Here is a 68882-nt window from a genome sequence, read left to right as displayed (position 1 = left end):
CTTTCACTCAAAGAGTTTCCACTGCTGCCAAGTCAATTATTATTTTTTGTCTACGAGTTAGCGGGACAGCCCGCTCCGCCCCGCTGGTGTCCCGCGCGAGTTGCGGGTTATGTGGGGCGGGCTAATGTGGGTTAGCGGGTTGAAAAGGTGAGCCCACCTTGCATTTTTTACCAACGGGCCGCTGGCCAGCCTGCACGGTCCGCCCTATTTTGCCATCCCTACTTTGGATAGTCACCTTCATCCAAATCCAACAAAAGCTTTAATAAGTCATGAAAACATACCAAATATGCATAATAGTGTTTACTACTAATGTTTCTATGAGCATTATATTATATGATCACATCAAGTAAAATCTTCTAAAATACATATAAAAAACAAGAATACCATGATATAAATGAATACATTCTAAAATGGGCAATTTGATTGACTCTACTTTTTTTAAGGACAAGAAATAAATAAAATAATATGGAATACTTGAGAAGTGTCTAACCCTATTACAAAGAGAAGATCTAACAAAGAGGGCCTCCAAGTTGAATGCAAGAGATGATGAAAGTGAGCTTCGAACAAGGAAGGGAGGAGAAGAGGATTTTGTTAGCAGAACAAAGTCGACTTTTCTTTAAGTAAGAAACCATTTTGAACAGAAAGCCCGTTAACTGTGGTTGGACACAGGGAGATCTTAGTACAAGTTTTTTCCATTCAGTCGTTAAGTGTAGGAGGGCGAGGAACGGTTTAAACGGTGTTTTTGTGGACGGTCTTTGATGTGATGATAAGGAGGTGGTAAAAGATAAGGTTAGGAATTTTTTTAATTCTCGGTTTGATGGGGTCGACGGGGTTCATGACAGATTGGATAATTCTAATTTTAGCTCTGTTTCTGGGGAAGATAAAAAAATGTTGGTAGAAGATATATCTGAAGAAGAAGTAAAGTTTGCAGTGTGAAGTTGCGATAGTTCGAAGAGTCCTGGACCTGGAGACTTTAATTTTTGCTTTTTAAAATTCTGTTGGGAGATTTTAAAAGAGGATATTTTGAAGGTTGTGAGCGAGTTTGCAGTTAGAGGTAGTTGACGTAAAGGGTTCCTTGGATAGTGTTCTCGTGGCCAATGAGGTTTTAGAGGATGTGAAGAGGAAGAAGAAAGTTGTGTTTACTTTAAAGTTGATTACGAGAAGGCCTATGATTCTGTTAGTTGGGAGTTTTTATACTCTATGCTAAGAAGGTTAGGTTTTTGTGAAAAGTGGATCAGATGGATAAAATCCTGTTTAGAGTCCTCCTCAGTGTCCATGCTAGTAAATAGGAGTCCCACTATGGAGTTTTACCCGTAGAGGGGTCTGCGTCAAGGCAATTCTCTAATGCCTTTTCTGTTTCTTATAGTGGTAGAAAGTTTTTCAGGTGTTGTAAGGAAATCATTTAAGAAGAACCTGGTTAAGAGTTTGGAGTTTGGGGTCAAAAAGGGAGGAAGATTGCGTGGGTTTCTTGGAAAAAGGCTTGGGAGCCACGACAAGCTGGTGGTCTTGGTATTTTGAACTTAAGACTTTTCAATGTGGCTTTGCTAGGAAAATGGATTTGGCGTCTAGGTTCTGATAAGGGTGATTTGTGGAAGGAGATTCTCGAGTATATATACAGAGGTTGGAGAAGCTTGCAAAAGCAAAAGATCAATTATAAGAATTGCATCTGGTGGAGAGATTAGAAGGGGGTTAGGGGATGGAGGAATGGGGTAGGAACTTTGAGGACTGTTTCGAGTAGGGAGTGGGAAATGGGAAGGAAGTATTGTTTTGGAAAGAAGTATGGGTGGGTAATGAAGATTTGAAGAGTAAATTTTCAAGACTATTTTTCTTGTGTTGTAATAAAGAAGGTAATTTATAGTCTTGTGGGGAGTGGTTTAATGGTAGTTGGGTGTGGAAGTTTGTTTGGAGAAGATGTCTGTTTGATTGGGAGAAAAATCAGGAAGTTCAGCTGTTACAAGAGGTGCATGGAAATGTCTTAGTCTTGGATTATGAAGATAGTTGGGTTTGGAAGGTTGATAAGGATAGTGGGTTTAAGGTAAAGTCTGCCTATGATATTTTTGTTAGAATTATAAGTCTTAAACAAGAAGGGGGGAATGGGTGAATTGTTTTTGAAATATTTTCGCAAGTATTGAAGGTAGAGTGAAAGACAATGAAGAATCCATCAATTATAAATCTGTTCAGCCAATTATAAAATTGTTTTTAGTTTGATTCTAGAAAATCAACCAGTTGCTTTTACGAAACAACCGGTTGTTTATACCAACAGTTTATAAAATTAAAGCTAAAGCAGTTTAAAGAATGTAAGGATAGAGAGATTCACATAGGATGCTTATACTGGTTCACTCTTATCCAAGAGCTACATCCAGCCCTCAGCTAATCACTGAGAATTCACTAAGTAATCAAACCTTGATTACAAACAATACACCAAGAGTGATGATCTTGAACTCCTCAAGAACACACACCATTCTTTGGCAAAACATAGTTTCTAGCACAACCTCTGAAACTGCACAACACCAAATCACATAGAAATACAGTGATTAAGGAAGAAGGGAATAAAATACACCTCAGTAAAATCAAAGATTACAATCCAGAAATACAAGACAATCTTATTCCACACTTTGATATGATCCAAAAGCTCTTTTCAATCTTGAAAACTTTTTTTATTGATCTCTCTTTCTTAGTTAATGACCAGGAGCGTAAAACAACCTTTTTATACTCCAATCAGGTGGTCAAAGCATTTAATTCAAGAACCAAAAGCAATTTGAATCACTTAAAATAGATTGGTATAGCTTAACAAAATTTAGTTAAGGTTTTCAGAAAAACAACCAGTTGAATTTTCGAAACAACCGATTGAATTGGCTTGACAACAAAGTCAAACAAAGTCAAGCTTTTCAAATCCTTTTCAAAATCCACTAAGTGTAAAACAACCGGTTGAATCGACATTTCAATAGGTTGAATTTTCACACTCTTTAGAAAACACATCTTTATCAAAAGGATTAAGATTCAATTAACCTTGGATCATCATAAAGAGTGGATTAACAAATTCAAATACTTCTAGACACATAAACACAACCTACAACAAAGTCTTCAAGCATTCCTTTTGGATTTGGAGACATCAAAGCACCTTGTTCAACAATCTCCCCCTATTTGATGAAGACAAATCCCTGGTTTTCTTGTTTTGTAGTGTTTGAATTTAATAGATTCTGCAAAACAAAATTTGTGCATATACCAAGCATAGATAGCAACAAGATAACCCAGGTTTAAAAAGGCACACAAGAACCAGTTTTCTGCATAAACCTTTAAGTAAAAAAACCAGTTAAATAGTGTGTAAACTAGTGCAGATCAATGTGTATATCAAAGTTATATCAGCAGTTATAGCAGCATAATAAAACAGAATAAAGCACCAATAGAGTGTAACAACAGAATACAACACAGAAAACACCAATTCTCCCCCTATTTGTCTCCACAAATAGAATAGGGGAAGGGGTAAGAACAAAATTCAGAAAGAAATTAAGAATCAAGAATAACCAACTCATTTCTTAAGAAGAAAAACCTTTCCTTAGGCAGTGGCTTAGTGAAGATATCTGCAAGTTGCATTTCAGTTTCAATAAACTACATTTCACAATCCCAATTGCTCTCATGATCCCTTATAAAGTGGTAGCAAATCTCAATGTGCTTTGTCCTTGAATGCTGAATCTGATTTTTAGTGAGGTTGATAGCACTTGTGTTATCACAAAGCAAAGGCACCTTGTTGACCTTCAAGCCAAATTCTTCAAACTACTGTTTGATCCAAAGGATTTGAGCACAACAACTACCAACAACTATATACGCAACTTCTGCAGTTGAGAAGGCCACACAAGCTTGCTTCTTACTATGCCAAGATATGAGGCTTGAACCAAGAAGATTACAAGTGCGACTTGTGATTTTTTTGTTCAGCTTGCACCCTGCAAAATTAGAATTAGAATAACCAACGAAATGTATAAGAGAGTGAGAGGGTTACCATAAACCAACACTGGTTGTGGTCTTAAGATATTTCAGAATTCGTTTGACAGCCTTGAAGAGAGATTCTTTTAGATTTGATTGAAATCTAGCACATAAGCAGTTGTTAGCAACCTTTGTTGCTTTTGCATGGTGGAACTGGAGTCAACAAGACATTTGTTTTTTAATGCAGGATTGCTTGGATAGTTTGGAATCAATGTTATGCTTGGCTGGGGTTAACTTCGGTAAATCACCATGATCCTGTTTCACACTTCTTGCATTTTAATTTGTTAAATGTTCCTGTTCAAGTAAATATAGTTTGGGGAAGTGTTTGGATTGCATTTTTTGGTGAAATCTGGAAGCACAAGAAGAAGCATATTTTCAAAGGTGGAGTGATTGATCATTCAGAAATGTTCACCTTGGCCAACTAAAGGTTTGGTCTTGGGTAACATCTAAATTTGTTCTTGCTCGTTTTTCTTATTCTAAATGGTGCATTGATCCTCTGACATGTATGTTTTTTATTAAGTGACTTAGATCCTCATGGCCTTTCATTCTTGTAGGAAGGGTTTGACGTGTTTGACTATTTTTGTAAGGTTTCTCCTTATGGTTGGGTTGTTTGCTTTTTCGTAGTATAATAGGGTTTTGGTAAACTGGAAGAGTATTGTGGGTCTTGTTGTAGTATGTCCTGTATAAAGGTTAGACCACCCCTAAAGTGGTTCATATTTATTATTTTTTACTTGCTGATAAAAAACACTCTTATGTCCCAAAATCGACATCATGAAACAAGTTCCTCTAAAACCCTGCTCCACTAATAACTTCTTGAAGAACTAGCTGCTAAGAAGTCTTATTCAAATATACTTAGTTGTTCCACAACATTATACAAAATTTCACTTAGCCCATCCCTAAGAACAATTTTCAAGTCCAATTCTGTGTACGAGATTGAATTGCACAATTTTGCAAAGATGACAACAACACCAACATCTTGCACTCCAGTCTGAACCACCAAATCACGCCTTTCTAGCCATGTACTGTACCTGCATTACTAACAAAAAATCTTTCTCGACTAGCTAAAATGATTGCCTAATTTTAGTAATATTTTATATTAAAATATAGGCACTTATGAGGATTTATTGCTAATATACATATAAAATAATCCATAATTTATGAATGTATGCATTTTTACATTTTTTATGATCTTTATTTGAATAAGAGTATTTTATTCCCAAATTTGGTGTTGATTGCAGGTTTCTAGGAAAAAATGGAGATTTGGATTAAAGATGAATGATTTGAGCTAAAAGGAGAAAGCATGAAGGTCCCATAATAGAGAAAGAGCCTAAAAAGCCAATTTTGCAATAGGAGATTCTTGCTCAAGCGAGAATGCTCCATAATAGTTTTCGAAAATCGATGTCTTTCTCGCTCAAGCGAGAATTCCTTGCTTGAGCGAGAATGCATCAGATAGATGATCATTTTTTTTTTATGTTTTATCTCTTAATTCATCAACGCGACATAAGAAACGACCTAACCCTAAAAAATTAGGTTAAATAGGGGGTTAAACGACCTAACTCTAGTGTGCAACATTGAGAGAAATAATTTTATTTAATGATTTTCTTGTATTACAGTTATAATATCAAAGATAAGTTTCTATAAAGTTTTCTTATAATGATAAAAAAAACTATTTTAAAGGATTAAATTATATATTTATTAATTTAAATATGAATTATATATCATATCTATTATAATAAAATTATTAAATAGAAATTATATTTAGATATCAAAATAATTAACTATTATTTGACTAAATTTAAAACTATTTTATAATTAAAAAAATTATTGATATTTAAATTAGTTTCTATTATTAATAAAAATTTATAAAATAATTTTTAAATTGATATATATAAATTAACTACCAAATTTTTTTTAAAAAAATTATTTTATATTTTAAATTAATTTCTATTATTTATTTTTAAATTAATTTAAAAATATAAAGCATTAGTAATTAAATAATATTTAAATTTAAATCTCACTAAATATACTGCGTTCAAGATAAACAAGAGAATTAGGTGGCAGCAGCTTGACTAGGTGTTGGGTTCCTGGAAAAGAAATACATTGAATGTTACTTCATTGAACATTTTGTGAGTTATATAAAACTTTTTAGATTTCACATCAAATATTAAATCATTAATTTTTAATTGGCTGTTACATATATTTAACTTATTTAAGCATATTTTTAAAATTTATAGAAACTAATCACATATTTATTTTATAATCCTAAACATTCTTAATTATTTTAGTTTGATTGAAATTTGAAATTGGATTTAATAAGGAGATACTTCTAGTTTTAGATTTAAGTAACTTTTTAAAAAAAATTGATAATATATGAAATGTTAATATTTTAAAATATATTAAACAAAAATTATAATTAAGTTGTTTGGAATATTTTGTTTTACTACTCTCCCACTTTCTCTTTCTGTTTGATTTGATGGTTTTCTTTTGGGATTTATTTTTTTGAGTTTCTCTTTCTTTTCATAATGGAGATAATCATGTAGGGTAATATGGAAAAATCAAAATATGTATATCTTTTGGACAAAAATATTTTTTTGACCGAAAGTTATTAAATAAAATTAATTTTAGAGATAAAAAATTAATTACTATATTAATTAAGTTTTATATTATTTTAAAATTAAAAAATTATTAATATTTAAACCAATATTATTATTAATAAAATTTAGAAATTAAAAATTTTAAAATTAGTAGTTAAAATATTGTAGTTAATTAAAACCTAGTAAGAAATTAATTAAATTTTTATTATAATAAAAATTATTTTAAATATTAATAATTATTTATTAATAAAATAATATTTAATTTAGTTAATATAATAATTAGTTATTTTTATTTTTAAAATTAATTTCTATTTAATAATTTTCATATATAATAATATAATGATGAGTAATATTATGAAAAAAGAAAATAAAAATATTACAATTAAAATGAGATGAAAGAAAAAGCAAATATAATTTTAACTGTAAGTTTTATTCTTCTTTGTACCGACAGAATGAATATGTAAGTCTATTATTGTTTTTGTGGACCACCATGCATCTTCTATAAAAGGTATGAATCATATTCACATTATTGCTCTTTTTTCTTACTATAAACATATTCATTGTTAAGTTTATTTATTTCAAAACTACCTTTGTTTTATTTTATTTTTTTCCATACAAACACTGTCATATTTATTACTTAGTGTTTATTTATTTATTTTAAAGCTAACTTAGTTTATAGACTTTTAGGATTTATGAACTATATTATTGTTTTTTTTATTATTATTAAATTAAATTTTAACTAGAAGCTTTATAACCCTTATACTCGTCACGTTGAATTTATGTTGATACACTACCAATATAAGCGTGTTCATGTAATATTTAAAATATTAAATTTCTTTTTACTATTAAAAATATTATAGGCAAAGCTTTAGTTAATTTTTAATTAAAATCCATTTGTTAGTCTTTTTGCCTCTGGAAGACAACAACATTGTGGCTCTTCAGTTCTATGCTTCATCTTTATGACATTATTAAAAGCAAAAGATGTTCTAGTGTCTGGTTGAATCTCTTTTTCAAGTGCTTTCCCCCATTCCATTGCGTAGTTTTCTATCAATATCTTATCTTTTCAACATTATATTGGAAAGGCTCTATTTTGCTTTTCACTATGAGTGTAGTGGGAAAAACGCACGCGGAAGCAACACACAATCACGAATCAACTGCAGAAAAATAAACGACACAAGATTTAACGTGGTTTGGTCGCCAATTGCAACCTACATCCACACAGACAACTATTAGGTTTTCATTCTATTATGTTGCGCACTAATTACAAGTACAATGATCTCTTTAAATAGAGATAAATAAAGATAATAAAGGGACATAATGATTAAGTCCACTCACTAAAACATGGTGTCTACTCAGCCCAACCCAATTGGTCATGGCTTCATACCCAATAATCTCCCACTTGAAGTCACGAAACAATGTTCACCTGCGCTTCAACTGTGTACATGGTGTCTTGTCAGCCCAACCCAATTAGTCTTGACTTCATACCCAACAATCTCCCACTTGAAGTCACGAAACAATGTTCATCTGCGCTTCAACTGTGTACATGTACTTCTGTAATCTGTCGACTATAGTTGCCACCAGTCTTCTTAATCATTTTGAAGACTTCGTTAAAACTCCCCTAAGTTTCAACACGTCAGTCACTGACCCGTTCTCAGTTCCTACCGAATCCCACTTACAGGAACTGTCGGATTCTGGAACAACCTGAGAACAAACACTCTCCATATTCAACAAGAAATTTTCTGGAGAAGTTTCAACCGCTGGAATACTGGTTCTCCAAACCCACTGTCGTCTAGGAACCTCAGCTGAAGCACAACCCGTGCTCCCACTGCCATAAGTACCTCTGAATGGTCTACCTGAACCTTTCCATGCTCGTTCATCTTGAATCTGACCTGTGACTCTGGGTTTCTCTCTTATAAAGACAACCCTCTTTTGCTCACGAGATTCTGTGAACCGGACTTTGTTTATCTTCTGAACTGGGATGGTCACTCCCTCAGACGGTAATCCAACCATATACAACGAACCTCTCTTTCTTCCGCGGGCGATGACAAGATTTCCCTTGACGACCTTCCACTGCTAATTTCCGAACTTCACTCCATGTCCCCTGTCCATCCAACTGCCTAACAAAAATCAAATTGTTCCTCAAGCTTGGAACAACTCTGACATCCTTCAAAGTCTAGAAACCAACTAGTGTCTTCAACACTATGTCACCCATGCCCGTAACATCAAGAGTTTTGTTGTTCGCTAGTCTTACCTTTCTAAAGTCTCCAGTAACTAGATTCTACAATGCTTCAGAATCCATGACACAGGAATCTACACTGCTATCCACGCAACAGACTAAAAAATCCTCGTACGCGAAGTCTTCTGCAATGTTGACTTATTTATCATTTGGGCATTGATTCCTGAAATGCCTCACCTCCTTCCAGTTCCAACATGTTACACTTTAGCAATCCCTATTCTTTGACTGACTCCTTCTTTTGTTCTTGCTCCCACTATCTCTGATATTTTTCTTACCTCTAATGACATATAGCGATTCACTAGATAATTTCCCAGAACTCCTTCTTCGGACATCCTTGCCAAGAATGAGATCACGAATCTTCTCAAAAGTGAATCCATCGGATCTCGCTGAACTAGTAACTGTTGTAACCATTCCGGACCAACTGTCACGCAAAGACAATAGCAGTAGTAAAGCTTGAACTTCATCATCGAACTTAATGCCCACTGACGTAAGTCTGGCTAAGATCATATTGATGTGCTCAGTAACTGAACTCGCAAATCCTCAATTTTCATTTTCCACCAACTGAAATTTGTACCATCGAATTTTTAATTCGTAACTTCCCGTCTTCTGCCATCTCAAACAACTAGTTGAGATACTCGGTACAACTAATTTCAGATCTTGACAATCTTTTTTTTTTAAATCAAGACCACAACAATTGCACCACCCAAAATCACTCACCAACAGACCTGGTCGCACTCCCCACTGCACTGGCGCTCCGCACCACCACCGTCGCTGGTCACCGTTGTTGTGAAGCAAATCTGAGAGCCTCCTCCTTGCACCGCTGTGAAACCCTAAGCCTTGGGACACTGCTGCAGCCCCTGCGAAACCCTAGCTTTGGGATGCTGCTTCCGCCTCTGCGAAACCCTAACTTTGGGACGCTACTGCAGCCACAATTTTCACGTCTCGTCGATTAATTTCTGCTGATCGGATCTCTAGTGTGTAAACGAACCAAAGTTCTTGATACCACTTGATGGGAAAAACGCACACGGAAACAACACACACAATCACGAATCAACTGCAGAAAAATAAACGACACAAGATTTAACGTGGTTCGGTCGCCAACTACAACCTACATCCACACGGACAACTATTAGGTTTTCATTCTATTTTGTTGCGTACCAATTACAAGTACAATGATCTCTTTAAATAGAGATAATAAAAGGACACAATGATTAAGTCCACTCACTAAAACATGGTGTCTACTCAGTCCAACCCAATTGGTCCTGACTTCATACCTAACATGCAGTACATGCATTTTGTGTTAATTTCAAAGTACAACATATGATTATAAAGTGGAGAATATCAAAATTTTGCTTTCGAAATATATAATCATGATACCATGTCATAATTATTAAATTCTACCTTATTTTTCTAATAATTTATACAATACAAAATTCGGTTTTATATTAAAAGAAATAAGAATGTATTATTTTAAAGGTAAATTTTGATAAAGCTCACGATTCAATCGAATGGAACTTCTTATATTATATGTTAGGAAGAAATGTGAATTATACCATATATAGAAAAAAAAACGTGAATTCTATAATAAATGGACGAATTTGATAAGAGATTGTGTAAAGACAACATCAATATATATCAATTTTGATGAACACAAGTTGAACAGAAAAATCTCTAAAAGTTGGTGACTACGTGTACAGATCACGTTTGCATATTAATAATATTATGTGTGCTAAATTATCATCAGTTAATGTCGTTTGCAAAAATTTAATAGAAATGACCAAATTACATATTTTTTTTAAAATCTTGGGACCAAATTAATTTTTTTAAAAACCACGGTAGTAAATTGAATATTGACTTTAAATGTAGGGACGAAAAATGTAATTATACATATTTTAAATTAAGGCCTTTATTTTAAAATGCATCCAATAACTAATTCACTGTGAAAGTGAGAAGTGTACCGCCCAGGTAGTCGGAAGTGATGACGTGGCAGCAAGCTATAATATAGGCGTGTTGAACGGGACACCTGGCTGACAGAAGGGAAGGAAGTCGGGGGGCTCGTGTAGTCGCCGGTCGTTAAGTTGGCGTGCCCCGATCTCTAGCATACCTAAACCGGCGGTCACCAAGTTTGTGTCGTAGTCGCCGGGTGCGAACCCAGGCGACAAGGCGATCGGAGATCGCCGAGAGGAGGACATCGCCGAAAGATCAGGAAAGCTTGTTCAAGGCTTCCAAGGCGAAGGATGAAGTTGTCAGATGGTCATTCCCTAGCTTGCCAGAGGTTGAGGCCAGGGAACAGCTTACCCAAACATGCATGGTGAAGCAAGTGAAGCAGATCATGATGGCGGCCGGCGAGACCACAGGGAAGGTGTGTATGATGACACCCGTACTCGCCACACAGAAGAGATCGCGCTCCAAGGCAGCTATACACCGAGTTACTCCCTGCGTGGGTAACTTAGTCGAACAGCCTGAAGAGTAAGAAGTGACGCTCAAGCAGAGGATGCTTCAGATGGTGACACGTGTACAGCTGGATGCGAGCCACGTGTTCAGATGTGTAACTGTCAGGAGAGAGAAGATGCACAGGTATATAAGGGATTCTAACGAACTTCTGAGGTACGCGCGTTTTAGAATATTTCTTTTACGCTTGCGGGAACTTGAGTACGCTGAGAGAGAATATTGCACGGTCCCTGAAGTTCTTAGTTTTCCTCTTAGTATTTTGGTGGTTCAGTCGCTGACTTGAGCGTCAGAGCGCGATCGGCCGCAGTGGCGCCGTTCTGTCTTTTGCAGGTTCTTAAGGTGAATCAAGGTGAAGGACGGAAGCTAGCACAGTGCAAAGCCAATCCAGAGGAAGATACCTTTGACGAGGCAAAGCTCTCGCGTTCAGGTCAACAGGCAGGATCATGAGGTGCCCACCGTGGGGCCGTGTAAAACCTGTCCCCATCCACAGTGTAAGTTCTTGGGGTTTCTGTAGTTTTCGCGTGGTTGTGTGCTGGTGCAACCGTTTTCCACCGTTCGTTCGAGGTTTTGTTCGGTGAGTTCGAGTTTCCACCGTTCTTCGAAGTTTTGTTCGGTGAGTTCGAGTTTCCACCGTTCGTTCGAGTTTTGTTCGATGAATTCGAGGTTTCAACCGTTCGTTTGGGTTTTAATCGGTAGTGTGAGGTTTTCCGCCGATCGTTCAAGCTTTCAATTGGTTTTCTTGGAGTTTCTTGCTGTTCGCGCGGTTTTCAATCGGTTGATTCGAGGTTTTACCGGTCGTTCGCGTTTTCTGTTTGTCGAATTGGGAGTTTTGCTGGAGAAATGGTAGGTTCGTGGTGCGATTGCGAGTTTCGGTGAAGGTTTCGACGTCCGAATCTATCGGCGTGCTGTTGCAGTCGCGTTTTTGAGGTTCTTGGGAGTTTGAAGGTTTTTGACCGATTGATTGCTGAGTCGATCGTTTGTTGGTGAAGGTTTTGCTCGTTGGAGTGTGATTGGCTGATTTTTCATGAGAAAGATGAGAAGCAACCGTTCAAGTCCCGTTGTGCCAGTCGCTACAGAAGGCGCCATGACCATGGCGCAGATGGTGGAGATCATTCGCGCGCTGCAGGCGAATGTGGAGGCCTCGCGCATAGAGCAAGCAAAGATGCACGAAGACCTGGTCGCCTCTCGGGCCAGGAATGAAGAGCTCAAAAAAGTCGTTGAAGAGGTCGCGCCGTCGTCGCCACCTCGCGTTTTCCCTATGCCGTTTGCTCAGGCGATCACAGACACGCCTATCCCTGCGAGCGCAGTACCTGTGAAGGCTACTTTCACCGGCGTGGAGGACCCTGAAGCACATCTCACCACGTTCCACACGCAGATGATGCTGTCAGGAGGCTCGGATGTTGTATATTGCAAGATGTTTGTGAGCACGCTCCAGGGAACAACGCTGGAATGGTTTGTGAGCTTGCCTACAGGTCACATAACCAACTTTCAGCAGTTTTCGAAGCTTTTCGTCGAGCAGTACATTGTGAACAAGGCGCCACCTAGGGTGTCTTACGACCTGTTCGACATAAGGCAATACCAGGGAGAGTCCCTCAGGGACTATCTGAATCGTTTTGGAGCACAAATGGTCCGCTCGCCTGCGAAAGACGAGGAGATGCTGGTATACGCCTTCAAAAAGGGCGTGCTGCCGGGACCTTTCTGCGAAGCGCTGATTAGGGCTCACCCCGCCACGTTTGCTGAGGTTAGGCGACTTGCGGTGGTCCACATCGCCGACGAAAGTGAAGTCGCCGAGAAGAGAGGGAGCGTAGCCCCTGCTAGGCCACGTGCCCAGACCAGGATCCAGCCACAGAGGGTGCTGGAGACGGCGGCGACCAAGAGGGATCAAAGGACTCGCCATCCTTATGATCCAAGAAAAAACAAGGGAAGGGGCCCAGGGCGCTTAAGGGAGTACAATCGCCCGTCGAAGCATAAGTTTGTCATGGGGTTGGCGGATCTGATCGCCATTCCCAACATAGCAGCCAGGCTTAAGGCGCCAGAGAAAGTGGGCGACAAGGTGTTAGGACCAAAACCAGACGCCTGGTGCGAGTTCCACCAGAGTTTCGGTCACACCGTCGATTCGTGTTTAGCACTGGGGTACCAGCTCGACGACCTGGTCAAGAGCGGTTTCTTGAATGATTACCTGCTGGACAGGAGGACGGGGGGCGCGTCGAGCTCCCAGCCGGCGGGTGGTGAGGCTCAGCAGCATGAGATGCCCACTCATGGAGAGATCCACACCATCGCTGGAGGTTTCTCGGGTGGTGGATGCACCGCATCACAGAGGAAGAAATATGCAAGGTCTGTGATGACGGTGGACATGTTCTAGGACCACTCACCAGATGTGGACATCACGTTCACGAAAGAAGATCTCCGGGACGTTGTGCCTCACGACAATGATCCCATAGTCATCTCGCTTGTCACAGCGGGAAGAAAGGTTCACCGGGTACTGGTGGACCAAGGAAGCTCGGCAGATGTGATGTTCTGGCCGACTTTCACACAGCTGCAATTACCCCTTGACCAGCTGAGGTCTTATGGAGGGTGCTTGTATGGGTTTGCTGGCGATCAGGTGGAGGTCAGGGGGTACATCAAGTTAAGAACTACATTCACGGATGAGGCGGGCTCGAGGACGGAGAAAATCAGGTACCTCGTCGTGAATGCTCCCTCGGCATATAACATTCTGTTGGGAAGACCAACACTCAAGAGAATAGGAGCTGTGCCCTCGACCAGGCACATGAAGGTGAAGTTGCCGTCTATGGAGGGGGTGGTGATCACCATCAAATCTAACCAGAAGGAAGCAAGGAAGTGCTATGAGAATAGCCTGAAGAATAAGAGGTCAGTAAGTTACATCACGACCACCCCGGCTCCCAGTGTGAAGCCCAGGTCGACGGCGATGGAGGCGACCGCCGGCAGCGATGTCGTCATGATAGACGCTGAAGCAAGGGGAGAGAACGCCGATCGGGAAGAAGAGGCGAGGAACCGCCCAAAGGAAGCGAGGGAACTAGGAATCGCCAGGGCGGTAATCGCCAGGGAAACCAGACCCAAACCCGTCGAGGAGTGGCTCGAAAGGGAGATCGGGGGAAAGGTCTTCAAGTTGGGAAGATCTCTGGAGACTGAGCTCCAGGACCAGATCGCCAAGGTGATAGAGCGGCATCTGGATGCTTTTGCATGGTCTGCTTCGGACATGCCGGGAATCGACCCCGACTTCTTGTGCCATCATCTAGCAATGGACAACCAGGTCAAGCCAGTGCGGCAGAGAAGAAGGAAGTTTAACGAGGAGAGGAGGCAGGCGATCAGGGATGAAACACAGAAGCTCCTCGCCGCAGGCCATATCAGGGAAGTCCAGTACCCTGAGTAGTTGGCCAATGTCGTGTTGGTGAAGAAAAGCAATGGGAAGTGGCGCATGTGCGTCGACTTCACTGACCTGAACAAGGCTTGCCCAAAGGACTCGTATCCTTTGCCAAGCATAGACGCCCTGGTCGACAGTGCTGCAGGGTGTAAGTTGTTGAGTTTCCTGGACGCCTTCTCGGGGTACAACCAGATAAAGATGCATCCCATGGATGAAGAGAAAACCGCCTTCATGACCGAGAGATCGTGCTATTGCTACAAGGTGATGCCCTTTGGGCTGAAGAACGCGGGCGCCATGTACCAAAGATTGATGGATAGGGTACTTGCACCAATGCTGGGAAGAAATGTGCAAGCGTACGTGGATGATATGGTCGTGACCTCGCCGGAAAAGAGCAAGCACGTTGCGGACCTGGAGGAGTTGTTCACCACAATCGCCAAGTTCAGGTTAAAGCTGAACCCCGAGAAGTGCATTTTTGGCGTGGAGGCAGGGAAGTTCTTGGGATTCCTCTTAACTGAAAGAGGAATAGAGGCAAATCCTGATAAGTGTGCTGCCATTTTGGCAATAAGGAGTCCGGCTACTGTGAAGGAGGTGCAGCAACTTACTGGTCGGATGGCCGCCCTATCTCGTTTCGTATCAGCTAGCGGGGAGAAAGGTCATCCGTACTTCCAGTGTTTAAGACGAAACAATAAGTTTGCTTGGACGAAGGAGTGCGAAGAGGCCTTCGTCAGGCTTAAAGAGTACCTGGCGAGCCCGCCGGTTTCGTGCAAACCCCTGGTAGGGACCCCTCTCAGGTTGTATTTTGCTGTGACTGAGAGGGCGGTGAGTGTGGTGCTCGCCCAAGACCATGATCAGGCTCAGAAGCCTATTTATTTCGTCAGCAAGGTGTTGCAAGGCCCGGAGGTGAGGTATCAGGCCTTGGAGAAAGCTGCACTGGCAGTGGTATTTTCGGCGAGAAGGTTGCGCCACTATTTTCACAGTTTTACAATACTGGTGATGACCGACTTGTCCATCCATAAAGTCCTGAAGAAGCCTGATGTAGCTGGGAGGATGGTGAAGTGGGCGGTGGAGCTGTCGGAGTTCGACATCAAGTATGAGCCCCGAGGTCCGATCAAGGGGCAGATTTTCGCCGATTTTGTGGTCGAACTCTCGTCAGAAGCAGCACGAGTTGAAGGGATGATTTTCGTTGGGTGCTCTCGGTGGACGGATCGTCGAACCAGCAGGGTAGCAGTGCTGGAGTCATTCTAGAAGGGCCCAACAGCGTGCTGATAGAACAGTCCCTGAGGTTTGCCTTCAAAGCCAGCAACAATCAAGCAGAGTATGAGGCGTTGATCGCCGGAATCTTGTTGGCCAAGGAGATGGGAGCTAGGGTGCTGATGGCTAAGAGTGACTCGTTATTAGTCACGGGACAAGTAACAGGCGAGTTCCAGGCTAAGGATCTACAAATGGCGGCTTACTTGGAGTATGTGCAGGAGTTGAAGGGTTCCTTTGTTTCGTTTGAAGTGGCGCATGTGCCCAGAGAGCAGAATGCCCGAGCAGACTTGCTAGCTAAGCTCGCCAGTTCGGGCAAGGGGGTAGGCAGAGGACGGTGATCCAAGAAAGTCTAAAGACGCCTAGGGCATTTGTGGCAGATCACCTGCTTCTCCAAATAAGCAAGTTGACGGAGAAAGCGGCGAGGAGTCATAGGTCTTTGACTCAGGAGACCTTGAGATCGCCGAGAATAAGAGCATGTCGGGGGGAGATGGTGAACATGACGCAGGTCTGCGCTACGCATGAGCCAGACACATGGATAACCCAGTACCAGCGCTGCCTGGCAGATGACCTTCTCCCGCTGGATCCGACGGAGGCTAGGAAGATAAAGAAGAACTCCAACAAGTTCACAATGATTGATGGCGAGTTGTATAGGTTTGGGTTCACACACCCACTCCTGGAATGTGTGCACGAAGAAAAATGTACAAGAATTATGGCCGAGCTCCATGAAGGGGTATGCGGAAGTCACGTCGGGGGTCGAGCTCTGGCTGCAAGAACTCTCCGTGCAGGTTACTACTGGCCAACAATGAGGGAGGACTGCAAGAAGTATGCACAGTGTTGCAAGCATTGTCAGCAGCACGCCGATTGGCACGAAGCGCCCCCAGAGGAGTTAAAGTCGATTTACAGCCCTTGGCCGTTTCATACGTGGGGAATTGACATCCTGAGACCTTTCCCATTGGCGATCAGGCAGATGAAGTACTTGGTGGTGGCGATTGAATATTTCACCAAATGGATCGAAGCAGAACCAGTAGCCCAGATCACCGCACACAAGATCGAGAGCTTTGTATGGAAGAACATCGTGTGCCGGTTTGGTGTGCCTAAGCGCCTGGTGTCAGACAATGGGACTCAGTTTGCAAGTCACCTGCTAAAGAAGCTGTGCGAAGAGGTGGGAATTCAGCAGGTGTTTGCATCTGTCGAGCACCCTCAGACAAACGGCCAAGTAGAGTCCGCCAATCGGGTGTTGCTAAGAGGTTTGAAGAGAAGGCTAGAGAAAGTCAAGGGATCGTGGGCTGAGGAGGTACCCCGCATAGTCTGGGCGTACCACACCACCGAGCAGTCAGGAACCCACGAGACCCCGTTTAGCTTGGTATATGGATGCGACGCAATGATTCCAATGGAAATCCAGGAGAGCTCGTCGAGATTCCAGCACTTTGTAGCGGAACACTCGAATGAAGAAAGAAGGTTGAATCTGGATTTGCTGGATGAGGTCAAGGAAGAGGCGAGATTAAAAGCCGAGGCGGTGAAAAGGAGGATTGAACGAAGATACAACTCGAAGGTGATGCCAAGGCAATTTAAAGAGGGCGACCTGGTAATGAGGAAGGCCCACCAGTACGAGATGGAAAACAAGTTATCGCCTAAGTGGACAAGACCGTTCAGAATAACCGAGGCGCTCGGGAACGGCACCTATCGCCTAGAGACATTGGAAGGAGGGGCGATTCCTCGCACTTGGAATGCCACACACCTCAAGTTATATTACAGTTAAAGCTTTGTAAGTAGAAACGAACATGAAAAGATTTGCAAGTTTTCTGTTAAAACAGTTAAAAGGGGGCACTCTTTTTTCCCTAAGGAGGGTTTTTAATGAGGCCACCCAATAAAAGAAGAGTTTTCAAGCTTAAGTTTTGAGTTTGCATCCATGTTTATGTTGAAAGCTTGTAGAAAAGGTGCATGCTCTCAGTTAAAGTTTTTAAGTCCCCATCGTTTTTCGGTGATAAGCGGCATCAGTTAAAGTTTTTAAGTCCCCATTGTTTTTCGGCGATCGGCAGCATCAGTTAAAGTTTTTAAGTCCCCATCTTTTTTCGACGATCGGCGGCATCAGTTAAAGTTTTTAAGTCCCCATCCTTTTTCGGTGATCGGCGGCATCAGTTAAAGTTTTTAAGTCCCCATCGTTTTTCGGCGATCGGCGGCATCAGTTAAAGTTTTTAAGTCCCCATCGTTTTTCGGCGACTGGCGACACAGTTAAAGTTTTTAAGTCCCCATCGTTTTTCGGCGATTGGCGGCACAGTTAAAGTTTTAAAGTCCTCATCGTCTTTCGGCGATCGGAGGCACCAGCAATGATTAAAGACCTCAACGCCCTCGCGCGTTTGAGGCGAGAAAGAGTTAAAGACCTCAACGCCCTCGCGCGTCTTGAGGCGAGAAAGAGATTAAAAGTCCTCAGTGCATCCACGGAAGAGGAGATGTAAACCATGGGCAAAGTAGAGGCACCAGATAAAGTCCTCCTCGACTTCGTGCGAGCGCAGGCGAGATCAGATCAAAAGACCTCTCTGCACCAGCAGATAGAGGCAAGATTGAAAGTCCTCAGTGCATCCGGGGAAGAGGAGATGTAAACCCTGGGCAAAGTAGAGGCACCAGATAAAGTCCTTCTCGCCGTCGAGCGAGTTCAGGCAAGATAAAGTCCTTCTCGCCGTCGAGCGAGTTCAAGCAAGATAAAATCCTTCTCATCTTGAACGAGTTCATGTATGGTGTGAAGGGTGGAAGAAGTTTAAAGGATGGCTAGGGTAGGTTCAAAGAGAACACCTTGCTATCCGGCTTATTGTTCTGAAACTCAGGGAGGTAGAGAAGGATCCGAAAGGCACCTCTACCCCCAGATGAGGGAACAATAGCCAAGTTATGAAGGCAAAAGAAGCTTACATCGCCAGAACCCTATGGCGATCAGAAGAATTCCAGGCGATGACAGAAGTAAGGGCTAACCTTGCCTGGCAGATCAGGTAAACTGTATTGAAATACCAGTTTGAGTTGAAACCTGCTGCCTAGTAAGTAGCTAATTGCCTTAGGTTTGCAAGTTATATTAAATATCATCGCTTGAAGAATAATAAGTTGCTCGAGTTTTCACTTTGAGTTAACAGTTGATGAGTTGATATAAGATTGATAGTTTGCTCGAGTTTGAAGCAGTGAGTAAACGGTTGAGCCCGAGGAATCGCTAAGTCAATTTGTTTAAAGCAAGTTCTACAGGATGAGTTGATCAACCATACAGCGAGGGAGAAAGCAGATGAAGGTTAAAAAGGAAAGACGAAGTAAACAGAGAAACGAGGTGCAAAAGTGAAGAAGGTATAATAGAAGTTGTACCAGTTCGAATACAAAAGAAGGAAAATTACAAGTAAAGATCGGGCAAACAAAAATAAGCGCTAAATCTCAGGAAATAAGTGATGGAGGGAAGCGATTAATCTTCGGAGGGCACGATCTTCCCATCCACCACTTCGTTGCAGATCGACACCATGGAGAGGTCGAGCTCAGGATACTGGCAAGCGATTTGCTCCAGGGCGGCGTCGAACCCGGCGGCAAGGACTTGGGCGGAGCTTTGCTCGAGCTCTTCGGTTTGTTGCTTGAGCTCCTCGGTTTATTGCTTCAGCTCGTCAGCTCGTTTCTTCAGTTCTTCAGTTTCCCCACGAGCTTGAGCAAGGTCTTCAGCAACCTTTTTGCCTTCGTCCTGCGCCTGGGCCAGCTCTGCAGCAGTTTTTCTGTTTTCCTCTTGAGCCTTGGCGAGCTCAGCCACGGCGTCGTCCCTCTCCTTCTCGACCTTTCCGAGGAGGACCTCCCGATCAGCCGACCTTTTTTCAAGGTTCTCCACCTTGGCTGCATCTGCTTTTATTAATGCCTCCAAGTTGGCCACCTTGAGCCTGTAGGGAACCAGCTTACTCTCCAGCTCGACTTTCCCTTAAGCTAGGAGGTGCAGTTTCTGGCGCAGATCGAAGGCCTCCTTGCGTGCAACCCTCAGCTCAGCACTCATGGCGTCCTCCACCCTTGAGTGATCGATTTCTGCCACCATCAGATTGCAAGACAGTTTTTCTGCCTCAATCCTTATCAGGCGATTCTCCTCCTGGAGCGTTGAGATCTCGTCCTGAAGCTTCTTGTTCGAGCTCTTCACAGCCTTTGTTATGATTGAGGGGAGGTCCTCTGCCATCATTTTTAGTTTAGCTGTGAAGGGCCCCCAGAACTCTTCGATCGAGGGGGGAAGGCTTGCAGCTGTTGTTGGTGGAGGTGCTGAAGGAGCCTGGTGCTGGCTTTCACCACCACCCTCTTGAGTTGGTAGAGCGAGGGGGGCTTCCTGGCGTGGTGTTGAAGTGGGGGACTCGATTATGAGTATCGGCGAGTTGTGGGCACCTTCATCTCCACCTGGTGCGACCCCAGCAATAGAAGTGGTTGAAGGAGGACCCTCTCCAGCGTGTGGAAGCGCTTGGAGGGTTCTCTATAAAGTTAGGCTCGCTGCCTTCAACCACAGGGAGCGCGACCGCCAAGGGTGTTGCTTGGACTGGCGGTGTTGGAGCTGGGGGAGAGGGCGGTGTTGGTGTTGGGAGAGCGGGTGGTGAAGAAGGCGCCACCCTTGTTCTTTTAGTAACAAGGTCGTCCTCAGTTGCCTCGTCATCCTCATCCTCTTGAACCACTTGAGGAGTTTTCCTCTTTGGTTTCCTCAAGACGAGTTTTTCGTTGGGGGGCGGGTAGTGTTTCTGGAGGAGTTGGACCTTGAGGAGGCGATCTGCCCTGGGCAACGACGATCTACACCACCGAGTTAGGCACGGTTTGGGAACCCGTCGCCAACTTATGAGTTCGGGCGAGCGCCCTCAGTTCAGCTAGTTTGCTTTTGCCCAACATGAGGTCTGCACAGGGTAAAAATAGACAAGTAAGCACAAAAGCAAAGGCGAAATATACGAGTATGCGTGCGAATAATGCAAACAAGTGGCACATGAATTAAAAGCCAAGACCAGTACGCAACAAGCAGGACGCCCAATGGCAGATAACAGAGATGCGAAATCAGTCCCAACACAAAACGAAAACCTAAGTGTCGAGGTGAAGGCTAACCTATATGAGCTTCGAGTTGGCCCTCGAGGAACTCGAAGGAGATTATTGAGGAGGTGGGGAAGGTGATGTTGGCGGCTGCTACTTTCTTCCAGAAAAGGCATAGATCTTTGTCTAGCTCACCCATGGTGTCGGGACTTCTGGGCCTCCTAAAGCTTTCTTTGGCGTCTTTGTTCCCCTTGTGTACCCAGTACAAGGGGAAGCCGTCGAGCAGAGAAGGATCTTGGTCGTTGGCGCACACCTTCACGAATTTTCCCTTCCAATCTTTGTAAGATTGCTGGAAGATTGAGAGGATTGACCTCCCAGCAATCCCGTTCAGGCTAATCCAGAGGCGGTCTCCTGGATTCTTAGCTTCGAAGAGGAAGAGGAAAACGTCAACCGAAGCTGGCAGTCCCAGGTGTGCACACATGATCTGGAACGCCCGTACGAAAGCCCAGCTCTTGGGATGAAGCTGGGCGGGGGCGATATCGAGCTCGGTTAACAGCTCCCTCTCAAAGCGAGTAAAGGGAAGTCGGAGCTTCACCTTCTTGAAGAACGTCGCGTAGAGGAAGCATAACAGCTCGCTATTGTTCGCTTTATCGTCGGCACAGATCGGCTCATCCGGGTGGCAAGGCAACACGGCCATTTTGCTGTCATGCTTTTTATGGAATGAGAGCTTGGATTGGTCCCCTTTCCTTAGTCGGTGCACGCCCAACTCTATGTTTATGGAAGAGGTTTCTTTCAACAAAGCTGAGGTGGCCTAAGGGTAGAGTTTCTTGTAGTCCTTTGGGGGTAGGGAGGCACCTCCGGCGACTGGCGGAGTTGCCTGAGCAGGGTTGGCGTGAGAAGTTGCGGGCCTCTCATCCTGAGAAGAAGGAGCGCCAGATGCTCGTGTTGGGTCACGCACTGGTAGAGGATTTTCCCCAACAGCAACCCTGCGCGCTTGGGGTGGAGGGTTTCGCGACGAAGAAGGGGGGTTCGCGGTGGACTTTGTATGAGCCATCGCAGGAACTGCAAAGGAAAAGGGAAAAGGATGAACAAAGGTTACAGAGAACGACTCGATTGAGGACGAAGAAAGGAAAACGAACGAACGGGAGTTCGTTGGGATGAACGCAATGGAAGATGAAGCCCTAAGTTACGAGAGGGAAGAAAATGAGAAAACAACCCACAACGTATGCACCAGGCAGATAATGGATGATGCTAATCGGCTAAAATGCAGCAAATATCAACAGAAGAAGTAAAAGAGGTACCTTTTGATGATCAGATGAGCGTTGAAGGGAGTTGGAGATTGAGAGAGTTGAGGAGCGTCGTGGGTTCGCAGAGAAAACTCAGAACGTTTGAGAATGCAGAGAGATGATGAAACAGTAGAAATGAAAGGGTTTAAGGGTTTTTCAAACGTTTTTGGAAGCGCAAACGACAGTTGAAGATAATCGTTGATGAAGCCACGTGTCGAGCGATTGGAAAAAGGGGTTTGGTGGAGCGTCAGAAAAGCAGAGGGTACGAACGTTTGGAATTCCGTGCCAGTGCCACGTAGATCGGCAGTGATGTGACCTCTTAGTCTTTTCGCTGGACAAGTCTTCGCTTAAGACTGGGGGGCTTGTGTACCGCCCAGGTAGTCGGAAGTGATGACGTGGCAGCAAGCTATAATATAGGCGTGTTGAACGGGATTCCTGGCTGACAGAAGGGAAGGAAGTCGGGGGGCTCGTGTAGTCGCCGGTCGTTAAGTTGGCGTGCCCCGATCTCTAGCATACCTAAACCGGCGGTCACCAAGTTTGTGTCGTAGTCGCCGGGTGCGAACCCAGGCGACAAGGCGATCGGAGATCGCCGAGAGGAGGACATCGCCGAAAGATCAAGAAAGCTTGTTCAAGGCTTCCGAGGCGAAGGATGAAGTTGTCAGATGGTCATTCCCTAGCTTGCCAGAGGTTGAGGCCAGGGAACAGCTTACCCAAACATGCATGGTGAAGCAAGTGAAGCAGATCATGATGGCGGTCGGCGAGACCACAGGGAAGGTGTGTATGATGACACCCGTACTCGCCACACATAAGAGATCGCGCTCCAAGGCAGTTATACACCGAGTTACTCCCTGCGTGGGTAACTTAGTCGAACAGCCTAAAGAGTAAGAAGTGACGCTCAAGCAGAGGATGCTCCAGATGGTGACACGTGTACAGCTGGATGCGAGCCACGTGTTCAGATGTGTAACTGTCAGGAGAGAGAAGATGCATAGGTATATAAGGGATTCTAACGAACTTCTGAGGTACGCGCGTTTTAGAATACTTCTTTTACGCTTGCGAGAACTTGAGTACGCTGAGAGAGAATATTGCACGGTCCCTGAAGTTCTTAGTTTTCCTCTTAGTATTTTGGTGGTTCAGTCGCTGACTTGAGCGTCGGAGCGCGATCGGCCGCAGCAGCGTCGTTCTGTCTTTTGCAGGTTCTTAAGGTGAATCAAGGTGAAGGACGGAAGCTAGCACAGTGCAAAGCCAATCCAGAGGAAGATACCTTTGACGAGGCAAGGCTCTCGCGTTCTGGTCAACAGGCAGGATCAAGAAGTGATAAAATAATTTCTCTTCGCAATATATTTTTGCAATCTTTGAAGCCTTTGAAGCCAAGAACACACATGACTTTGAAGCACACATCTGATAGATAATGCAATTATTTAGGATATATAAAACAATGATAAACATCAGTTGTTGTCGAACTAGGTAACAGTGGCTTGTGACTTGAGTTGGGGCAGTAAGGGGATGGAAGAAGCAATGATAGTGCCTTATTTAGTGTTTCTTCTCCTTAGATATAATAGACATAAGTGGTGCTAAATTGTGATTCCTTGCTAGGACTGCCATCGGCGTCCATTGAGCGTGTGTCGTAGAGCAGTGTGTCTATGGTGGAGGAGAGAAGTCAGGAAGATTGTTAGAAATTGTGGAAAATGGAGTTGAAGGTTATTTCAGATGGCAAGTCATTTTACAAAAGTTTTGAAATCCATAACATTTTATAGAGGTTCTTAAACCCATGGTATTTAATGAAGGTTTTTAAATCAATGGTATTTTACAGAGATTTTTAAACATATGGTTACGGATATTTTTAAACCCATGGTATTTAACAAGGATTTTGAAAGAATTTTCCTGCGGTTTTAAAAAACCACAGGGAACACCTTCCCCAGGGATGGTTTAGCGAGGGAAATTGCAACCCTGGATAAATGACTTAACAGAGATTTTAACCCTGAATAATGTAAAAACAAACTCCTGTTAAAACCATTTTTTCTTGTGGTGAATGTATTAGATTAATAAAGTAAGAAGGAGAGAAAACAACTCTTTCCTAAGCTTGAAAACATAAGCTTTGGGCAAGAATATTTAGACATAAAAAAATCTAGTGCATAATGGATAATATTATAACACTATAACTAAGGGAGAATTAAAAATAGGATTAAAGGTGCAAACGTACGCGGTGTGAGAACTAAAAAATAGTAAAGGAGGAGGTCAAAACATTCTATAAAGACATGTTAAATGAGAAAATAAGCCTTAACCTTAAGTTGGGAATATAATTTCCTCCAAACATGAAGTTAATAGGAAAGTTCACAGTAATAGAGATCAAGGAATCACTATGAAATTGAGAATAGTAAAAGTTATGGCCTAAATGGATTTAATTTTAGGTTTATAAATCTCTTTTAGAAACTTTTAAAGTGGAAATGTTACAGGTTGCCAATGAATTTCAAAGTAATAGAAACGGGTTAAAGAAAAATGATGATTCCTTTATAACATTAATACCTAAGGGAACTAACCTTAAGGATTGGATGAATATAAACATACACCTCTGGTTGGCAGTATGTACAAGACATTATCAAAAGTGTAATCAAATATATTGAAAAATTTTATACCTAAGCTAAAAGAGAAACATGGTCAACTTTCTTCATTGGAATAGGATAACTTGATGGTGTGTTGGTAGCCAACAGCGTTGTAGAAAGGATGAGATCTAAAATGAAAAGTATGTTCTCATCAGCAAACCTAGGTTGAATCTTGCTAGGTGGATTCCGAGTCAATCTTCAAGATTTCTGCTTTGAGGAGCTCGGAGATCACAAGGAGAGGAGTTCCACCGGTTGATAAGATTCCAACGATCAAGTTAGTGAGGGCATAAAAAATATGAGTGTAACGTGTATTTCCTGAAAGAATACTTGTTAGAGTTAAACAGTGTCTAAGTTCAAGAGGGGAGGGGTGAATTGAGCTTATCAAATTTTCGCAGAAGAGGCTAGTTTACAATGTAACAGAGGTAAAAAGAACAGATTGATTTTATTTGAAACAGATTGATTCTTCATAACAGTCTAACACAATTTTGAACTTGTTCAGATTAAAATTGCAATCAACAGAGAGGTATAACAGAGTCAGATTGGTTAAATTTTACCAGTTTGAAGAATACAGATTATGCCAAGAAAACAGTCAAGTTCATTCAACACAAGGTTACAAAGGAAATGAATCTTTGTCAGGATTTAATGAATAAGACTATTTTTCCTTAAATCAATGAAAACCTCATATACAAATACTGTGTTAGTGATTAGAGAACTTTAAAAAATCAGGAAGAACAGTTTTTATTAAACCCAGAATTAACAGATTTGGTTTCAAATGAACAGATTTCGTTCTTGACAGAATTAAGCAAAAACCATAAACGAGTGGAGGGATGAGAAGAAAAGTACAGGAAAGCTTTTATACTGGTTCACTCATAAAGAGCTACATCCAGTTTCACCTTACTCCAAGGTGGAATCCACTAAAAACAGTATCAATCACTTACAAACACAACAGTTCTTGAACACTACAAGAACAATACAACCAATGCTGAAAAACCCTATTTCAGCACACCTTGCACTCCAAGAAACCCTATCAAGGAGTGACTAACACTTACACCTTTACAAACCAGAATAAAGGAAAGGTAACACCTGAAAAGAAGATGCAAGAACTCGAAACCAGTAGTTCAATTTGCTGCAGAACTGCACCAGCACCTTCACCAAGATCAAAGTTTTCCTAGAACAAGCACACTTGAAAATCCCTTTGGAAAACCTTTTAAAAACTCTTTTCAATCCTTCTTCTCACATAGAAAATGTTTAATCTCTGTCAAAAACGTGATTGCTCAGCATCCTTTCATGTGAGAGAAGCTTTTCTTTATATAGAAAACAGTTTCTAACTTCTTTTCAAAAAACAGTTGAAAAGTTGTTATGAAAACAACAGATTCAGTTTTAAACTAAACAGATTTATTTTAGGAAAACTGTCAACTCAGCTAACTCAAATAACTGACTGAGTTGTACCTTTGGTGCCCTAACCAACTTTCGAAAATCCTTTCAGCACACCAAAAATAAACCTATTCTTTTACAGAGAAACAGATTTATTTTTGTGCAGTATCCTGATTTTTGGAGAGAACTCTAAAAAGCTTTTGGAAAAACTTTTAACCACTTCAAGTGCTTGATCTATGCTTGGTTAGGCATCTAGGATAGGTCATGTAGCAAAAGGCAACCTTGAATACACACAACCCTAAAGTACAAGATCATTTAAGACAGATTGCAACCTACAAAGCAAACTAGCTAACATCTACATCAAACACACTAAGGTTAGGTAGAGATGAGCTTCATCCATCTTCAACAATACTTACCTTTTGATACAATCCAATTAGACAAGAAGATAACCAAGATACAATAGACACTTCACAATTAAGCCAGTCATCTCAGCATCCAAGACAAGACCCCACCAAACTTTAGAAGGACCTCAGTAGAAGAAGAACTGGACATAGGCCAGAGCATCAAATGTTCTTTCTTCTGGTCTTTTTAAAAGACAAGTTTATGTAAATAAATTGAGCTCACTTTGGGGGTCCAAATGGATGAATTAGCTAGAGTAGGGTTCACTTAACATAAATTGGGGTGTACTTAGCTTAAATTGGATTGTATCACCTTTGTTCGGGGTTTAAAGGTCCTTTTATAACACTTGTCGATCCTCCCTTAGGAGTAGCTAAAAACTTTAATATATTTTTCCTTATTTCAGGGGTGTAGATCACAAAGTATCGTCTCTGTCTATTTTTATTTGATGAAACTTATGATAAATTTAAATATCTTATCCAGTTTGTTAGACATTCCATTTTTTTTTTGTTTCTTGTTGTTTTTAAAGCGCTTAATGTATTTTAATATTTATTTAAGTCGACCTCATTTCGGGCTATTGGGCTTATTTTCATTTAGGTGGAGCTCTGCCTGTTGGGCATGAGTTTAGTGGGCCGAAGCAGTATGTTTTAAGTGGTCGGGTCACCCGACCATGATCGAATAGTACAGTTACATTGTAATGAAATCCTATTATTCAGTTTGGTGAGATTTCATTGATAGCATGATGGAAAAGATTAAAATTTTGTACAAATTGGATTAGCTAGAAGAAGGTGATATGATTCCAATAGCAAGATATAGATGATTCTTTGACATTTTATGGAATCAACTTGAGTTGGAGATTGAATAGGCACTTTTATAGAAATGGATCAATGTTCTATGTTTCAAGAACTCACCAAAACTTGCACCAAACACCAAAACTCATATGGAAGTTCCATTTCTTGCCAATTGAACCGATTAAAAGATGTAAAAGTTCAAATGAACCGATTAAAAAGCCTTAAAAGTGAAATGAACCGAACAAAAATATAGAAAAGGAAGATGAACTGATTATATTCTGCAAAGGAGAAGATGAACCGAACAAAATAGCAAAAGAAACTAAAGCACCGAATAGAAATGCAAGAAAAGGCCTAAGACATGTTTTATGAATTCAAATGGACATGGAAATGGAAGAAATAGATGGAAAAGAAGGAAGACTTATGTGGTTGTAGTTCTTGGTTGATGAACACGCCACTTGAAGTGTGAAAGCTCCAAGATAAGTGTGAATTGTCGCCACTTGAGGGAACCAAGGCTCTCAAGATGAGACTAGGAAGAGGAGAAGGCAAGTTCTCACTACACTCAATCACCAATTTGGGACAGTTTTGTTACTTCAAATATCAATTCTGAATTTAGAAGGACCCAAGCCCTCCTTATATAGGAGAAGGACCGGTCAAAGAGTACACAAAGCTTACACAAGAAGCTAACCAAAGGTCTCTTCCCTATTACCTACTATAGCGCCTATAGTGAAGACATGAAGAGTCAACTTTTAGAAAATTCTAAACTAATGCCTAAAGATGCTTTACAAAAGAGGTATCTTAAGGTTTCCCTCTAAGCACCTTCCTAAACACTATTCTATATTATTTACAATTTAATACAAAAGAAACTATAAAGAGAGATATTTAATTGAAGCGCATTCTTGAAAGCTTGTAGACTTCTTTGGCTTTAGGCTTGATCCTCTCTTTATTTTATGTCTTCTTTTAATTTTGAGAAGACTAGAAGGAAGAACTTCAAATGTGTGGGTGAATAACCTCTTCCTTCATTAATAAAAGCCTCCCCTATTTGATCTCCATCAGAAGGGATGTCTAAAGACGTCAACAATTTATATTTTTGTCAATAGTAGACCCAGAGAGAAGTTCAAACTATTGAAAGGCCTAAAACATGAGAAACCATTGTGTTGTCAAATGACTAGAAGAAATAGTTAGACAAGATACTAAAAAACAAATGTTATGAAGTAAAAGTGGGGGTAACAATACATTGGTTGTTATTTTTTTTTTCTAAAACTATTGTATGTTGTTGAAACATTCCAAATATCCTATATACGTATACATATACAATATATTTAACATTCCAAGTATCCTATCACTAGTACATAAACCCTAAATAACGACTAAGAATAATGACATTTAACAGAAAAACATTGTAGCAAAAAGCGTGATGGCAATTTTGTAATATTTTTGAATTTCCAATGAGATTGAATCGTCGTTACAAATGAATTTGTAGAAAAAATAACGATGGTTACTCTATTGGCCATCTTTATAAAACTAAATATAAAAAAAAAAAACCACAGCATGCGCTCATACTCATTGTTTTTCTCCCTCGCGCTCACTCTCTTCAGCATTGCTATAGTCTTCTTCTTCTCCCTTTAGCACCTCTTGCAACTTTGTAGCCGTCACCACTGAGCTTTCCATTGCCGCCGACACCGTTCCTCAAGCTCTCCTCTCTCCGCACAAAGCCTCTGAGCATCCACCCCACACCCTCGCGTTGCCAAGCATCTTCTTTTCTATTCTGCCGCACAAGCTGCCTTTGCCTCCACGGGCCAACAATTCACCTTCGCACGTCGGAAAAACCTTCTGCGCACCGCTAGCACCTCCACCACACGCTGCCACCACGGACTTGGTTGCATCTGCAAATCCACTATAGAAAGTTAGTATTTTTAAGGTTTAGGGTTTTAAATTTTTAATAAATATTTGAATGTATATGTTGATTAGTTAATAGTTTAGGGTTTGTGGAAACTTCATTTAGTGGATATTTGATGGAGGAGTCCTTATATTGAGGAGAAGAGTGATAGATTTGGAGTTGGCAAAAATTAGCATTAAAAAACTGTTGAAGATAAGTGAAGATTCTACTCTACTTTCATGAAGATGTGTTTGATGAAGAAAACGTGTTTGAAGGTGTTTGAAGAATGTATTTCATGGTCTTAGTTATGTTAGAATTGTTTAATTAGCCTTTTGCACTCAACCTCATGTCTTATACCCACGATGATGAACTTAAGCACTAGGGTTTCTTAAAAAGAACTTTATCTACTCCAAGTTTTTCAAAAATTGTTTTACTGCACAAAAATTTAATATGTTGTTTGACAAAACAATTGATTCATTGACACTACATCAAAACTGTTTTGCTTTTTCAAAATTTTATTTTGACTCCAAATTATGTTTTGTTCACACTTTTAGTTTTTAACTAATCACAAAGTGGTTATGTTACCACCAAGAGTATTTTCAAAAAACAATTTGTTCTTTTGTACTTTAATCTATTGTTTTATAACAGTTTTTAAGTAGTTTTGGAAAAACTGTTTTCATCTTAAACCTATAAATAGGGAGCTTAATCTCAGGTCAAACCATCCCTTTCAATTACAATTTGCATACAATTTTCAAGTGCTTTCATTGTGTTTTATGAAGTGAGCTTAGTTTTTGAAATTTTTTCTTAAAAACTTTTAAGTGTTCTTGTGTTGGTTCTCTTGGCTTGGGATTCAAGGTTCTTCCAAGTACTGCAACTGTGAGGGTCCTTCTTCGAACTCCTTAGTTTGCAAATAAGGTGTTTTCTTTCCTAATTATTTTCTCTTGTAAAAGTGTGTATGTACTTCTTGATAGAGTTTCTAGAAGTAAGTGTGTTACTGAAATAGTGTGTTTCATCCTGTGATCTTGGTTCTTGGAGGGTTCAAGAACTATGTGGTTTGTAAAGATTGTTTTGTTTTAGTGGAATCCATTTTGGTATAAGGTGAGACTAGATGTTGCTCTTGTTGAGTGAACCAGTATATGTGTGTCATTCTCCCTTCTTGATCACTACTTTAAAACTGAAATCTAGAAACCTGTGATAAAATAAATATATTGTTTTGAAATTTAATCAATTGTTTTAACTGCTACAGGGTTAATTCATATCGTGTCTTTCAAGATTCTAATTAGAAATTTATCCTTCTTAAGATTCAAGGTATCCTTAATCCTTAACTGAGGTTTATATGATTTAAAATTTGGTTAAGCAATCTTGTTCAATATTTTAAAATATTAAAACTGATTTGAAAAAGGACTTGTAAAGAGTGTTTGCTAGATTTAATTTGTGTTCCCTAAAATCTTCTTAACATAATTGTTTCAAGTGAAAACTGAGTGGATTAAAGGTATTGTTTTGGAAATTAAAATATAAATCATGTATCTTTTTATTTTAATCTTCAAAGTGTTACTTTATTAAATCATAGTGCTTAAAGTCTAACATTGTCTTCAATAATTTCTTTGGATAAAAGACTTTGAATTGATTAGTCGGAAATAAAATTTGTTGATTTTAAAACGAATTTGTTATATTTTTTAAATTGCTTCCTAAAACAAGAAAATCAATTTGTTTTTCTTTAAATCAATCTATTATTTTTCTGTCAGGATTTCTTAAATAACATTTTTGCGAAAAAACTTTCCTAAGTACAATTCACCCCGCTCTTGTACTTACACTCTCATAATCTCAACAAAAACTTCAAACGACCATAACTTTTGACAGGGAAGTCGGATGGAGACGCGTAAAAAATGAAAGTTGTTCGAAACGAGGCAACGAACACGGTAGCTAATACCCAAAGGGAATTGGAATGGACCAAAAGTCCAAAAATCCACCGTTTACTATTATTTTTTTATTTTTAAGTATTATTTATGTATTTTTAAGGTATTTTATGGTTTTAGTTCCCATACTTTCACTTAATTCTGAAATTTTACACGATGTTTCCTAGTATAAATTAGAGGTTTATCAAAGCATTATTTGACGGAATAACGACAGTTTTTTATACATGTTGTTAATGTGGTTTTATAACGATGGTTATAAAACCACCGTTATGAACATATGATTTATAATGACACCCGCAATAACAACAGTTTGAGAACCATCTTTATATGACTTTTTTAACTGTGTTAATGAGTTGTTATGTACTAGTGTATATACATATACAATATAATTATTGTTGATAAAAAAAATACTTACTTTTTATAAAAAATAACAATACCTATAATATTTATTACAACTTTATTGTTGATTAAAAAATGATGTTTTTTAATTGGTGAAATATTTTGAATTGATAAATATTATTGTATTTTTATGACTATTACGTGTAAAGATTAGTTAATAACTAGATATATTGATGTAAATGCACAAGCTACTCTTCAATTCTAAAAGGCTTGTAAAATTTACATTAATATATTCAAATAAAGTAATAAATTTTATATTTATAATACCAAAGTAATCTAAATTTTGATAGAAGTTTGGTATAATTAATTATAAATAATTTCATGAAATATTGATTGTGTCCTTTCAATTAGGTGGGGAGAGGTGACAACAGCAAATATAATCTGCTAGGTCCTCTTAAAATCAATAAAGAATGAATAAAGGGTTATTTGATTTTATTTGTCAGATAACCAGACAATGGGTACCAGAGAAATCACTTTCTCTGTCAGCTCCTAAACCTTGCATAATTGTTTGTCTCCTTTGGTTTTTGCATAGCCACGCGTAATTTATAATTGTTTTACCGAGTTATGTATTCATTTATTTGACTTATTATAACCCTGGGTTTGGATTAAAGGGGACAAAAATACAAGAAAACAATTTAAAATCTATTATTTGGATATTTAAATAATAATCGGAAAGTGGTAAGTGATAGAACTCACTTTATCAAGTTCCATATTTTTACTATCTTATGTAATGTAACACTATATAAGCTAATATTTATACTGTAACTTATTTTAAATTTTCTTAAATAAAATCATTGCTGCCTAATTCTGATGTGCACTTTGGTCGGGTCTTTTTTCTTTCAATTGGATTAACCAGTTTTAGAACTTATAATAATTTATAAATATTTTTAACATGACAATTTACTAAATATATTTTCTCTGAGTATTAACAAAAATATGGATACAAGAATTTTACAAGAAAATTAATATTAATTTTGTTTTTTTAATTTTTAATTGTTTTTTTTTAGGGTAGTTACGTAAACACGTTGTATTAATATTCTTTGTTAGATATTCTGATACATTCTCTGTATTATTAATTCAAACAAGACTTTTAAGTTCAATTTTGTTATGGTTCTTGTAAAATATATACACATGCAGAAAAAAACTATCGTCAATTATGTGGTTCTGTTTTATTGGAGCTAAATATGACGTGGATTTAATTTATTTTTACTGATACATAAAATATTATGTTATTTTATAAAACTTGTTGACAGTGAAAAACAATTTCTTTTTTTTTATTTAAAGGCTAACCTGAATTCCAATCATGTGCATGTAATTCATTAAGTAGTCATTTGAGTCTTAACTTCGGAAAAGACTGAGGTAAAAAAAAGTATAGTACTTAACATAATTTAAATAGAGAATTATAAATTTGGATAATTGAATTGTTAGAATAAAAAAAAGTATGTATTCTAAACAGCAAAAAGAATGAACATATGAAAGTTATAAAGCAAAAGCAAAAGTGATAAACTGCATGGGTAGATTAGAATGCAAAATAATTAAGAAACTTAAAAGAATAGAAATGAGAGTGACAGCATATTACATAGACTATAGGTACGAATAAGATTAATAATTTGAAAAGCGAGATCGATAAATAAATAAAATATTGAAAACGAAAAAGAAACTTTATTATAGGTAAGGGATTATACAAAAGTGCTACACCATCCAACCAAGTCTAAAATGATTGTCTAAAATTAGTAATTGTTTGTTCTAATTACTTTTTCCTTTTTTGTAATGATATATTCAGAACTTTAATTTTTATATAATTATATTATTATTTTAATATTTTTTCATATTATTTAATTCTAAACTATTTTTTATTTTGTATATTTATTTATAAACTCATCACATCAAAGATTTTATATAATTCCAAAACTCCAAAAATTGTCAGACCATTTTTCTTCCTTCCTCCATAATTAGAAATCTATGGTGAGTTGACCATATTCAACCGTTATTTATATTTTAGTAAAATATTATTTTCTTTTATATTTTTAATAATTATAATATAAAACAATTATTATTGTTATTCAAATTCAGTAAAATATTATTTTCTTTTGTATTTTTAGCAATTATAATATAAAAAAATTGTTGTTGAATTATGAAAATATCAAAACTCATTATTATTTGAATCATGTCAACCCGCTATAAGCTCCTTCTAAGCTCTAATAATGTCTTTAATCCAGGAATTTCCCACATCCTCATCCTCACCCCATAATTTGGTATAAATAATCCTTTTTTACTTAATAAACATACCAAAAATATGTTGTAGTATCCAAAACTGGATAAACAAGAGTATTGTATCCTCTAGGAATTATTAGTAATTAAATAGTATGTATGATTTGAAATTGTGTACAAATAATCATGTAATAACTAAAACTAATTAAATAATATACATTTTTAGAATTGAAAATAAATTAATTTGAACAATTTATTAGCAAAATTAAGGTATCTTCTATCAAATATTTATGCAACATTGATTCTAATAATACTTTATAGCAATTTGTTCTTAATAAAGTCTAAAAATATTTATTAAATATTCATTTCTCATATACATAACAAATATTTCAACATTAAGAGTCATGTATAGGTATTCAATATGCTAACATCTATATAAAAAATAAAATATTTTTTTCAAAAAAATGGATGTTTTTATTAATCCTTATCGAGTAACACCATTAAAAAAAAATGTTTTTAACATAGATTTATTTTTACATTATTCAGGATTAAAATCTCTATTAAGTCATTTATCCAGGATTGTAGTTTCCTCCGCTAAATCATCCTTGGAGAACGTGTTTCTCGAGTTTTTTTAAATCTCAGGAAAAGCTTGGGGTGGCAATGCAGGCTAGTTCTCGTAGAGGCCCGCCTCGCGCTTTGCCCGTAAAATGAGGGCTGGGTTGGCCCACCCCACATTAGGAGTGCGGGTCGGGTTTGCTCGCCTTGCATAAGAAGTAACCTGCGGACTTGCGGACCAGCCTGCATAAGAATTTTTTTTTAATTAAAATTTCATTCTTTATAAAATAAAATATTCCTACTACTGAAAAATTAAAATTTTATCCATGTTTCAATTTATTTAATTAAGATAAAAATATATATTCAAGTATGAGGGTTGTTAGAAGGCTTTATTAAAAATAATTAAAGTTTTGCTTTGCATCTATTTTTTCCTATATATGTATGTAAAAGTATGAGAGTATCTTATCAAAGTTTTGCTACAAAACATTTTAATGAAGATGACTAATTTTTTAACTATCCTATTGAAATCTCTTCTTTATATTATTTTTTTATTAACAAATTTTAAATATAAAATTTTACTTAAAACTAAATTCATTGTCACTCTTAACACTTGGAGTATGATTTTTTTTTACAAAAAAAAATAATTTTTTAATTTATGCGGGCCAGCGAGCCAACCCGCCTCGCCCCATCGTTGGCTTGCGCGGGCTGCAGGTTATGCGAGGCGAGCCAAAGCGGATCAGCGGGCTAAAATAGTGAACCCGCCCCACACTTTTTGGTAGCAGGTCGCAGGCCAGCTTGCATGGCCCACCCCGCATTGCCACCTCTAGGAAAAGCCTTTCAGAACCCCTGTTAAATACCATGAGTTTAAGAACCTCCGTAAAATACCATGGGTTTCAAAATCTTCGTAAAATACCATGGGTTTAAGAACCTCCGTAAAATATCATAGGTTTAAGTAAAATGATTTGCCGTTTAAGATAACCTTCAACCTCATTTTCCACAATCTCTAACGATCCTCCTGACTTCTCTCTTCCACCATAGACATACTACTCTCCGACACAGGCACAATAGCCGCCAACGGCAGTCCTAACAAGGAATCACAATTCAGCCACACTTTTTTTTATCAACAGAAAATAATAAATAAATAGGGATCACTTCAGGAGTGATCCAACCTTATACAGACCACAAGAAACAGATGTCACATCCTGTACCGTCCTGGTAGTCGGAAGAGATGACGTGGCGGCGAGCTATTATGCAGGCGTGTTGAGTAGGGCCCGTGGCTGGCAGAAGGGGAGGAAGTCGGGGGGCTCGTGTAGTCGTCAGTTATTAAGTTGGCGTGCTCCGATCTCTAGCATACCTAAACCGGCGGTCACCGGGTTTGAGATGAAGTAGCCAGATGTGAGCCCAGGCGACCAAGTGATTAGAGATCGCCGAAACAAGGACATCGCCGAAGATGAAGTCAGATAGTTATTTCCTAGCTGGCCAGAGGATGAGCTCGGGAGACAGCTTACCTGAACATACACGGTGAAGCAGGTAGAGTAGATCATGAAGGCGGCCGGCGAGACCACAGGGAAGGTGTGTGTGAAGGCACCCGAACTCGCCACGCAGAAAGGATCCCGCTCCAAGGCAGCTATGCACTGAGTTGTGTCACGCATAAGTAACTTAGCCAAAAAACCTGAAGAGTAAGAAGAGGCGCCCAAGTCAAGGATACTCCAGATGGTGACACGTGTACAGCTAGATGCGAGCCACGTGCCCAGATGCGTAACTGTCTGGAGAGAGAAAGTGCCCAGGTATATAAGAGATTCTAACGAACTTCTGAGGTACGCACGTTCAGATTACTTCTTTACGCTTGCGAGTTTTGAGTACGCTGAGAGAGAACTTTTGCGCGGTAGTCCCAAATGTGCGCATATATAGAGTTGAGAACTACTTTCACGGATGAGGCGGGCTCGAGAACGGAGAAAATCAAGTACCTCGTCGTGAACGCTCCCTCAGCATATAACATTCTGTTGGGAAGACCAACGCTCAACAGGATAGGAGCTGTGCCTTCAACCAGGCACATGAAGGTGAAGTTGCCATCAATGGAAGGGGTGGTGATCACCATCAAATCTGACCAGAAAGAAGCAAAGAAGTGCTATGAGAATAGCCTGAAAAACAAGAGGTCAGTAAGTTACATCACGACGACGCCGCCTCCCGGTGTGAGGCCCAAGCCAACAGAGTGGCGGGTTGTCGGTGCGGCGATGGAGGTGGCCACCGGCGGAGACGTCGCCATGATGGATGTTGAGGCTGAGGGAGAGAACGCCGAGCGGGAAGAAGAGGCGAGGAATCGCCCTGAGGAAGCGAGGGAGCTGGGAATCGCCAGGGCGGTGATCGTCAGGGAAGCTAGACCAAAACCCGTCGAGGAGTGGCTCGAAAGGGAGATCGGGGGAAAGGTCTTCAAGTTGGGAAGATCCTTGGAGGCTGAGATCCAAGACCAGATCGCCAAGGTGATAGAACGGCATCTGGATGCTGTTGCATGGTCTGCTTCAGACATGCCGGGGATTGACCCCGACTTCTTGTGCCATCATCTCGCAATGGACAACCAGGTCAGACCAGTGCGACAGAGAAGAAGGAAATTCAACGAGGAGAGAAGGCAGGCGATCAGGGATGAAACCCAGAAGCTCCTCGCTGCAGGCCATATCAGGGAGGTCCAGTACCCCGAGTGGCTAGCAAATGTCGTGCTGGTGAATAAGAGCAATGGCAAATGGCGCATGTGCGTCGATTTCACTGATCTGAACAAGGCTTGCCCAAAGGATTCGTATCCTTTGCCAAGCATAGACGCCCTGGTTGACAGTGCTACAGGGTGTAAGTTGCTGAGTTTCCTGGATGTCTTCTCGGGGTACAACCAGATAAAGATGCATCCCATGGATGAAGAGAAGACCGCCTTCATGACCGAGAGATCGTGCTACTGCTACAAGGTGATGCCATTTGGGCTGAAGAACGCGGGGGCCACGTACCAGAGGTTGATGGATCGGGTACTTGCACCAATGTTGGGAAGGAATGTGCAAGCGTACGTGGATGACATGGTCGTGACCTCGCCGGAGAAAAGCAAGCACGTTGCGGACTTGGAGGAGTTGTTCACTACGATCGCCAAGTTTAGGTTAAAGCTGAATCCCGAGAAGTGCATCTTTGGCGTGGAGGCGGGAAAGTTCTTGGGGTTTCTCTTGACTGAAAGAGGAATAGAAGCCAATCTTGATAAGTGCGCTGCCATCTTGGCGATGAGGAACCCGGCTACCGTGAAGGAAGTGCAGCAACTTACAAGTCGGATGGCCGCCCTGTCTCGTTTCGTGTCAGCCAGCGGGGAGAAGGGTCACCCGTATTTTCAGTGTTTAAGGCGAAACAACAAATTTGCCTGGACGAAGGAGTGTGAAGAAGCCTTCGTCAAGCTTAAAGAGTACCTGGCGAGCCCGCCGGTTTTGTGCAAACCGCTGATGGGGACCCCTCTCAGGTTGTATTTTGCTGTGACTGAGAGGGCGGTGAGTGCGGTGCTCGCCCTAGACCAAGATCAGACCCAAAAGCCTGTTTATTTTGTCAGCAAGGTGCTGCAGGGCCCGGAAGTAAGATATCAGGCCTTGGAGAAAGCTGCACTGGCAGTGGTATTTTCGGCGAGAAGGTTGCGCCACTATTTTCACAGTTTTACAATACTGGTGATGACCGACTTGCCCATCCATAAAGTCCTGAAGAAGCCTCATGTAGCTGGGAGGATGGTGAAGTGGGCGGTGGAGCTGTCGGAGTTCGACATCAAGTATGAGCCCCGAGGTCCGATCAAGGGGCAGATCTTCGCAGACTTCATGGTCGAGCTCTCGTCTGAAGCGACACGAGTTGAAGGGGATGATTTTCGTTGGGTGCTTTCGGTGGACGGATTGTCGAACCAGCAGGGCAGCGGTGCTGGAGTCATCTTGGAGGGGCCCAACGGCGTGCTGATTGAACAGTCCCTGAGGTTTGCCTTCAAGGCCAGCAACAATCAAGCAGAATATGAGGCGCTGATCGCCGGTATCTTGCTGGCCAAGGAGATGGGAGCTAGGGTGTTAATGGCTAAGAGTGATTCGCTGTTGGTCACGGGACAAGTAACAGGCGAGTTCCAGGCCAAGGATCCACAAATGGCAGCTTACCTGGAGTATGTGCAGGAGTTGAAGAGTTCATTTGTCTCCTTTGAAGTGGTGCATGTGCCCAGAGAGCAGAATGCCCGAGCTGACTTGCTAGCCAAGCTCGCCAGTTCAGGCAAGTGGGGTAGGCAGAGGACAGTGATCCAAGAAACTCTGAAGACACCCAGAGCATTTGTGGCAGATCACCTGGTTCTTCAGATAAGCAAATCGACGGAGAAAGTGGCGAGGAGTCACAGGTCTTTGACCCAGGAGACCTTGAGATCGCCGAGAATAAGGGTGTGTCGGGAGGAGAAGGTAAACGTGGCGCAGGTCTGCGCTACCCATGAGCCAGACACCTGGGTAACACAGTACAAGCGATGCCTGGCGGATGGCCTTCTCCCGCTGGATCCGACGGAGGCCAGGAAGATAAAGAAGAACTCCACCAAGTTCACGATGATTGATGGCGAGTTGTATAGGTTTGGGTTCACACACCCACTCCTGGAATGTGTGCACGGAGAGAAATGTACAAGAATCATGGCCGAGCTCCATGAAGGGATATGTGGAAGCCACGTCGGGGGTCGAGCTCTGGCCGCAAGAACCCTCCGTGCAGGTTACTATTGGCCTACAATGAGAGAAGACTGCAAGAAGTATGCACAGTGTTGCAAGCAATGTCAGCAGCACGCCGATTGGCACAAGGCGCCTCCCGAGGAGTTGAAGTCGATTTACAGCCCTTGGCCGTTTCATACATGGGGGATCGACATTCTGGGACCTTTTCCATTGGCGATCAGGCAGATGAAGTACTTGGTGGTGGCAATTGAATATTTCACCAAGTGGATCGAAGCAGAACCAGTGGCCCAGATAACCGCGCACAAGATCGAGAGCTTTGTGTGGAAGAACATCGTGTGCCATTTTGGTGTGCCCAAGCGCCTGGTGTCAGATAACGGGACTCAGTTTGCAAGTCACCTGTTGAAAAAGTTGTGCGAAGGGGTGGGAATTCAGCAAGTATTTGCATCCGTCGAGCACCCTCAGACGAATGGCCAAGTAGAGTCAGCCAATCGGGTATTGCTGAGAGGTTTGAAGAGAAGGCTAGAGAAAGCCAAAGGAAGTTGGGCTGAGGAGGTACCCCGTATAGTTTGGGCGTACCACACCACCGAGCAGTCAGGAACCCATGAGACCCCGTTTAGCCTGGTCTATGGATGCGACGCAATGATTCCAGTGGAAATCCAGGAGAGCTCGCCGAGATTCCAGAACTTTGTAGGGAAGACTCGAACGAGGAAAGAAGGCTGAATCTGGATTTGCTGGATAAGGTCAGGGAGGAGGCAAGAGTGAAGGCTGAGGCAGTGAAAAGAAGGATTGAACGAAGGTATAACTCGAAGGTGATGTCAAGGCAGTTCAGAGAAGGCGACCTGGTGATGAGGAAGGCCCACCAGTATGAGATGGAAAACAAGTTGTCGCCTAAGTGGACGGGACCGTTCAGGATAACCGAGGCGCTCGGGAACGGCGCCTACCGCTTAGAAACGCTGGAAGGAGGGGCGATTCCTCGCACCTGGAACGCCATGCACCTGAAGTTATATTACAGTTAAAAGCTTTGTAAGTAAAAACAAACACGAAGAGTTTGCAAGCTTTCTGTTAAAACAGTTTAAAAGGGGGCACTCTTTTTTCCTTAAGGAGGGTTTTTAATGAGGCCACCCAATAAAGAAGAGTTTTCGAAGTTTAAAGTGTTTTAGATTGCATGCTTGTTGTTATTGCAAGAGTTTTGAAAAAGAAAGACCGTGTCACTCAAATGTGATTTAAGGCGAGTTTTGAAGTTATGTCGCATGCTTTCTGAAAAGTTTCTAAGTCCCCATCGCTTTCCGGCGATTGGCGGCATCAGTTAAAGTTTAAAGTCCTCATCGTCTTTCGGCGATCGGAGGCACCAGCAATGTTTAAAAGACCTCAACGCCCTCGCGCGTCCTGAGGTGAGAAAGAGATAAAGACCTCCTCGCCGTCGAGCGAGTGCAGGCGAGAAAGAGTAAAAAGTCCTCAGTGCTTCCAAGGGAGAGAAGATGTAGCCTCTGGGGCAATGTAGAGGCACCAGTAAAAGTCCTCAGTGCTTCCAGGGGAGAGAAGATGTAGCCTCTAGGGCAATGTAGAGGCACCAGTAAAAGTCCTCAATGTTTCCAGGGGAGAGAAGATGTAGCCCCTGGGGCAATGTAGAGGCACGAGAAAAGACCTTCTCGCCGATGAGCGAGTTCAGGCGAGTTAAAGACCTTCTTGCCGATGAGCGAGTTCAGGCAAGATAAAATCCTTCTCGTCTTGAACGAGTTCAGGTACGGTGTGAAGGGTGGAAGAAGTTTAAAGGATAGCTAAGGTAGGTTCGAAGAGAACACTTAGCTATCCGGCTTGCTGTTCTGAAAGTCAGGGAAGGTAGAGAAGGATCTGAAAGGCGCCTCTACCCCCAGATGACGGAGCAACGGCCAAGTTATGAAGGCAAGAGGAAGCTGGTATCGCCAAGACTCTTTGGCGATCAGAAGAAATTCAAGCGATGGCAAGAGTTAAGGCCCGTTTTGATAAGGCAGATTGGGTGAGCTATGTTTTAAACTATTAGTTGGGTTGAAACTCGTTGTTTGGAAAGTGGTTTCGCGCTGAGGTTCATTATCTTAAAAGTCCACCAGTTGTTAGAAGACTATTGTTTGAAAGTTGGTAGTTTGAAGCAGTTAGTGAACAGTCGCGCTCGCAGAATTGCTAAGTCAATTTCGTTTAAGCGATTTATACAAGAAGAAATAAAGCTAACAGAGAAATTATATAAAGAAGCAGGAAATGTCATAACACCGCGGCATCAGTTCAAAATACATGTACCAAAAAGGGAAAAATTATTACAGGTAAGTGTGTGTAAGAGAGAAAGCAGATCAATAAGTGATGGAGGGAAGCAGCTAGTCTTCAGAAGGAACGATCTTCCCATCCACCACTTCATTGTTTAGTGACACCATGGAGAGGTCCAAATCAGGGTACTGGCAGGCAAATTGCTCCAGGGCGGCGTCGAACCCAGCAGCGAGGATTTGGGCGGAGCTCAGCTCGAGCTCTTCAGTTTGCTTTTTGAGCCCCTCGGTCTGCTGTTCCAACTCATCAGCTCGTTTCTTTAGTTCTTCAGTTGTCTCACGAGCTTGAAGGAGGTCTTCAGCAACCTTCTTGTTTTCCGCCTGCGCCTGGGCCAGCTCTGCGGCGATCCTTTCATTCTCCTTGTTGGCCTCGGCGAGCTTAGCCGCGGTGTCATCTCTTTCTTTTTCAACTTTGCCCAAGAGGACCTCCCGATCTACTGACCTCTTCTCAAGGTTTTCTACCTTGGCTGCGTCTGCTTCGATCGACGCCTCCAGGCTAACCACCTTGAGACGGTATGGGACCAGCTTGCTCTCCAGCTCAATTTTCTCTGGAGCTAAGAGGTGCACCCTATGGCGTAGATCGGTGGCCTCCTTGCGCGCCACCCTCAGCTCAGTGCTCATAGCGTCCTCCACTCTCGAATGGTCGATCTCTGCTAGCATAAGGTTGCAAGACAACTTCTCCGCCTCGATCCTTATTAGGCGATTCTCCTCTTGGAGCACGGAGATATCGTCCTGAAGTTTCTTACTGGAACTCTCCACAGCTTTTGATATGATGGAGGGAAGGTCCTCTACCATCATTCTGAGTTTGGCTGTGAAGGGTTCCCAGATCCCTTTAACCGTAGGAGGAAGGGTTGCAACCGCTGTTTGTGGAGGCGCTGAAGGAGCCTGGTGCTGGCTCTCACCACCGCCCTCTTGGATTGGTTGTTGGGTTGGAGCTTCTTGGCGTGGTGGTGACGAGGGGGACTCGGTGATGATGATGGGCGAGTTGTGAGCACCTTCATCCCCACCTGGCGCGGTTTCGGCGATCGAGGCAGTTGAAGGAGGACCTTCTCCAGCGGATATGAATGGCGTGGAGGCGCTCGGAGGGTTCTCCATGAAGTTGGGCTCAGTAGCCTCAACCACGGGAAATGCAGCCGCCAAAGGTACTGCTTGAACCGGCGGTGTTGCAGCTGGGGGAGAAGGCGGTGTTGGAATGGGAGCTGGTGGTGAAGACGGTGATGGTGTTGGAAGAGGAGGTGGAGCGGGTGGTGAAGAAGGTGCCACCCTTCTTCTTTTGGTGATGAGGCCATCTTCAGTTGCCTCATCGTCCTCTTCTTCATCCTCATGGACCACCTGAGGAGTTTTCCTCTTTGGCTTCCTTAGGATGAGTTTTTTGCGTTGTTGGGCGGGCAAGGCTTCTGAAGGAGCTGGGCCTTGAGGGGGCGATCTGCCCTGAGCAGCGGCGATCTCCACCACCGAGTTGGGCACAGTCTGGGAGCCCGACGCCAACCCATGAGCTCGGGCGAGCGCCCTCAATTCGGCTAGTTTGTCTTTACCCAGCATGAGATCTGCATAATGCGAAGGTATACAGGTCAGCTCAAAGACAAAGATAAACACATGGGTAAGTATGCAAATGAGACAAACAAGTGGTGCAGAAAATAAAGACCCAGTCTAGTGCGCAACAGACAAGACGCCCAGTAACAAATAACAGAGGTGCAGCACAGGGCAATAACTTAGATGTTAAGGTAAGCACTAACCTATGCGAGCCTCGAGTTGGCCCTCGAAGAACTCAAAGGAGATGATCGCAGAAGTGAGAAAGGTGATGTTAGCGTCTGCCACGCTCTTCCAGAAGAGGCACAGATCCTTATCCAAATCGCCCATGTTGTCGGGGCTTCTTGGCTTTCTAAAGCTTCCCTTGGAGTCTTTACCCTTGTTTACCCAGTACAAGGGAAAGCCGTCGAGCAGCGAAGTGTCCCGATCATTCTGGCACACTTGGACGAATTTTCCTTTCCAAATCCTTGTAAGACTGCTGGAAGATAGAAAGGATCGACCTCCCAGCGATTCCATTCAGGCTCACCCAAAGGCGATCTCCAGGGTTCTTGGCCTCAAACAGGAAGAGGAACACGTCTACCGAGGCCGGTAGTCCCAAATGTGCGCATATAATTTGAAACGCCCGCACGAATGCCCAGCTGTTGGGATGGAGCTGGGCAGCGGCGATGTCGAGCTTGGTTAGTAGCTCCCGTTCGAAACGGGTAAGGGGGAACCTAAGCTTCACCTTCTTGAATAAGGTGGTGTATACAAAGCAAAACAACTCGTCGTTGTTCCCTTTGTCATCTGCGCAGACTGGCACGTCGGGGGGGCAAGGCAGCACCGTCAGCTTGTCATCGTGCTCCTTGTGGAACGAAAGGTTGGGCTCGTCCCCTTTCTTTAATCGAAGCACTGCCACAGCAGAGTTTACTGAAGAAGTCTCCTTCAGCAAAGTTGAGGTGGCCCAGGGGTATAGCTTTTTGTAGTCTGGAGAGGCGATGGAGGCTCCTCCAGCGACTGGTGGAGTAGCCTGAGCGGGGTTGGGGCGAGAGGATGCAGGCCTCTCAGCCTGGGAAGAGGGAGCACCAGGTGCTCGCGGTGGGTTGTGAGCTTGAGATGGAGGGTTTCGTGACGAGGGAGGAGGATTCGCGGTGGTCTTTGTTCGAGCCATCGCAGGAACTGCAAAGGAAAAAAGAAAAGAAAGGTGAGCGAAGGTTGCAAAGGTCAACTTGATTGTGAACGAAGGATGAAAAAGACGAACGAGCGAAAGTTCGTTATGATGGGAGAAATGGAAGACGAAGCCCTAAGTGCGAAAAGGGAGAAGAAGAAGAAACAACCCACAGCGTATGCACCAGGCAGTTAATGGATGATGCGAATCGGTTAAAATGCAGCAGATATCAACAGAAGAAGTAAAGGGAGTACCTTTCGATGATCAGACGAACGCTGAAGGAAGTTGGGGATTCAGAGAGTTGAAGAGCGTTGTGGGTTTTGCAGAAGAAACTCAGAGCGTTTGAGAAGGCAAAGAGATGATGGAACAGTAGAAATGAAATGGGTTTAAGGGTTTTTCAAATGATTTTTGGAAGCGTAAACGACAACTAAAGATAGCCGTTGATAAAGCCACGTGTCGGGCGATGGGAAAGGTGTTTGGTGGAGCGTCAGGAAAGCAGAAAGTACGAACGCTTGGAATTCTGCGCCAGCGCCACGTAGATCGGTAGTGACGTGACTCCTTTAGTCTTTTCGCTGGACAAGTCTTCGCTTAAGACTGGGGGGCTTGTGTACCGTCCTGGTAGTCGGAAGAGATGACGTGGCGGCGAGCTATTATGCAGGCGTGTTGAGTAGGGCCCGTGGCTGGCAGAAGGGGAGGAAGTCGGGGGGCTCGTGTAGTCGCCAGTTATTAAGTTGGCGTGCTCCGATCTCTAGCATACCTAAGCCGGCGGTCACCGGGTTTGAGATGAAGTTGCCAGATGTGAGCCCAAGCGACCAAGTGATTAGAGATCGCCGAAACAAGGACATCGCTGAAGATGAAGTCAGATAGTTATTTCCTAGCTGGCCAGAGGATGAGCTCGGGAGACAGCTTACCTGAACATACACGGTGAAACAGGTAGAGTAGATCATGAAGGCGGCCGGCGAGACCACAGGGAAGGTGTGTGTGAAGGCACCCGAACTCGCCACGCAGAAGGGATCACGCTCCAAGGCAGCTATGCACTGAGTTGTGTCACGCATAAGTAACTTAGCCAAAAAACCTGAAGAGTAAGAAGAGGCGCCCAAGTCAAGGATACTCCAGATGGTGACACGTGTACAGCTAGATGCGAGCCACGTGCCCAGATGCGTAACTGTCTGGAGAGAGAAAGTGCCCAGGTATATAAGAGATTCTAACGAACTTCTGAGGTACGCACGTTCAAATTACTTCTTTACGCTTGCGAGTTTTGAGTACGCTGAGAGAGAACTTTTGCACGGTTCCTTAGAGTTCTTGAGTTTTCTCTTAGTATTTGGTGGTTCAATCGCTGACTTGGGCGTCGGAGCGTGATCGGCCGCAGCGGCGCCGTTCTGTCTTTGTAGGTTCTTGAGGCGAATCACGGCGAAGGACGGAGGCTAACACGGCGCAGAAGCCGATCCAGGTTTGACGAGGCAAGGCTCCAGCGTCTTGGTCAACAGGCAGGATCACATCCAAAAAAACTCAAGGAGAATAAACACTAAATAAGACAATATCTTTTTCTTACTCCAATATTGCTTCTTCCATCACCTTACTTCCCCAACTTGGGTCATAAGTCATTGTTACCTAACTCGACAACAACTAGTGTTTATCGTTATTTTATATATCCTAAATAATTGTATTATCTATCATATGTGGATTTCAAAGCCATGTGTTTTTTTGGCTAAATATTACAAGAACATACTGCGAGGAGAAATTAACTTTATCACTTTTCACTTTCACATTGAATTAATTATTATATGCATTTTAAAATAAAGGCCTTAATTTGAAATATTCCAAAATCATGAGAATTAAATATTAACAATTATAACTAAAATTAAAATTGTACATAAGATATTAGTAGATTAAAAGCTAAAACAAAATAAGGGAAGTTTTTTGAAGTATGAGCTCGTAACAAAGGAATTATATAAACCAACTACCATCAATCATAAAAAATATGCAAATACCGTTGAAATAATTATTATCCAAGAGTAGTTGTTGATATACTTATTATCCAATGTTATTTTGTCGAGTTTTTAAAATAAATTTTTAAAACTTTAGAAAACTTATTTGTAATGTAAAGTTACACTTTCAAAATTTTATAGAATTTAATTATAAAATATATTAAAACTATATAGTTTTTAATTATTTATTTATAAATAGATTTAATTATATTTATTAATTAAAATTTGAAATTTTTGGAGTGTTTTATTGATGTTTTACTATAAATCTTTGGAATTCAACGAAGGTTAAAAAAATATATGTTATTTTGCTGAGGTTTTAGAAAAATTCTTTGAAATTTAACAAAGGTTAAAAAAACTTCGTTATTTTACTGAGATTTTAGAGTAAATCTTTGGAATTTAACGAAGGTTAAAAAAACCTTCATTATTTTGCTGAGATTTTAGAATAAATCTTTGGAATTTAACGATGTTAAAAAAATCTTCGTTATTTTACTGAAGTTTAAAAATAAACCTTTAAAATTTAATGAAGGTTAAAAAAAGCTCTGTTATTTTGCTGAGGTTTTTTAATAACCTTTGGAACTTAATGAAGGTTAAAAAAACCTCCGTTAACTAAATCAATTTCTAGGATTATATCAACCTTGACTAAATAACCTTCCTTAAAACCTTTTTTTTTTCTTGTAGTGCATAGACCATAATCAATCCTAAGAATGATTTTTTAAATTTTTTCTTAAGATTCTAAAGACATTTTAATACATTATTCCACATAATTTAGACTTCAACAGAACAAATCAATATAATAAAATTTATTTCTAACAATTTCCTATTTTTAAATTATTTTAATCAAAAACCAAATATAAAGATCACTTCTTAGATCACTCTTTAAAATTTTAGATCTGAAGATTTGTGATTTCAGGATGTAAACTCAAGGATTATGATGAGATAAAATTACTAACATAAGATAGAAGATGACAACTCACTCATTTATAATTAAGAAAGAATATACATTTAATTCTATAATAGTGACACATAAGAAAGAAAATACATTTAATTATATAATAGTGACACATCCTAACATATATACAAATAAAAATCACCATAATAACATTAGAAACCATTGCTAACTTTAATCTTCTTGAAGAAAAGTTACCAAGTCAGCATAGACATTAATATTGTGTCTAAGAAAAGATTTTAAAAAAGTACAAATTATTTTAAAAAAAATATTATATCCTTTATGTTAAACTAAAACTTTTATATATAGCTTTTAAAATTGTCATTCCTTCCTTATTTTTCTAGTTTGAGCAAAATAAGTGTTAAAATAAATATTTGAACACTTTACTACACTAAATTCTTGATTTATCGAAAAAAATTATTGATAAATTTGTGTTTGTCCATAATTTCTTAATTATCGATAATTGACGGATTTTGTCGATAAATATAAAAGAAATATTATATTTTTAAGAGTCTGCCTCAACTTCACAATCACAATCATTTTTGTAAAGTAAAAAGGGTGGTTTGCTTTGATAAAATCCATGAGTAATTGACTGCGTCTACAACTAAGTACACTACTTGAAGAGGAAATACATTAGTTATGTGATTCTTTTACTTTCATAAGAAAAAAAAATTCCAAATCCAATCAAATATTCTACATAAATATACTTCATATTTTATACAAAGATAATCCTTCACAAATCTTAGATGACTTAGAGTAAATCTCCTTCCAATTTTCTGTAGTATCTCTCGCAACAAATTCCATTATGTGTTAAACTTAGAAAAAGATTGAAAACAAATTATATGAAAGATAAGTGAAAACAAAAATAGAAAGAATGATAATCTTGGATAACCAACAATAAATTCAATGATGAATGAAATTAAGAGTCAAGTTTTAATTTTAACTTTTTGTGATAAATTAAAAAAATACTCACAAATAATATACAAATACGCATCACTCTTAATTGCACTATATGAAAATAAAATTAACTTATAAAAAATCATAAATTTAAATCTAAAATAACATAAATTTAATATTTTTTACTACTAATATAAGTATATGTAATTGTAAGTTTTTTTAAAATATATAAAATAAATTTATGATATATTTTAACAAACTAATAATTAATATATTTTCATTAATAATAAATAAATATTAATTTATAAATAGTTAATAAATTTTATACTAATTATTATATTCTTATTTTAATAAAAAAACAATTTTATTATATAATTTTTTAATAATTATTTATAATATATGTTCTTAATTAAAAATTAATGTAATAATTATTGTGATATTATTTTAGTTTTTCACTATTATATTATAAACCCTAATGACAAGAAAAAAAATCATAAATAATAAATAAATAATGATAAATTTTATATTTATCGCTAAAATTTTGTAAAAAAAGCTTATATTTGTTGTACCTAGTAATAATGCTTTCTAGTTTGATTCCAATAATATCTCCCAAACATATAATTTTAAAAAGTAATCTTACTTTTAAAACTGACAGGAGATTAATTATCAACATGATTTCACGAGCTTTTCATTAAGTATTCCGATAAAAAAAAATAGCAAGTTCATAAATTCAAATTAATTTGTAAAAATATTCTAAATTTTCATAAAATTTATTTTAAAATCATACATAAATTACTTTTAATTATAAAAAAAATCTCATTGCATTTTTTTTCTGAAATATCGTAAAATAGTATGTCTAATCAGATTCTAATAAAATTTTCCTTAAATTTTGTAAATTTTGAAAAAGTTGTCGTTTTTGAAACTTTGATCAGTGAGAGGATGATGATTTTGTATGAAATTTAAGAAGGAATTGTTGCTGCTAGATTTAAGTTTGGAAAAGGAAAAAGGGAAGGTGGAAATTATGATATGTCTTAAACATTTTGGAGTTATGTTTGTGGGTGGGTTGAATTTTAAGACATACCAAATTCCATTCCACTATCGTATTATCTAATGGCAATAGAATTAGGTCAAACACTCACACAGAAGCTGAACCTTTCTGAATGAATCTTTCTTTCACTACTGCACTTTTTTCTTTTACCACTTTTATTTCTTACTTCAAAAAGTTTGCGGCCAACAAAGCTAATACGTGCACGTATCTCATTCTGTGTCCACTCCAGCATGCTCGTACATTTTTCGTACACATCTTAATACACACTGCATGCTTTTCTCCATCTTAATAAACACATCTTAGTGACTGACTTATCACAAAATAAAAATACTACACATTGCATGCTTTTACTTCCCTTTTCATAATGATCTTTGCCCTCTGTGAAGCATTCAAGGTGTTAATTGTAGTGATGCTACTGGCAAAGCAACATGCTGAAGATAGTTTTTCTTGGTGTCTTTGAGAAGAAAAGAAAGAGCACCTTTTGGTAGTGCTAAAGCCACTGGGTATGAAATCCCAATGGAGGGAGTAAAATGTTGTTAAAGAACTTTGAGAAATAAATCAGTGTATCCAGAAGATATTTTGGCCGATATGCAGTGCTATATCAAAACATGATAACATTTCTGTCAATGAACACCCTTTATGTTGACATGATAGTTACAGGTGAGGTTTTATCTTCTTTCTCTAACTTTTTCCTCTCTTTTTCTTTATCTTTTTCTTTCACTCTTAGCTTGCAAGCACATCTCCTCACTTGTTTGGATGATAATGAATACAAAATACCTCTTGTTTTTATTTTATCAAGAGAAATTATATTATATATAAAGTACTTATTTATTCAAACTCATATACATTTGTTCACTCAAAACATACAACAAAATCATAAAATAGAAAGCAATATTTAGATACCAAAATACCAAAATAATTAGTTGTAATAGTAACTAAATTAGAGAATATTTTAGAAACTAAAAAAAATTATTTTCAAATTAATTTCTATTATTATTAAATAGTTTCTAAATTGATATCTAATTAACAACCAAGATTTTAACTAACTAATTATTTAATTTCTAAATTTGGTAAAAAAACCTTAGTTACTAATTAGATATCAATTTAAAAATTATTTAATAATAATAAAAATTAATTTAGAAATTAATTTTCTTTTATTTTTAAAATATATTCTAATTTAATTACTATTACATCTTATTATTTTGATTTCTAAATAATTTTCTTGTAATCATAATTAATTATGAACATATGTACGGCTGAGGAAAGAAAAAAGCTCCCTTATCAAAATGCAATAAATTCATAAAATTGAATCAAACTTTTTTTTTCTAACCAAAGTTTAATATCTAATAAAATAATGTTAATATTAGAATTTTTACATTTTTCGGTAACAAGAAATATTATTATTTTCGAACCTAGATCCACTAACAACATTGAAGAAATTGTGATCACTATCAAGAAAATTTAGGGATTATAATAAGTTTTTTATTATTAATATACTACTGTTAATATATTAATATTATTATTAATATATTATTTTTAATATTATTATTACTTATTACTAGCCCAAAACGGAAACATTACTAGCCCAATTTTTAAATATTTTTAAAAGCGATTATAATAGAGAATTTTTTTTATATATAGATATATTACTACAAGAAAATCATGAAATAGAAACCAATTTCTAGAAACCAAAATAATTAGTTGCAATAGTAACTAAATTAGAGACCATTTTAGAAACTAAAAAGAAATTTGGTTTCTAAATTAGTTTCTATTATTTTTTATTATTGTTAAATAGTTTCAAAATTGGTATCTAATTAGCATTTTAGAGACTAAATCTATAAACTAAATAATTGGTATCTAAAACCTTAGTTGCTAATTAGATACCAATTTATAAACTATTTAACAATAATAAAAAATAATATAAACTAATTTAGAAACCAATTTTCTTTTAGTTTCTAAAATGTCTCTATTTTAGTTTTTATTGTAACTAATTATTTTGGTCTCTAAAAATTGGTTTCTATTTCATGATTTTTTTGTAGTGTATATTATTATTATTAATATTATTATTACTATTGTTAATATTATTATTGTAATTTTTATTAATTTCAGCAATATTAACATTATTATTATTATAATTACTCTTATTATTATAATTATAATTATTAATATTATTATACTTAAAATAATATTCTCAAATTTATTGATGGATTTATTATCGATATGACGTTTAATAAAAATTACTAACGAGTATTGAATCGCATGATCGAAGAATTTTATCGATAGATTTGTGTTCATCGATAATTAACGGACACTACCAACAAATATAATTTATCGGTAAAATCGTTCGAGAATAAAAAAATTATTTACAAATATAAATTCGTCACTATTTTTTTTTATGAATAAATCAATAAGTTTTTATAATGTAAAAATAAAATTTAAAATTAATATCATTAGTATCGGTCAATGGACATATCATAAATTAATATTAAAAATAAATTTTATTTTATATAAACTTAAACAGTTAATTAAATAAATTTTAAAATAAAAATATATTATTATTAACAGCATACACTAAACTATTTTAATTTAAAATTTTAATAAATTAACATCAATTAAGCTAACGTTAATTAGAATAATTCTTCAAAATTCTGTTAATGAATAGTGTATTTAGAATGTTGGACACAAATTTAATATCATTAACTAATTAAAGTTAATTTTTAATTTTTAACTCAGATTGCTAATTGATACTAAATATCTATTTTATTGTAATTGTAACTAAAATCATCCTAAACATAATTTTTATAACTAATTACTATTAAATTTATAGTATATGATGTAATAATTTTTATAGGATATTTTAATTTTATATATAGAGAGATCACCCGGGAAAATACAAAATCTGTCACTATATTTTACAATTATGAAATCGTTATTTTAATTTATATTTTTCATGTATTATTTAGGTGTTATAAAACATAAAATTTTAATAACATTAATGAATTGTTTTTTTATTGTTTTAAAAAATAGTGATAACTGTAGTTTAAGTGAAAATGTCCTAATAAATCATATTTTGACTATAAATAATACTTAACAAAAATATTGAAAATCCTATTCTTTTATAAAAATAATAAAATTTTCTCATTTAGGTTAATTAGTTACTATTTTCAATATATTACTCATAAGTAAAAATCTAATCATAGAAATTTGTATCAACCAAATTTCAAAAAGGTTTAATTACATTGAGAATTATATAATTAAATTAGATTCTAAAATGCATAATTCTCTTTATAGAATCATTAAGCTATATAATAAAATATTTTCATTATAAACCATTTTAATCACAAATAGGGAAAAAAGTTGCAGAAAATGTGATAAGCTCCCACATATGTTTAATTTGTAGGTAGTGTATTACAGGTCAATCCAAAAATGAATTAAGTGGGAGTGGGATGGCTTGAAGACTCGTCTCTGTAACTATAGTTGGTAACTTTATGGTCAACTAAACCAAAGATTCTGAATCAATAGAACAAGATAACTTTGATTAACTTAATCAAAATAACTATATATAGAATAACGTGTCAGAAGTAGACATGCGAGTCTTGTGGATGGATAAAAAACAACTTGGTTATATACATACTATAGAGGTTAGTTCATTGCATTTTTGCGAATTCCTCGTCATAGACATTCTTCACCTGAATGATGGTCGCCTAAAATATGATAATTGGTACGCACATTTGACAAACCACCAAGTTCACAAAACATGCAATCACAAATATTGAGACTTGTTGTGTCGGGTCATGCTCTTTCCATGACCAACATCTATTGCACTGCATTTCTTAGTGGGGATCATCTTAGGGCTAATTTTAGGTCATTGGATAAGTATATCTACTATACGGAACTCCGCACAATAAAAAGATAAGGGGGGCGTCACAAGGTCTTCAACAAACATTTTCATGCTTTCTTCATTCAAAAACATATTATCAAAAATTTCACATCCCCTATATAACTAAAAATATTTTATAATATATAAAAAAAATATAAAAAATTAAGTTAGAATTAAAGTTTACTTTTCTAATCTTGGTGTAAAGGAAGTTTAGAGATCTACATCGACTAAAAATAATAATACTTTATAATATATGAGTGTTTTTTTTATTGGCAATGACGATTAAATATAAAATGCGAACCACTTTAGGGGTAGTTCAACCCTTATACATAAAAAAACAATAGCAATAAAACAAAGTCAGAGACTAACTCAAAACCCAACCTAACACCCCTTATTACTAACATACAAGAAAACCTAACATCACATCAAACGACTAACCTCATACATTCCAAAGGTTCCAAACACCAACTGGAAAAGGGAAACGAAGCAGACCGAGATTTGCAGAAATTCAAGACCAAACTTTAGCTTACATTAAAGCACACACTACAAACGCGTCAGCCACTCCCTGTTGAAAATTATATAATTCCTGTGGTTCCAAATTTCTCCCACCACCCAAACCCAGATAGATCTCCACACATCATTAATCAGCTCAGAAGACTAACTCATCATGAACTGGACAAAGTTTGACAAAGGATCCTTGTGGTACACAAACGATACACCCATAAACTTCACCTTATAAACTGATTTTATAAGATTGAATAAGGTTTAAAGTTTCATTCCATATATATAATTGTATTTTTTCTTAATTATTAATTTTGAAAGTGTTATATGTGAACATAGTATAATAAAGCAATTTGATGTGTTCTTAAAGAACCATTGTCCACAAAGAGTACAACTAACTGGTGTGTGTTTGCAAACGTGTTCCACTATAAGGTCACTAAATAAGGACGTCCTACCAATTCCAAAGGAAGGCAAAGTGCATTAAAGATATGACAGTACTTGTTTCATTTCATTCTCTTATAGTCATGTCTTGACTTCGGGTTCGACTTCCACTAACTTTCTACTTCACACAATTCAAGAGGGATAATCATACATTTTATGACATTTCCTAACATACCTTTTAGCCATAAAATCCACGAAGACTCAGATACAAAGGTTTAATCAAACTTTGATGGGGTAGATAAATAATTCATTATTTTCTACTAATAATATTCATAAATTTTCTTTACTCCAAAATTCATACCAATAACTAGTTTAATGTTTAATTAATATGTGATGGTCTTAATGAATATTTATTGAATCTCGAAAAAAAGTCTAAATTTATAGTAAAAAAATTATTAACAAAGAATAAAAAATATTTCAATTCATATATAAAAAAAAATTATATGATACATCATCAATAGACCAGCAAATAAAGAAAAATCATCCTAATCAAAGTTGACAAAGTACAGGTGTTTTGGGTAGGGGAAGATTGAGACGTCCCTGAATATTTCAATTAGTTATTATTTTATTTTATTTTAAATAATAATACCATTTTTAAAGATAGAATGTGAGAATTTCGATAAACAATAATTAATGTATCATAACTAGTTTAAAGATACAGAGGAAGTTTTTGTGGGGATGGGGAGCGGATGGGAGAAAAATTGCCTGGACCAGCTGGGAGAACATTTGTAAACCCAAAAAGGAGGGTGGTCTGGGAATAAGGAGAATCGAATTATTCAACAAGGCACTCTTGGCTAAATGGTTATGGAGAATGGAAACACCGGAAAAAGGACTTTGGAGGGAAGTGCTAGAGTCAAAGTATGGTTCGGGGAGGCAAAAAAAACCATCTACATGGTGGAAGGATCTAACAAAAGTCAGAATGTCAGACCAAGGAGACAACTGGTTTAATTCGAACATGATCTGGAAAGTTGGAGCAGGGGAGAAGGTCAAATTCTGGGAAGATGATTGGCTAGAGAACGGTCAACTCAAAGGAAGATATGAAAGATTATATAATAACTCAGAGCTGAAGGACAAGTCTATAAGCAGTTTTGGAACGTGGTCCACAGAAGGTTGGAAGTGGAATCTTAGTTGGAGAAGAGAATGGTTTGTGTGGGAAAAAACTATGGTAGAGGAATTCATGTCAATTATATCACAAGTGTTACTACACCAGGGTATAGAGGACAAAAGGTTATGGAACGACCCTCCATCATACTCTTTCTCTGTAAAATCAGCCTATGATAAGCTAGCAAATCACGGTTATGGGGTGGGTTTGGCGGTGTTTGAACGTCTTTGGGACTTAAAGGTCATGCCTTCAGCTCTGTTTTATGTGTGGAGGGCTTTCTCGAATAGGATAGCGACTAAACAGAATTTGTGGAGAAGGGGAGTTGCAAGGGGGGATACGTTATGCGTTCTATGCGGGAGGGAGGAGGAGACAACTTCCCACATACTCGTCTCATGTAAGGAATCAAATAAAGTATGGAATATGTGCTCGAGGTGGATGGGGATTAGTTCGGTGAATCATAATGAGCTGATTTGTCATTTTGAGCAATTCTCTTGCATATGCTTAAATCAAGAAGGCAATAGGTTATGGAAAAGCCTTTGGGTTTCAATTGTATGGTGTATATGGAAGCATAGAAACAGGGTCATTTTTAACCAAGCCAAAGTAGACGCAGAGGAGATCTTTACTATGGCACAAGTACAATGGTGTGGATGAAACATAAAGATAGGAAAGTTAACTTTTCTTTTTCAGATTGGATTTTATCACTGCTAACCAGCATTAATATGGTAACTAAGTAGGTTTAGTTTTGTTATAATTTGCGTTACTATCGTAGAACATAAATGTAATGCATGAAAGGTTGGGCTGTACCAATAATTCAGCTTGAATTATTCATATCCATGGTTATGGCTTTTTTTCTTGAACCACTTGAGAGGGGTAGAAGGGAGTGCTTCGTGATGCAGGTACACAAGGAGAGGAGCAGAGAATAACAGGCAGAAGAGGAGAGACATGTTGCCACAACTGTTAAAGCGAGGAACAAACTGCAGTTAAGATGTCGTGATGAAGGAGTCCAAAAAGATATCGAAGGGAGGAGTCGGGAGAGTGGTTCTTGGGCAACAAATGGCACCATTTGTTAGGAGGTCCTGCAGTCAGCAATGTAAGAGGAAGACAACAGGCGATGGAAGGGAAAGATGAGGAGGTTACGAAAAGGAAGCTTATAGCAAATTCAAGAGGTCCACGTCTTGCTTTGTTGGTAGGACACCACACACAAGAGGGGATCATTATTAATAAAAGGGAAGTCAATTTCTTAATGTAAACTCTAATGTATTTAAGAGCATTTTTCAAGTCTATGAAAATGGTGTTGTAGTTCTAGGTGGCACCATGTGTTGTTTGCTGGTATGATTCTAATTATGCAGGGTTATAGATGGGTTTGTGAGATGGCTCAACTTTCTTAAAAGGGAAGCCAATCTTTTGAATGTAATTTCTTGAATAGTTATGTGTAATCCAGCAAGTCAAATAGGAGGCTTGACTATGTAGGGTGTAGGTTGTATAAGGGTTGGGACACCCCTAAAGTGTCTCTTTTATTTTTTAATTTAATTAATTATTTGCTGGAAAAAAAAATTAATCATAACTTTAACAATAATCATCATTACTATCAGAAAACATTAACCTTAATTAACAAAAAAAAAACATAAGCCACATATGAGAATTGATGGAAGCAATTAACAAAAAAAAAACATAAGCCACATATGAGAATTGATGGAAGCTGAACATCCTGCATAAACAAATCTCAAAATGAATCTTATCAATTTATTTTAATGCATATGAAAATGTCTTGTAATGGTTTGAAGTAAAGATCAAATCGAACGTAAATTGTAGTTTACACCTAATTTGAAATTAATTATTAAATAATTTCCAAACTTCATTCTCTATAGAAATCCTAAAGGTTAAACTAAACACGCGCACTCAAATTTTGTAATGAGTAAGAACAAAAGGAATTATATGATTTAATTATGTTAGGTAAATTAATGAAAATATCTTGACATCTTTAGAATTTGACTCCCATCACCATCAGTCTCCTTAGTATAAATTGGCTCTCTGTCCAAATTGAAAGAGAATAAGTTATAAAATTCCTAGAGAGAAAAGGGAAGGGAATCCAGAGAGTAAAGACAAAATGGAATCAACTCATGTAATAGCCATTACAAATAGAGAAGAGGATAATATAAGGAAGGAGAATAAAATGTTCCAATTTCAACTTCCACCCATCATTTCCCAACTTGGGAAAAATGAAGTTCATTGTCTCTCCACCATTACTTCCAATCCCAGACACAAGCAGATGCATAGAGACCAAGACACCAGGAAGATTATCCACTGCATCAAAGTGGGAATCTCCTTGGTTTTGGTTTCACTCCTCTACCTCTTGAATCCTCTCTTTAAGCAAGTTGGAGAAAATGCAATGTGGGCTATCATGACAGTTGTTGTCATGTTTGAGTTCTCTGCAGGTACTTTCACCAACATTCAACTCTTACTCCTTGCAATGAATCTAATGTACATATATTTCACAAACATATCAGGAGCCACACTAGGAAAGGGCTTCAACCGTGGACTAGGAACTATTATAGGAGGAGGACTAGGTTGCTTAGTAGCACTTTTTGCTCAAAGCATTGGGATTCACAGGGTTGGCAACTCGATCATAATCGCTGTTTCTGTTTTTATATTCGGTAAGCTTTTCATAGTTATTCTCAAACAAACATTACTAACATTTTGTATCAAGTGCATAACTTTTGGTGTGGCATTATGTGTGTTAATTTCAGGATCATTTGCGACGTATCTTCGACTGATTCCAAGCATAAAGAAAAGATACGATTATGGAGTGATGATATTCATTCTGACTTTCAATCTAGTTGTGGTTTCTGGCGCACGTGTGAATGTTAAAGTGTGGGAATTAGCCCGCGAACGTCTCTTGAATATACTGATTGGCTTCATTGTGTGCGTTTGTGTAAGCTTGTTCGTCTTTCCTTTGTGGGCAAGTAATGAACTTCACGATTCCATCGTCTCCAGATTCCTTGACCTTGCCAATACAATTCAAGGTATATCTATCTATCTATATATATATATATATGTATGGCAATGGCATTTACTATATCTCGTCTTAATCATTTTTTGTACAAACATCACTATTGTTGTTTCATTTGAATTTGTTTACTTGGGAGAAGTGGTTGTGTTTTTAGTAATACTGTGTCATTGTAGGTTGTTTAGGCGAATGTACCAAAACCATTGATGAAAAGGAAAATCAACCCCGCTTTAGCTTCAACGTTTGCAATTCAGTGTTGAACTCCAAGTCAAAGGATGAATCATTGGTAGGTAGATTGTTATCTTTGTTGAAATTGAATGAAAAAAAAAAGTATAAAATAATAGTGTAAGGAATAATGAAGTTTATTTTTGTTTTTTCAGGCAAATTTCGCAAAATGGGAACCCTGGCATGGAAAATTTGGATTGTCCTACCCTTGGGGAAGGTACTTAAAGATTGGGGAGATTCTTCGAGAAATGGCAGCATTTATTCTTGCAACGGGTCGTTGCCTTGAAGCATCAAAAGAGGTAGGTTTACATTTTCTTTCTTTTTTAAGGTTCAAAGTTATGCGTATATTATTGCAATGAAATGAAATGAAATGAACTTTTTGTGTCAGCCCATGGCCACTTTGAGAGAATCAGAATGGGTCCATTTAGAAACATGCGAAGCACTTGAGTCAAAGGTTGCGTGCATTCTGCGAGAACTAGGAGACAGCATTAAGAAAATGATGAAATGTGATGCAGAGGGTTGCGTTTCGGAGCAGTTGAAAGCCGCCAGAGAAGATTTAAGCTTCATAATTTCCACCTCCAAAATGGCACAACTTGAGGATGCTCAAGTGCTAGCCATTGCTACCTTCGTGTTCTTGCTCATGGAACTCATAGGGAAGGTTGAGGAATTGGCCAAAGAGGTGGAGGAACTTGGAGATATCGCTGGTTTTCGCACCCCAATACCTGCATTTTCTTAGTACACTCCATCTTTCATTACAATTATTTATCTATCTATATATATATATATATATATATATATATATATATATATATATATAAACCACTCCAAATTTTAGGTCATATATTATATGTTCCAAAGAAATACATAAATATGTATATAGAGTGTAGCATCCAATAATTATTGAAGTTAGAAGATATGCTAATAACCCATTTTCAAACACACTCTTTTAAAATGTTTGTTGTTGTTGGTTAATCTTAATAGCTTTCATATCTCATTAATTACTCTCTCCCAGTGAGTGCTACCCAGAAAAGAAAAAGGTATGAACAATCCTCATCAAGTTAGATAAAAAAACAAAATAATAATGTTTTAAATTAAAAAAAAAAGTTACATATAAATTCAAAACTGAATAGAGCAATTTTTTTAAATAAAAATATATCTATGTAGTTTTAGTCTTATAATAATATATTTACAATCCACATTTTTTATACAATCATTACAACTTCTAATACAATTATTTTAATATTTCAAGCAAAGGCATTTAATTTTAAATTTATTCTTTATTATATATATTTTAAATTTTTAAATATCTCACATAAAAAATTGTATAAGAATTCTCAAACTATTTATTTTGTTATTGTTATCATTTTCCTTTCCTATAATACTTTATTTTGGTACTGTTTTGTAAGAATACTACATAGTCCATCTAACAGATACTTGTATTTCATCATGCTTACGGTATCACTGGCGCAATGGTTCTTGAAAATTATCTGGAAAAAATTAGCAAAATATCTGAAAAACTAAGCTTCTTTAATATTTGTCCGTTGGACAAAGCAAAAAAACAAAATATAAATGGCCGGCAGCAATGCACAACAATTCTCCACTTGAAACCTCCGCTACACCTCTCTGTCATGTCACTAATTCATATCATTCAATCACCTTCCATTACTTACTTTATGGAAACTTCATTTCTATAAATTATAAAATATAAGCAGTTTCGTTGATTTATAAAGTGATATTACCATTTTTATCATGCTTATAAATAAAATTTAGAGTATATACAGAGTTCCCATTTTTTAAATTTTATCATTACATTTTTTATGGAGTCCGCATATTCCAGTTATTTTTCAATCTGTGGAGAAGAAAGAAGGGAGTGTGCAAAAGGAATGCCGAAGGATGTTTTTAAGAAAATAAAATGAAATAAATTGGCGTGAGTTAAAAAAATAAATAAATAGTATGTTCTTTGTAATGGGATATCTAACATGTTCAATAAGATCACTAAATAGTTTAGTTTCTTGTTAAGAGTTGAATTTTTCTCTATACTTGAGAGAAAATTTGATTATAAAAGATGAAACTTACTTTAATCATCTTTACAATTCAAAAAGACTTAATTGCAGACAATTTTTGTTGAAGATGTCTTTTTGGATTAAAAAAATAAAGAACATGTAAAAGAGACAAAAGCTTAGTATAAACCAATGTAGGTAGGAGTAGATAAAGCAAAAAGTCAAGGAAGGACCTACACGAGAAGGTAACACAACACATTGTGTGCTAGAGTTCAATCAAAGACTAGAAAAAGATGAGTATACCAACAAAATGTGTAATAATTGGAATTGGTTTGTTGTGGCTGTGGAGTGTTGCTGAGAGTGTTCCCAACACGAGCATCATCAACGTTCTCTGCAACAGTGGGGTGTTCACCTCAGGGGACCCTTTTGCCATCAGTTTAAGTTATGTTTTGGGAGACTTAGAGAAGGAAACAGGAACACAAAAGAGTTATGAGTACCACAACATTTCACCATATCCTAATGCCTATGCCTATGGGCATGCTACTTGTAACCTTAATCTCACATCCTCTGATTGCAAAACATGTCTTGGTGCTGCTAAAACGGCCTTGTTTACCACATGCCAGGCACCACGGATAGGAGCTCGTTCAGTGCTCCATGATTGTACAATCAGGTACGAGCAATACCCATTTGACGATTAGACACAATTGGAGCTTTGCTGTTCAACTTTCCATCGAAAGTTTTTAGACAGTTTGTAATTGTAATGCAAATATGTGCCATGTACTTTGCTCACAATTATGCCTTAATTAAGTATCCATTTCTACACTTTTTTTCTCAAAGTAATCCAAGATTTTTCTTTCTTCATATATGATTTATTCATATATGATTTATATGTATGCCAATAGGAAACTCTCTCTTTTTTCTACCAACAATGATTTTTTTTCTGTGGAGAAAGTCTTTCCTGCAGTCTGGTTTCTTTATTCTTTTGTTTATATTGAAAAAAATCTAGATTTGCGGTATGATTCTTGAGGTTTCTATAATTTTGTTCCCCTTTTTCATGGTACATAACATGTACACGATTCTTATGCATGTTGAGCAAGGGATCAGTTGCGTGATATTGAAACTTCAGAAGGGGAAAGATTATGCATTAAAAAAGGGAAAAAGGTACAAAAGTATTTAAGATGCCTCGTTTACCTCGATAAATTGTTGGGAATTTGAAAGAATAATATTTTCTGGACTGTTTTGCGTGATATTGTAAAAGGAAAATGGTTTTTCTTTCTGGGAACACCAATGTTCTGGTATCCATCTTACGAATCCAACTAGTCCAGATGAAATTGGTTCAGTTTTTTGAAAACAAAACTCTCCTGAGTTTTCAAAACTTGCATCTGTTTTTAGTATTATCGAATATAATCACTTTTAAGTATAATTTTAAAAACTATTTCAGTTTCTGTACTTACTGGTCCAAACACTTCAACAAGAAATGACATGAGATCCCAGTTGTGTTAGGCTCAAACGCGATTAACCAAAGGCATTGCCGAGTATAGTTTACGTTAAGTGCAGAATGCTAATTTCAAGAACAGCTAATCTAATTTATATGGTTCGTGAGTATTATTCAAAGAAAATTTAAAATACAAATAAATCTTGAAACTTGAACCAGATTGCATGAATGAAATCGGGGATTGAGCGTGGGGATTAATTCTGCAGCACCCTTTTGAATTAATCACTTAATATTAATATATACCATTTTATCATTTTATTAGTTATTGAACGTACATAAATTACTCTCAAGTATTTGCCTATATAAATAACAACAAATATTAAAAAGTTTGAAAATCTTTTGTTATATACAATGTAGAACCAGCAACATCATGGATCATATGAAATTTACAAAAAAAAATCTGTAATCCTTCTAACCAATCAGGTTTGAATCTCAACTGTTACTTTTCCTTTTTTGTACAAGATATCCCTGAAACTCACCATGCAAAATTAAGTTCCCATCCCATCTAGATATGTTCACCTACAATGGCAGACCACAACAAAGAGGGTCAAACAATCATTTTGTAGGACATTAAAACATATAAATTTCTTTGGTTGCTAAGAATAAAATTCTGTAACATCAAGCAAACTAACAAAAAGTTAGGTGCACCAACGCCAAATTCAACTTGCAGCTTCACCTCGCTCAAAAAGGGTTGTCACTGATTTGTATAACTTATAACATTCTCTGCAAACTGTATAGGTCAATTATAGAGGAACTTGAGAAACATTTGTGGTATTCTCTCTCTGTTCCCAAAATTCCTCCCTCTTGAGAAGAAGGGCATAAAGAAGCTCATTCCATGAATCGGGAACACCAGGTAGGCACCAATGGCTACAGTCTTGCCGCTGCATTGGGGCTGTACCATCTGGTCCAAGATAGTAAATGGATGCATGGCCATCTCTCCTGCGAATTGACATTTGTGTGACATTAAGCAAGTCCGGATTCAAAAATTCTGATCTTTTTCTGCGTTCTGATGATAAGACATCGACGACGGTTCTGAAATGGATGTCGGATACTGCTGGCAAGGAACCTAAATCAGGTAATGTTTCCATGTGACAACCACCACCAGTATTCCAGTCACCACCCCTGCTACACCCAATGAATGTGTTAACAACTCGCTCATCTTCTTCCACATGTTAGAAGTCATTTAGTCATAGATATAGAAAGTGTTAAAAAAAGGTTTTGACAATTTGTTAAAAAATGGAGCTGTACAGAAATTAATAGTACGGCACAAAATCGCATCAGCTAGACATGAACGAAGACAACAAGAATATGGAAACAGAAATATACCTGAGCAAAAATAACACAACTAATGTACACAGGTTTATCATGTGTTTAAAATTTTGTTTCAGCATTCAATGGATACATGCCAATTAACATGTTAGATGAGTAAGAGTTGGAAAACTTCTTTAATGCCACCTACCATGGAGTTAATGTTGTAACCAGTAAGTATATGCATCTGTTAATAGAGGACAGCCCCTTAATTGTGTCCTTGAGTCTTAAAATTTAAGCCATGCGCCAAAACCAAAATACACTTACAAAAATGCTTGTCAAAAGATGCATTAAGAGGAAAATCCTGTAGAAGACTGATGGGTTTTTTTTTTTAAGGAAGACATCTGAGAGATTTGTTGACGTAAATCATGAACAAACTCGTAAGAAACTATGACCCACCATTTTCAATCCAAAACCTTAAAACAACAGACTTATAAGTCTTTTCTCCTTATATATTGATCTTCTTACATATATCTACCCAATGTGAAACACCAACCAACTCACTTGATTCCAACAAACTCCTCTCAAGTATAACTCCCTTCCACATTAGTTATATACCCAATGTGGTTGCTCAAAATGATGTCAATTCATCGACCCTAATAAATTTATAGGAGAAGGAGCACTGTAACCGAGTTCACAAGTAGAAAATTATTTGAGCAAATGAAAATACTATGGACAGTTCAGTCAATTTGAAAGTTTAGGCAAACCTGAAATGGACAGGAGCATAAGTTCGGAAAAGGACGTAAGTTTTGTTTATGTTTACTTCATTCGCAATCCAATCAACTACTGTCTCTATTGATTTCCTGAATGCGTCTTCAGTAGTCATATTCATCTTCACTTCCTCCCCTATTTGGAAGTAACAGCCCCTAAGTAAAGAAATGAGCCAAAAATCAAAGTCATAATTATATCAACATTGATAGTTTAATCACATGAAGAGTATAAAATATTGTCCCAAACTATCATCAAAGGGATTTGGAAACTATCATCATAAGCTAAGCCAAAAATGCACTATTAACCAAACTTAGGTGGCACTCAAAGATTGAATTATTAAGAATGACAACGGAACAACAGATAAAAAAGGCCTTACATTTTGACAGTCTTCTCATAATTCCACCAATGTCCAGCATTGAGAACCAGCACATCTGCATCCCTCCACTTATGTGAAATCCAGTCCATGTGATCCAGTCTCAAAGTCATTCTTACCCCATCAGGTGCACCAGAAGGAGGTCGTCCCTGCACTACAAGATACGGTGATCTATAGTATTCAATGGTGCAGTTGAAATCTTCAAACTTGAATGCCAAGAAGCCTGTGTGCTTTGTAATTGGGTTCCCATTAACTTCGTAGACCCGAGCCTTATTTGGAATTGCCGAAGAGAGCATACAAAGGAGTGATTCCCATTGGTTTCTTCCAATTGAATCACCAACAAAAACCAGTCGCTTGTTCCGTAGCTTTTCCAACATCTTCCCTGCATCAAACCTGTTAAAATATAGTCCATCGTCATATTTCATTCCAGCAACTAAATCTAAAGTCAACAGGAGATGATTGCAGGAACAGAAGAAGAATCAAACACAAACAGAATAAGTTGTTCAACTAAGAGCAGGAAACACCATAGCAGCTTACCCCCCAAATCAAATATTTTTTTCTCCTTTTTCGATAAAGAAAAACAAACCCGGAGTAGTTGTTGAACTTGAGCAATACGCCAGAGATTATTGATAGGCAGTTAAAGACAAATGAAACTAACAGTAGACAGTGACAATTTAGGAATCATTAACAGTAACAAAACCAATAACACGAACACGCTCTTCTTCGTCTGTAATCGCTGGCAACATCCTAACTTTTCGTTAGGCCAGCACCTTTTTTACTTCGTACCCAGCAATCCAAAAAAGCAAAAAAAAAAAAGAACAAACACTTCCTTCATACCAATTCATACTAGTAAAGTTAAAAAGCAAAAGAACAAACGCTTGCTTCATACGAAGTTAAACAAAAAAAAAAAAACAATCACAAGTTAATCAAAGTTAATAAAAAAAAAAGGATAGTTCATTAGAAACAATTAATCAAATTCAGGGCATGGACGGTGGTGATCCCATAAGCAATCAACTACGAGACAAAAACTCCAAAATCATTTTGTGTTCAGAGAAACAACACGAACCAAACCAAAATCAAGCTTTCCCTTTTTGTCTTCATTTTTTCAGCACTGTCCTATTCCAACCAACCAACACAAAATCCAAAATTAAACTCGAAAAACCAACAGATTAAAAAATTGGAAAAAGCGGGGTTGGTTAGAACCTAGGCAAGTTGCAATCCTTGGGTTGCCATCGCCATTTTGTGTAGAATGTGTCAGGCCTGCCATTCTCTGAGCAGCGAAAACCTTGATCCAAGAAGGAACAGTTGGCGGAATTGTAAAGGGGATAAGTCTCATCCCAAACCCAATTCCCATCAAAGACATCACAGGTATCACCATCTGGGCTCAGAAACTGAACCGGTTGAAAAGCAGAAGAAGAAGTAACAGAAGAAGTTGAAGGTGGTGAAAAATGGAAGTCAAGGATAGAGGTGGCTCGGGAGCGGAACCCTTTGTAATCCAAGTAGAAGAAGCAAGCGATGAAGAGAGAAGCGAGGAAGAAGAAAGCGAGAACTCCAAGAGAAGAGTCAAGAGTGGAAAAGCGTTTAAATTTCTTGAGAAAATCAAAGTGGGTCACGGAGTTGTCGCCCGAATCCTTTGGAGAATCGTTCTTGTTCATCTCGTTGGGTAGGAGCAAAGCACAAAACACACATACATTCATTCGTTCATGGGTGGTGAAGGTTTAAAATATGTGGGTTTACAGTGAGGATGAGGAAGAGAGGAAGGGAGGAAGGTGGGTCCATGGAAGAAAACAAAAAGGCATTAATGGAGAGTGAATGCAAAGCAGCGTATAGTGTTTTGGAAAGTGGTTTTTGAGGGCTTATGGGTAAGAGATGAAGTTGGGATTTGTGAGAAACAGAATGAAAAAAAAGATGGGTGGTGATCGGAACGTTTAAGGTGGTGGGAGGGACAAGAGTGATTGCGGTGGAATTTTGTTTACAATAATAATCATGTGTGGAGTGTGAACTGCAAGGGATGGGTTTCTAATTCTTATATTATTATATTCCATAATTTCTACTAATTTTCAAAACCAGCTATTTTTGCTGTTGCCAAATCACTTTAATTCTTCAGAAGAGTTGAATTTTACACTACAGAAAAGGGAAAAAAAGTTGAATTTTATGGGATTGGTTGAGTAGGATCAGGTAGGGTTTCTAATGTTGGGTCTTACTTGTCCAATTTTTGGACAAGATAAATATAAGTTTTTTTGAATTTTTTTAATTCAAAGACTTTATTTGTCTATCTATTTTATGACTTTATTTGTCTTAGATTGAGACATCGTTCATCTTTAATTTTGTTAGAATATCTATTCATTAATATTTAAAAGGAGATTATCTTGCACAATTCATGTATTAAATAATTGATTAAAATTATAATAACTAGTATCCGTAGTATTCGATTTTTTTCTCTTATCCTCAATTTTCATGATGATAAAAATCTAATATACATAAATAATTTTAAGTGAGTCAAAATTAAAAAAAAAAATAACATGTAATAGAAAAAATATGAATTAATTAATCAACCTCTTTTTTTTCTTTGATTTGAGTTTCTCTTTTTCTTCAATCTTTTTCTCTTCTTCCATTGGTAGTTTTTGAATCAGAGAGTGTGATGTTCACGTAAGGGTATAATTCACTTGATGGTAGATACAAAAAAATGATGATTTTAACAAAAAATAGAATTGTTTGAAATGGAGTGAAGAGAATGATTGAAAAATGAAGGTTATTTTATTTGACATGTAAGATTTGGTGTTGGAACAGAAGGAGGAGGAGAAGGAGGGTGAGGGTATGTTCTTTCTTTCTTTCTTTCTTTATGTTATTGCCTTAAAATAAAGAGGAATTAAGGAAAGAGTCAAGAGTTAGTTTGTTTGTATATAAAAACTGTCCTTTAATATTAATTTAAAAAAAAATTGAAAATAGTTATATATTTTAAATGATTCAAATGAGATATATTAAATAAATGTAGAATAAGAAAAAATTTGTGTTATTACCTTAAAATAAAGAGAAATTAAGGAAAAAGTCAAAAGTTACTTTGTATATAAAAATAGTAACTTAATATTAATTTAAAAAAACTAAAAATAATTATATTTTTAAGTGATTCAAGTAAGATATATTAAATAAAGGTAAAATAAGAAAAGATTTGTCTATACAGATTAGGAAGATGTATAATTCTATTTTGCAGAGTAAAAATAAATTATTTTTCGCTTATATTTCTTTTAACGCCTCGTATTTGAGTTATAATTTATTTTGAAATTTAAAAGTAAGTTTTTAGTTTCTTAATTTGAATGTAACTCATTTTAAATTCCAAGGAGAATAGAGATACAAATCATGAATCAAAAGTTAGTTATTTACAAATTACAAATGATGAGACTAAAAATTTACTTTTTAATTGTAAAAGAATATTTTATTTAAATTTAAGGGAACAAATACTTAAGTCTTATTATTGTGTTTTCATCAAAGATATCCTCATCATATTGAAAAAATAATTGATGATGTATAATTAACTTTCAATCAAAATCTCCATCTATCCATGACACTTAAATACAAAATATTTTTTAAAATATAAACTTAATTCTAGTTATAGCAACTCATTATTGTAAAGATTTTTATATTGTTAACTAACAAAAAATACATTTAGATATGCTTTTAAAAAGGTTTTTTTAATCTTTTTATCTCATTGTTTATTTTGTTTTATTTGGTCACTGCATTAGTTAAAGGTTTATCAAATCCCTTAATTTTAAATATACATTAATGCAATGTCACTCTCTTTCAATATTCAATTAAATTCTTTAATGTTTAAAAATACAAGAATATGACTATTTAGTCAATTGAAATCGAACCATTATATTTATAAATTTTCATTCTCAGTTATAAATTTTATTATGAATAAATTAAAATTATTAATATTGTTTAACAATTTTATTCACAATAGAATAGAAAATGGTTATGTTCAAAGGTGTTTTAGCTCTTTTTGATATTATAAAATTGATAAACATTAAATATTTTACAATAAAAGTTGTTAAATGAAGAAATAGGTATTATGTAGCACAGAGACGGATATGGACATTAACACAACATGGATACGGAAGTATAATTTTTAAATTTTGAAAATGTAGGATACGGGATTACGGATCTGTATATTATATAATTATGAATTATATAAATTGGCAATAAATATTTATGTACACAAGTATGTTTTTCATGACTAGTTCAAAAGAATTTGTTCCTTATTTTTATAATCATAATAAAAATTTATACAATAAGCTTGAGTTTATAGAAAATTATTGTATTTATCATTTTTAAAATTGTGTTTGAACCGTGTTAGAATAAGTGTCATACGAATGTCGTACGAGTGTAGACGTGTGTCCGGACATGCCACTTAAGAGAAGTGTTTGAGCCTCATAGGATAGGTAGTTACTTTTTAAAATAATTATTGTATTATCCATAATTTTAATGTTAGTTATCGATTAACTTAGATTATATAACATTATTTTCAAATATAATAAATAGTTTTGTTTAATTCTTGATTTTTAATATAAAATCTAAAGCAACTACTCGGTTGAGAAAAAAATAAATACAATAAGTTTAGATAAAATTAATTTTTTATAGGTCATAGTCATACAAAGAACACCAATCCAACCCCTCTAACTGTGCCACCCTATCACATGCTCACAAAGCTTTAGCCGTTTCCTCCTCTTTTTTATATTCTTTCATTTATTTTTCACAACAATGAAATGTTTTATAAATCAAAATAAATATAAAATGCTCTAAAAATTAATAGCCAAATATATTTTTTTCGCAGGATTTAACCTAATCAACAACGAGCACGTTGTACATGAAACCATATAATTTAACTATTTCGAGTTAAGGCCTAAACATGTTGTATTAAATTCATAAGTGGTTTATTAAAAATAAATACAATCTTTAATGCTGCCGTTTGATTGTGAAGTGCTCATGAGTCATAATCATGGACTCCATTTGCTTAAC

The 68882-nt window shown here is 37.8% G+C and overlaps 4 protein-coding genes across 7 annotated transcripts; 3 read left to right on the top strand and 1 right to left on the bottom strand.

The window, feature by feature from the left end:
• Positions 1-54456: 54456 nt before the first annotated feature.
• Positions 54457-55398, top strand: LOC137816031 (uncharacterized). The gene has a single exon (XM_068619133.1). It carries the CDS (start codon positions 54457-54459, stop codon positions 55396-55398), a length of 942 nt encoding a protein of 313 aa, XP_068475234.1.
• Positions 55399-56832: 1434 nt separating this feature from the next.
• LOC137816182 (aluminum-activated malate transporter 13) lies at positions 56833-58715 on the top strand. Its single transcript, XM_068619264.2, has 5 exons — positions 56833-57401; positions 57495-57770; positions 57931-58040; positions 58135-58278; positions 58368-58715. Exons 1-5 carry the CDS (start codon positions 56855-56857, stop codon positions 58713-58715), a joined length of 1425 nt encoding a protein of 474 aa, XP_068475365.1. The 5' UTR covers positions 56833-56854.
• Positions 58716-60272: 1557 nt separating this feature from the next.
• On the top strand, positions 60273-60677 carry LOC137816030 (antifungal protein ginkbilobin-like protein). The gene has a single exon (XM_068619132.1). It carries the CDS (start codon positions 60273-60275, stop codon positions 60675-60677), a length of 405 nt encoding a protein of 134 aa, XP_068475233.1.
• Positions 60678-61793: 1116 nt separating this feature from the next.
• Positions 61794-65994, bottom strand: LOC137814204 (protein trichome birefringence-like 11). 4 transcript variants are annotated; one of them, XR_011081616.2, is made up of 5 exons: positions 65070-65932; positions 63870-64259; positions 63490-63648; positions 62151-62596; positions 61794-61993 (listed from the first exon to the last, which is right to left on the bottom strand). XR_011081616.2 is itself a non-coding variant. In XM_068616798.1 (4 exons), the coding sequence occupies exons 1-4, from the start codon at positions 65561-65563 to the stop codon at positions 62218-62220; spliced, it is 1422 nt and encodes a 473-aa protein (XP_068472899.1). In that variant the 5' UTR covers positions 65564-65994; the 3' UTR covers positions 61794-62217. The 4 variants fall into 4 exon arrangements, 2 of the variants coding, with proteins under 2 accessions (XP_068472899.1, XP_090159158.1); XR_011081615.1 differs by having other exon boundaries at positions 62107-62596; positions 65070-65872; XM_068616798.1 differs by having other exon boundaries at positions 61794-62596; positions 65070-65994.
• Positions 65995-68882: the final 2888 nt, after the last annotated feature.

The sequence above is a fragment of the Phaseolus vulgaris genome, chromosome 1, assembly GCF_051622355.1.
Source record: "Phaseolus vulgaris cultivar YP4 chromosome 1, ASM5162235v1, whole genome shotgun sequence".
In the NCBI taxonomy this organism is placed as follows: Eukaryota; Viridiplantae; Streptophyta; class Magnoliopsida; order Fabales; family Fabaceae; genus Phaseolus; species Phaseolus vulgaris.
This window is presented reverse-complemented; position numbering and strand designations above follow the sequence as displayed.

Excerpts from the sequence above, each read along its gene's own strand:
- LOC137816030 (XM_068619132.1), top strand. The coding sequence starts at position 60,273 with ATGAGTATACCAACAAAATGTGTAATAATTGGAATTGGTTTGTTGTGG.
- LOC137816031 (XM_068619133.1), top strand. The coding sequence starts at position 54,457 with ATGGAAACACCGGAAAAAGGACTTTGGAGGGAAGTGCTAGAGTCAAAG.
- LOC137814204 (XM_068616798.1), bottom strand. The coding sequence starts at position 65,563 with ATGAATGTATGTGTGTTTTGTGCTTTGCTCCTACCCAACGAGATGAAC. Across the intron at positions 63,649-63,869 it reads TATGAGAAGACTGTCAAAAT|GGGCTGTTACTTCCAAATAG; the intron begins GTAAGGCCTTTT and ends TTCTTTACTTAG. Across the intron at positions 62,597-63,489 it reads TATGCTCCTGTCCATTTCAG|GGGTGGTGACTGGAATACTG; the intron begins GTTTGCCTAAAC and ends TGGGTGTAGCAG.
- LOC137816182 (XM_068619264.2), top strand. The coding sequence starts at position 56,855 with ATGGAATCAACTCATGTAATAGCCATTACAAATAGAGAAGAGGATAAT. Across the intron at positions 58,041-58,134 it reads AGTCAAAGGATGAATCATTG|GCAAATTTCGCAAAATGGGA; the intron begins GTAGGTAGATTG and ends TTGTTTTTTCAG. Across the intron at positions 58,279-58,367 it reads GCCTTGAAGCATCAAAAGAG|CCCATGGCCACTTTGAGAGA; the intron begins GTAGGTTTACAT and ends TTTTTGTGTCAG.